This window comes from Schistocerca cancellata, chromosome 8 (genome assembly GCF_023864275.1).
Source record: "Schistocerca cancellata isolate TAMUIC-IGC-003103 chromosome 8, iqSchCanc2.1, whole genome shotgun sequence".
Taxonomy (NCBI): domain Eukaryota; kingdom Metazoa; phylum Arthropoda; class Insecta; order Orthoptera; family Acrididae; genus Schistocerca; species Schistocerca cancellata.
Genome location: NC_064633.1, coordinates 340,280,832 through 340,352,920, shown reverse-complemented (window position 1 = coordinate 340,352,920; position 72,089 = coordinate 340,280,832).

Below are 72,089 nucleotides of genomic sequence, written 5' to 3'. Positions count from 1 at the left end.
TAAATTTCGATTACGCGATAAGTCACACAAATGTTAGTGCTGTAAATTCAGCTAAATGCTTAAGTATTACAATTACAAATAACCTAGATTGGAACGATCACATAGATAATGTTGTGGGTAGAGCAAACCAAAGGCTGTGATTCATTGGCAGAACACTTAGAAGGTGCAACACGTCTACTAAAGAGACTGCTCACACCACGCTTGTCTGCGCTATTCTAGAATGTTGCTGTGGCGTGTGGGATCCACATCAGGTGGGTCTGACGGATGACATCGAAAAAGTTCAAAGAAGGGCAGCTTGTTTAGTATTATCGCGAAATAGGGGAGATAGTGCCACAGACATGATACGTGAATTGTAGTGACAATCATTGAAACAAGGAGTTTTTCGTTGCGACGGGATCTTCTCATGAAATTTCAAATTGGAAATTTGTGGTAAGGTCTTATGGGACTAAAATGCTGAGGTCATCGGACCCTAAGCTTACGCACTACTTAATCTAACTTACAGTAAGGACAACACACACACCCTTGCCCGAGGGACGACTCGAACCTCCGACAGTGGGAGCTGCCCGGACCGTGACAACACGCCTAGACCGCGCGGCTACCCCACGCGGCATGATTGCGAAAATATTCTGCTGGAAACCACCTACATATTGAGAAATTTTTATCGCGATAAAATAAGAGAAATCAGGGCTCGCACAGAAAAATTTAAGTGCTCGTTTTTCCCGCGCGCCTTTCGAGAGTGGAACGGTAGAGGGACAGCTTCAAGGTGGTCTATTGAACCGTCTATCAGGCACTTTATTGTGAATATCAGAGTAATCACGTAGATGTACATGTAGACGTATCGCAGTTGTGGAACAAATATTGTAACTTCGGATGGACCTCATCAACCAAAACGGTCATAATACAGTAATGCGACCTTGCAGAGTACCCATGGGGCCCATGGAATACCACAGTATGACTGCCCAAATCTTAATCGAACCCGCGCTATGTTTCACTCTTGACAGCAAGCATTCTGCACCGTAGGCTTGGGACGGCATATGCAGAGGTAATTCGGCTAGAAGTTTGAAACTATGTGAAGCAAGACTAATCCGAACAAATGATTTTCTTTCATTGCTCCATGTTTCAGGTTTTATGGCCGGTGCCTGCGGTCATTTACATCACTGTGTGGTTTCGGAATCATAGCTCTCCCTGCAGTTCCCAGCGTAAGTAACTCCCTTCGTGTTGTTTTGGTGTTCGCGAGTGCGACATTCACTTTTGCAGTGGATTATGCAGCTGTCAATGCCTTATTTTTCGTCACAATTCTCCTTGCTGACCGTTTGTCTCGATCACAGTACACATTTTCGTCCGCGTTGTGACTCAGCGGATCACGTTTTTCCGCTTTCCCTGTATGCGGTATAAATCTTCTACACAGTGCCTCTTGAAACATCAAAAACTTTGGCTACCTTCGTTACGGAAACACCCTACATACGAGCACCATCAGTTTGCACTTGTTACAGTTCAGTAAGCTCCGACTTAATGCACACAAACCAAACAGGACGCTGGTATGACCACCATTGGCTCATGAAATGCTGAGGGCACTGCACAGGAGCCGTTCATGGCTTGGCTAGTATCTGCATTTATGTTCAAGCCTTGAAAGTTAGGAGACAAGGGAACCGCAATAATGTTCCGGTGGTGCCTGGTAAGTCCAGAAAAGCATACACATAGCAGCGTCAATATGTAGTACAGCTTTTCTTCCAGCAACTGGCGAACACACGACCAGTGTCAGAGGTGCCCAAGGCTTATGAGGAGCCGATATGCGGCAGAGTACGTTGAAGGTTAATAGATAACGAGTAGGCTGTGTTCGCAAGACTTTTTATCCAGGCTGTGACAGTAACTGTGACGTTGTGCACGTATTTCCTGCTTATAACTTAACTTTAAGTACGGTACGTCATACAAACGCCGCTGCTTTAAAAATCACTCGGCAACAGCGTCGACTTGTTTGTCTCTAGTCACATTTCCAAAATATGCTGTTGTAATTGACTCTGAGCACTATGGTACTAAACATCTGAGGTCATCAGTCCCCTAGACTTAGAACTACTTAAACCTAACTAACCTAAGGACGTCACAAACATCCATGCCCGAGGCAGGATTCGAACCTGCGACCGTAGCAGTCGCGCGGTTCCGGACTGAGCGCCTAGAACCGCTAGACCACCGCGGCCGGCGGGAGCGTAGTTACTATGAAGTGATCAGAGTGAGTTAATGGCTCTATCCTGGAGCGATTTGTAAGATTTATCAGTCAACACAAGAGCGAGTTTTCAAAATGCTTGACATCCAGCCCATTGTGAAGAACGGTTCTTGTAAAAGAGATTTCCGCGAATACTGATTTTGGGGCAGAGTTGCAGTTGTTCATAGAAATTATCCTCGATGAGGGTGGTCGCGGTAATGGGAACTCTTAACGGTTTTTGTGACATTAGCAACTACGAGATCTTTATGCTAACAATACGACGCTCGAGCACTACTTTCCAATGACGTCCGAGGTAGGGGATGAAACGAAATTCTGTCGAAAAGACAGTGCCCTGCAGAACCTCGGTGTAATCGAATACCCGCTGGAGAGAGAGATTTGCAGTGTGAGCTGGAGTCTAGACTTAACAAAGTAAGATGAGAGAATGTTTGAAGAAGGAGCTCCACGAGTCACGAATTACTTTCGGCGCTAACACCCACTCTGCTTCGCACCTACTCTCTATCTCTTTGTGCTCGCGTGCGCCCACGCACACACACTCACACATCCGTACTCTTCCCCCCCCCCCCCCTTTACAAAAATACACACACACACACACCTTATCACTCTTTGCAAACACGTAACATCATTAAACATTAAATTTTTCAGCTCTCTCTCTTTTTATTTTATTTATTTATTTTTGCAACCTGTATAGCACGTCGGCGTTGTTGCCTGTGGCAAAGTTTGTGTAGTCCTGCAGATTCAACGTAACTGGAAAACATAAATTATGTCTTTCAGAGTGATGGGTGTTCTAGGATTTAAAAATGTGTATCGTCTGCAGAAGAATCGCTAGGAGACTCTAAATCGATCATGGAACATTAAAAATTGGACTATCAGAACAGACTGCTGGTGGCAGTTATTTCTGAAAACAATTATGAGTAGTTAAAACGAACAATGCACCAGGCCCTGAATGAATTTCAGTTATAGTTTGCACCGAAAACGGTGCGAATTAGCTCTTTTGCTAGTTCATATTTATCAGGAATCTCCTGCACAGAGAATAGTCGCGTGTCACTCAAAAACAGCGCAGAACACTTTTTTACACAAAATAGGTAAAAGATTGGTCGCACAGAATTACAGATTAGTATTGCTGACGTACGTCTTCCACAGGATCCTAGAGCAAATTCTGTCTCAAGCAAAACAACGATCTTAGAGGAAAAATAGCAGCTCTCGAACAGTCCGTGTGAAACACGGCTTGTTTCGTTCGTACCCGACATCTTGCAAACAGATGTAGGTCAGCAGATAGGTACCGTCTTTCTATATGTCCGATAGGCGTTCGACTCTGTACAGTATCGGCGATAATTAATCAAGTATCGATCAACGGAGTATCTTCGGAAATACACTGATAAAAAAAATCGCGGCGACAAGAAACAAAAAATTTAGAGTAATGAAATTTTGTGAATACATTTGTCTAGGTAACATATTAAGTGATTAACATTGCAAGATGGAAGGTTAATGTAAGTGCAAGATACGCCAATGCAAATGTGACATGTTGGTACATTAATAACCTCTGTAACCTCCAGAATGTGTTGAATGCAAGCATGCAAACGTGCATGAATTGTGTTGTACGGGTGCCGGATGTCAGATTATGGGATGGAGTTCCGTGCCTGTTGCACTTGCTCAGTCAATACAGGGACGGCTAATATTGGTTGTGGATAATGGTGCAGTTGTTGTCCGATGACGTCCCATTTGTGCTCAGCTGGAGAAGATTTGACTATCGAGCAGGCCAAGGCAACATGTCGATACTCTGTAAAGCATGTTAGGTTACAACAGTGGAATGTGGGTGAGCGTTATCCTGTTGGAAAACACCCCCTAGAGTGCTGATCATAAATGGCAGCACAACAGGTGGAATCATCAGACTGACATACGACTTTTCAATCAGGATGCCTGATATAACCATCAGAGTACTCTTGCTGTCATACAAAATCGCACCCCAGACCATAACTCCAGGGGCGGATCCACCGTGTCTAGCACGCAGACAGGTTGGTTGCAGCCCCTCAGCCACACACGGCCATCACTGGCACCGAGACAGTACTAGCTTGACACCACTGACATCGCACATAGCTGTTGTTTGGGGTCACGCTACATGGCGTCTGGCTGGGAGCTATCCTTGAAATTACCGATTTGTAGCAGTTCGTTATGACTGTGGTGCCAAATGCTGCTCAAATTGCTGCTGCAGATGCAATAGGATGTGAAAGCAATACGCCGAACACGATGGTCTTACCTTGTAGTAGTGCCGCGTCTCCTTGCGATCGTACATTTTCGTGACTACCGCTGCCAGCAAAAATGAACAATGATTATATTCCTGCCAAGTCTTTCTGCAACATCATAGAAGGAACAACCAACTTCTCGTAGCCCTAATACAAGGCCTCTTTCAAACCCAGTGAGATTTTGATAATGGTGTATTTGTCGCCTTAAACGCCTTCTTGACTAACAGCGAGTTGCCACTGCAAATCTCAAATTAACTGACGCTCACGACGTTATACTAAACATTTAATACTAGTGATAATTATGTTATGTTTAAATAATGAAATTTTAATTTTTACTGGTATAGAAAAGAGAGGACCGATAGCAATTAACAGAGGAGTGCGACAAGGGTCCACTCCCAACTCCTTTATTTAATATATATATACGACAACATTGTTAGACAATGGAAACAAAAAGTTAACCCAGTAATAAAATTAGTTCCTAGAAACACAAATTTAAATATTACACTCTTTTCTGATGACCAAATAAATTTACCAACGACGGAGGATGAATTACAATTTTATCTACATCGCTTGGCCAACTCTGTAACTTGAGAATATCTGAAAATAAAACCAAAATTATGACTTTTAAAAGGAAACTAGTCAGTACGTTCTAAAGTAATGCTAAATGTGAAATCAGTTGAACAGGTATCTCACTTTCAATTATTAGGTTGTTATGTAAGTTACGCATATGATATTGACACCTTCAATAAGTTAAACAAGTTTCAAATGATATGTGGCAGTCACTACACATAGAGCATTAGTCAATATGACCAGGAAAGCACGAAGTTCTACAAAGGAGTGGCAACACCTATGCTCACATACAGAAGTCAGACTTGGACAGTAAAGAAATTTTTTAAGGAAATTAAAAGGATGTAATTGAGAGATCAAATGAACAGTCCTGAAATAAGTAAAGAATTAAAACTTATTTTGCATAAATGAAAACCGAAGAAGCTTATCGAAAGAACGGGGCCAGAAAGATTAGTCAACATGTATCAGGCTATGGATGTAAAGGATAGAGACTATGCCGGCCGGGGTGGCCGACAGGTTCTAGGCGCTGCAGTCTGGAACCCCGCGACCGCTACGGTCGCAGGTTCGATTCCTGCCTCGGGCATGGATGTGTCTGATGCCCTTAGGTTAGTTAGGTTTAAGTAGTTGTAAGTTCTAGGGGACTGATGACCTTAGAAGTTAAGTCCCATAGTGCTCAGAGCCATTTGAACCACTTTGATAGAGACCAAGGAAAAGGTGGCTTTAGTTAAGAAATTCCATGAAATAAAGAAGAAGAAGAAGAAGAAGAAAAATGAGCAGCCAATAAGAATGTTCGCTGACTATGTAGTTGGGTACAGGAAGTATCGTCGTCTTGTGATAGTGCGATCGTAAAGAAATACAGAAAGACGTGGACAAACTTTTTCACTTGTTGTGATGACTGACAGCGCTCTTTAAATGTGGATAAATGTAATGTAATGCAGACAACAAAGAGAAAGAAACCAATGATATCCAATTTCAAAATCAGGGGTGAACATCTTGAGCACGTCACACCGTGTAATTGTTTTGGAGCTAATACTAAGCTCATCGGACCAAAACTTAGTCAGCCCTAGAGAAATTATTATAAGTATCATTTAATGCCATCTACTTCAGTTCCTCTGCTTGATAACCGCCTGGATTCTATTAGGAAGTGAGTCCACAAGATTGCGCAGGTACGTTGCATCCAGGTTTAGCCACTCGCTCAGGATTTAACAGCGTTAATTCGCCAAAGTAAGGGGATGCTGGCGTCGGCGTCTTTCCCGCTGTTGCTGTATGTTCCACAGATTTTGTATGAGATTCAAGTCTGGTGATTTTGCAGGCCAATCGCGATGTGACAGGCTGTGGCAATGGGGGATTCTTCAGGAAACTAGTCATTATTCAGTGAACCTTGCTGTTGTCGTCTTTATGTGTCTGTGTGAGCAATGGCCTCTTCGAGGTGACCGACTCCATATGTTCACTGCATGCAGTTCCCGTCACAATGTTCGTTCGCTACCAGGCTGGGATGCAACTTCATTCACCGCCTGCAGGAATTACTCTCTGGTCTGGATTCGATTTTGATTCATACGCATCTCCAGACACTCTAAGTCAAGATCTCTTTCCGACCACAGTTCTGACGCCGTGTTTCGTGGCTACGTGTTACACATCTGCTTGTGGACACGTTTGCCGCTAAACACCAACAAATACGTCAACTTCACACACCGTATGGCCACGGACATTGACAAACACGATGGCCACTTTTTGCCACCCTACCGCATCCTTACACAAACCCGTGTTTACTTACAATGTCCACTTGAAACATAAATTTCTAACTGATTGATACTGTCTTATGCTCATGTAGAGGTAGTGCGACGCTGTAGAGCTCATGATTCAAACAATGCGCTACCTGTAAAGGCTTAACGATTCGTCTGTGCGTGCGCAATGGAGTGACTAACCTTTTGTCCTGCGGCGTTAAGAAGTGATACGGAATGGGACGATCACGCAATATCAGTACTGGTAAAGGTCAATAGGAGACTTAGGTTTGTGGGAAGGGTTCTGGGAAAATGCAATGCATATGCAAAGTAAATCATACTCAGGACACGTGTGTGACCAATTGTAGGACATTGTTAAAGTGTTTTGTGTCGTTACAAAGTGTAGATGACAGTATACTTCGAAGGAATGCAGGGATCGTTACAGTTCAGTATATGTTGTTGTTGTGGTCTTCAGTCCTGAGACTGGTTTGATGCAGCTCTCCATGCTGCTCTATCCTGTGCAAGCTTCTTCATCTCCCAGTATCTACTGCAACCTACATCCTTCTGAATCTGCTTAGTGTAGTCATCTCTCGGTCTCCCTCTACGATTTTTACCCTCCACACTGCCCTCCAATGCTAAATTTGTGATCCCTTGATGCCTCAAAACATGTCCTACCAACCGATCCCTTCTTCTAGTCAAGTTGTGCCACAAACTTCTCTTCTCCCCAGTCCTATTCAATACCTCCTCATTAGTTACGTGATCTACCCACCTTATCTTCAGCATTCTTCTGTAGCACCACATTTCGAAAGCTTCTATTCTCTTCTTGTCCAAACTAGTTATCGTCCATGTTTCACTTCCATACATGGCTACACTCCATACATATACTTTCAGAAACGACTTGCTGACACTTAAATCTATACTCGATGTTAACAAATTCCTCTTCTTGAGAAACGCTTTCCTTGCCATTGCCAGTCTACATTTTATATCCTCTCTACTTCGACCATCATCGGTTATTTTACTCCCTAAATAGCAAAACTCCTTTACTACTTTAAGTGTCTCATTTCCTAATCTAATTCCCTCAGCATCACCCGACTTAATTTGACTACATTCCATTATCCTCGTTTTGCTTTTGTTGATGTTCATCTTATATCCTCCTTTCAAGACACTGTCCATTCCGTTCAACTGCTCTTCCAAGTCCTTTGCTGTCTCTGACAGAATTACAATGTCATCGGCGAACCTCAAAGTTTTTACTTCTTCTCCATGAATTTTAATACCTACTCCGAATTTTTCTTTTGTTTCCTTTACTGCTTGCTCAATATACAGATTGAATAACATCGGGGAGAGGCTACAACCCTGTCTTACTCCTTTCCCAACCACTGCTTCCCTTTCATGCCCCTCGACTCTTATAACTGCCATCTGGTTTCTGTACAAACTGTAAATAGCCTTTCGCTCCCTGTATTTTACCCCTGCCACCTTCAGAATTTGAAAGAGAGTATTCCAGTTAACATTGTCAAAAGCTTTCTCTAAGTCTACAAATGCTAGAAACGTAGGTTTGCCTTTTCTTAATCTTTCTTCTAAGATAAGTCGTAAGGTCAGTATTGCCTCACGTGTTCCAACATTTCTACGGAATCCAAACTGATCTTCCCCGAGGTCGGCTTCTACCAGTTTTTCCATTCGTCTGTAAAGAATTCGCGTTAGTATTTTGCAGCTGTGACTTATTAAACTGATAGTTCGGTAATTTTCACATCTGTCAACACCTGCTTTCTTTGGGATTGGAATTATTATATTCTTCTTGAAGTCTGAGTGTATTTCGCCTGTCTCATACATCGTGCTCACCAGATGGTAGAGTTTTGTCATGACTGGCTCTCCCGAGGCCATCAGTAGTTGAAATGGAATGTTGTCTACTCCCGGGGCCTTGTTTCGACTCAGGTCTTTCAGTGCTCTGTCAAACTCTTCACGCAGTATCTTATCTCCCATTTCGTCTTCATATACATCCTCTTCCATTTCCATGATATTGTCCTCAAGTACATCGCCCTTGTATAAACCCTCTATATACTCCTTCCACCTTTCTGCTTTCCCTTCTTTGCTTAGAACTGGGTTTCCATCTGAGCTCTTGATATTCATACAAGTGGTTCTCTTCTCTCCAAAGGTCTCTTTAATTTTCCTGTAGGCAGTATCTATCTTACCCCTAGTGAGACAAGCCTCTACATCCTTACATTTGTCCTCTAGCTATCCCTGCTTAGCCATTTTGCACTTCCTGTCGATATCATTTTTGAGACGTTTGTATTCCTTTTTGCCTGCTTCATTTACAGCAGTTTTATATTTTCTCCTTTCATCAATTAAATTCAATATTTCTTCTGTTACCCAAGGATTTCTATTAGCCCTCGTCTTTTTACCTACTTGATCCTCTGCTGCCTTCACTACTTCATCCCTCAGAGCTACCCATTCTTCTTCTACTGTATTTCTTTCCCCCATTCCTGTCAATTGTTCCCTTATGCTCTCCCTGAAACTCTCTACAACCTCTGGTTCTTTCAGTTTATCCAGGTCCCATCTCCTTAAATTCCCACCTTTTTGCAGTTTCTTCAGTTTCAATCTGCAGTTCATAACCAATAGATTGTGGTCAGAATCCACATCTGCCCCAGGAAATGTCTTACAATTTAAAACCTGGTTCCTAAATCTCTGTCTTACCATTATATAATCTATCTGATACCTACTAGTATCTCCAGGATTCTTCCAGGTATACAACCTTCTTTTATGATTCTTGAACCAAGTGTTGGCTATGATTAAGTTATGCTCTGTGCAAAATTCTACAAGGCGGCTTCCTCTTTCATTCCTTCCCCCCAATCCATATTCACCTACTATGTTTCCTTCTCTCCCTTTTCCTACTGACGAATTCCAGTCACCCATGACTATTAAATTTTCGTCTCCCTTCACTACCTGAATAATTTCTTTTATCTCGTCATACATTTCATCTATTTCTTCATCATCTGCAGAGGTAGTTGGCATATAAACTTGTACTACTGTAGTAGGCATGGGCTTTGTGTCTGTCTTGGCCACAATAATGCGTTCACTATGCTGTTTGTAGTAGCTAACCCGCACTCCTATTTTTTTATTCATTATTAAACCTACTCCTGCATTACCCCTATTTGATTTTGTATTTATAACCCTGTAATCACCTGACCAAAAGTCTTGTTCCTCCTGCCACCGAACTTCACTAATTCCCACTATATCTAACTTTAACCTACCATTTCCCTTTTTAAATTTTCTAACCTACCTGCCCGATTAAGGGATCTGACATTCCACGCTCCGATCTGTAGAACGCCAGTTTCCTTTCTCCTGATAATGACGTCCTCCTGAGTAGTCCCCGCCCGGAGATCCGAATGGGGGACTATTTTACCTCCGGAATATTTTACCCAAGAGGACGCCATCATCATTTAATCATACAGTAGAGCTGCATGTCCTCGGGAAAAATTACGGCTGTAGTTTCCCCTTGCTTTCAGCCGTTCGCAGTACCAGCACAGCAAGGCCGTTTTGGTTAATGTTACAAGGCCAGATCAGTCAATCATCCAGACTGTTGCCCCTGCAACTACTGAAAAGGCTGCTGCCCCTCTTCAGGAACCACATGTTTGTCTGGCCTCTCAACAGATACCCCTCCGTTGTGGTTGCACCTACGGTACGGCCTACTGTATCGCTGAGGCACGCAAGCCTCCCCACCAACGGCAAGGTCCATGGTTCATGGGGGGAGTTCAGTATAGACCATACGAAAGTGTAACAGGAACCTTGTTGGAACCGAAATGGGAATCCTGGGAACCAAGGCTACGTATTTCTCACTAAACGCTGTTGAAAAAATTTATCCGAACGGGATTGTGCTGCCATATTGCTGCCACCATTACATTCCTCGGTGGGATTCGTGAGAATAAAGAAGGAGGAGGAGGAGATTAGTGTTTAACGTCCCGTCGACAACTAGGTCATTAGAGACGGAGCACAAGCTTGGATTAGGGAAGGATGGGAAAGAAAATCGGCCGTGTTCTTTCAAAAGAACCCTACGTGTTCCCATGTTGACACGACGACACCGTCAGTTACGAATGTAGTGGGCATACGATCACCGAGACTAGACAGTGAATCAATGGAGACGTTTCGTCCGGTCGGATGAATCAAACCATTATCAATCATGTCGACGATCGTGTACAACTACGCAGTCATCAATAGTGGCACAGACCACATGGGGCAGTATTATACTATAGGGGACATTCGACTGGGCTTCCACGGGTCTGCCGGTAGTAATCGAAGGCACCACAACAGCAATGGACTATGTGAATGTTATTGAGGACCACTTGCAGCCCTTCATGCTTGATGTCTTACCTGAACTCTATCGCATTTTCCAGCAGGATGACTGTCTGTGTCACAAGGTCAGAATTAAGATACAAAGGTTTGAGGAGAATGATAGTGAACTCATGCTGACGTCTTGGACAGAAAATTTACCTGTTGTGGACCCAACAGGCACACCGAGGATGCTATTGGACATCAGTTCCACGTCTAAAAACAAATGCCTCATAATTTAAGGGCATTCCATGACCTGTGCATAAGTATCTGGTACACATACCTCTTAAAACCCACAATGGATTTATCTGTTCCGTGTCACGTAGAATCGTTGCTGTTTTCTGTTGCAGAGTGAACGAAGACGATATAAAACAAGTGGGCCTAATTTTTTGGCTCGTCAGAGCGTGGAAGTCTGAGGTGGGAGGGTGTGCGTTCCTCATTAAATCAACAAACCCAACATGACTTAAAAAATGGTTCAAATGGCTTTAAGCACTATGGGGCTTAACATCTGAGGTCATCAGTCCCCTAGACTTAGAACTACTTAGACCTAACTAACCTAAGGACATCACACACATCCACGCCTGAGGCAGGATTCGAACCTGAGACCGTAGCAGCAGCGCGGACTGAAGCACCTAGAACCGCTCGACCACAGCGGCCGGCTCCCAAAATATCTCTGTTGACATTACAAATGAGCTACGAACTGTGTACCATCTTCTTCAATGCAGATCCTACATTGGCGGTGCGAGCCTGATGCACATGACCCAAAACGTGCAGCTGTTTTCAAGTATTTCAATCGCTCCTTGTACTCGAGCAATATGGTCCTCCACTGACGTTATAGGTGTACCATACACCATACGCCACAGAGAGGTGTCAGATCTGGCGACTGTGCTGGTCATGGAACTGGCTCACCTCTACCAGTTCATCGATTGCAATATGCGACGTTGAGGTGATTCTGCACACTGACATCAAAGTGTACTGGAGCTCCTTTATGTTGCAGCCACATGTGTATTCAAACATTTAGTGCCATTACATTCAACAGGATAGGCAAAACATATCTAATAAATGTGAGGTAAGTCGGACTCGTTACTCTATTTGGCAGTACATATGGCACAATGACATGGTCATACCTCAGCGTAGAAGTTAGCGCCGACACTGCATGTCATGCTTGTTTAACATACCGTCTCTAGTAGACGTGGTTTCATCTGTGAATAGCACCAAGCTCGGGAATTGCAGCTGCAGTAGGCATTGTTGTAAATACCACTGCGCGAACGGTACCCGTCGCGGCTGGTCCTTCTTCTGTAATGCCTGGACTTTCAGCAGATGGCATGCATGGAGACAGTGTTCATAGACAACACACCAAAAAATTGTTCAAATGGCTCTGAGCACTATGGGACTTAACATCTGTGGTCATCAGTCCCCTAGAACTTAGAGCTACTTAAACCTAACTAAGCTGAGGACATCACAAACATCCATGCCTGAGGCAAGATTCGAACCTGCGACCGTAGCGGTCACGCGGTTTCAGACTGAAGCGCCTAGAACCGCATGGCCACACCGGCCGGCGACAACACACCACACAGCACTTTTACCTCTGTGCAGTACCTGTGCCACCTGCTGAGTGCTGGTGGCTGGGTCCTCTTCGGACATTGTCAGCACGTCCCAAGTCCAACTGTAGAGTTCAGGCCGAGCGTGGACGATCCGCATCACATTTTGCCACTTACCAGAGGACAAACAGTAGACTGGGGATAGCATTCGTAAGTACCAACATGAAGTGCTGCTCCTTTACTTTGCAATGGACATACCCCAGGCAGGAAATACCTAAGTGCAACTTTCCGGATTCTCTGAGGTGTCTCTCGATAGCCGTGAAGTGGAATGATGAGGGGCACGTCTGTTTGGAAAATCTTGCAGCCGCTCTCCCATTGCTTTGTCACACACAAGCATCATTTCGGTTATTTCTTCAGCTGTCTACTGATACATGTCACACTAATGTCAAGAACGTTATTGTACTGGCAGACCGCATAAGGTCCGCAGTAGGATGCGCACAACGGAAGTGTGTAAGAAAACAGCGCATGCGCAGGAATGTTATTTCGTCCAGGACGTCCTTCCGCAGTACACAGATGACTAAAGGGTTCCATACCAAAACGTGTGGGAACGATGACTGTTGATATTTAAAAAGTATCATTATCGGATCTCGATATACAGAAAAGAATTATCGATATGTGGACGGAATAAATGCCGAAGTACCGGCCTAGAAAAATATCGGCTGCATGTTGTAAATATTCTGCCGGTTTTAGAGCTGTATATTTAAATATATGTTATTTAAATATATATTATTTAAATATATATTATTAGATATCCTGTACAACAACAAGCTAGCAGCCTGCCTATCCCCCTTAGAGGAAGAAGTGAAAGGAAAAAGATGTACGTTCACCCTTGTCGATAACCACTTTGCTTACATTAGTGACTGCATGTACGTGGCGCTATAAAAAGTGTGCCGGCCGAGGTGGCCGAGCGGCTCTAGGCGCTACAGTCTGGAACCGCGCGACCGCTACGGTCGCAGGTTCGAATCTTGCCTCGGGCATGGATGTGTGTGATGTTCTTGGGTTAGTTAGGTTTAAGTAGTTCTAAGTTCTAGGGGACTGATGACCTCAGAAGTTAAGTCCCATAGTGCTCAGAATCATCTGAGCCATTTATAAAAAGTGTCCGATGGATCCCTCGTTCGGTTTCGTCACATGTCGGATTTGTCTAGAACACTTGATGTTGATTTCCCCGTTTTCTTTTCATTTTTGCGAAGGCCAGCGACCTAGTAGTTGTAGTGTCAAAACTGCGTGATGAAACTACAGGTTGCAGTTTCTGTTGGTAGCGCCGAGCGTCGATTACGCCAGCATTTCCCCTCACAAGTGTCTGACTAACATTGTCATTTACATTTTTGTTCATTATTTTCAGCAGCTGCTTTTGGAGGATGCCAATTTGAAGATATAGCACACTAGTCTAGTTAAAAATTGGTTTTTAACATAACTGGTGTGCTACTTCTTCAAATTCAAATGGTTCAAATGACTCTGAGCACTATGGGACTTAACATCTGAGGTCATCAGTCCCCTAGAACGTAGAACTACTTAAACATAACGATCCTAAGGACATCACACACATCCATGCCCGAGGCAGGATTCGAACCCACGACCGTAGCAGCAGCGCGGTTCCGGACTGAAGCGCCTAGAACTGCTCGGCCACAGCGACCCACAAATTGTGAAAAAAAATATCGGCACTCGACAGTGCTTTTTTGATATCGATATATCGGGGAGAGAATCGCCTTATTTGGAGGAAACCATCATTACAGTTCGTTCTCGGATCTTGACGCTCTCCAGCGCCCAAGTCGTGTGTTACCGGTATGGGTTCCTTCTTGAAAACCGATCCGTTTGTCTTGCTGCACAACATACTAAATGTTGTCGGTGTTCTTTTGCCCCGCCCTTTATGAAGGCGGACGTGAGTGGGTTTCAGTAGCGCCAGGCTGGGCTGCGAACTGCGTGGACAGTGCGGGATCTCCTTCCAGAGAGTAGAGTCGCCGCTGTGGGTGCCGGAGGACCGGTGTGGGTTTGGTCGGCCACTGTGCTGGTGGAGCGGGCTGCGGGATCAAGGCCGCGCGATATGGGCCGCGAGCGATGACGGGACGGAACGAGCCGAACGCCGGCTGCGGGCCGACCTTTCCGGCGTCTCGGCGCTCGCAGGCTGACCCCACTTTCTCTCAACAGCCTCTTGTCCTCTGCTTCTGAGAGATGCGTTTCACCTGTGCGCAAACTTACGCAATTCTAGGATCGGCTGCCGCCGCTTCTGGAGCTCCGAGTAGGATACACACACGTGGGACGACAAGTAGCTGCGCTCGGTAGTCGGCTTTCCTTTTCATTCAGCGACCCCTCTGCATCGCCACGTCTAACAGAGAAATGCACGATTACTAACGGGAGTAGGACGTCTTAATGTCAAAATCTATATTTAATCTGTACTTCGAGAGCCACCGTAAGCTATGTAGTTCACGGTACACTAAGTAAATTTCTCTTCCGTATTACATTCGCGGTTGTTGCACTTAAAGGACAATAGCTGGAACGACATTTTCTTTATGTTTCATTGCACTGAGAAATACTGCCGTCCTGTTTGTCTAAAGATGGTCACATAATACACACATAGCATCGAAAATTCTATGCATATCAGGTCAGTATTACTTAACAGTAAGCTGAGATCGTAGAGGGAGACCAAGAGATGAGTATACTAAGCAGATTCAGAAGTATGTAGGCTGCAGTAGGTACTGGGAGATGATGAAGCTTGCACAGGATAGAGTAGCATGAAGAGCTGCATCAAACCAGTCTCAGGACTGAAGACCACAACAACAACAACATGTGAAATCATAATGAATTATAAAGAATATGAAATTGCCGTTTAATGAAAAAAATACGAGCTTATGGAGACCTGGGATTGGATTCAACACTATCTTGCGGATAGAACTCAACTTCGCTGATCGCAGCTCGTGGTCTCGCGGTCGCGTTCTCGCTTCCCGAGCATGGCGTCCCGGGTTCGATTCCCGGCGGGGTGAGGGATTTTCACCTGCCTCGAGATGACTGTGTGTTTGTGTTGTCCTCATCATTTCATCATCATCATGAAAGTGGCGAGAATGGGCTGAGAAAAGGTTCGGACTTTGTACGGGCGCTGATAACTGCGCAGTTGAGCGTCCCACAAACCAAACATCATCGTCATCAACGTCGCTCTTAACGGATCTAAATCGACAGATGTAAAGGTAATATCCGGAGTACCACAGGAAAGTGTGATAAGCTTTTTACAATATATATAAATGATCTAGTAGAAAGCGTCGGATGCTCCTTAAGGCAATTCGGTGATGATGCAGTTGTCTATACCAAAGTAGCAACACCAGAAGATACTAATAATTTGCAGAACGACCTACAGAGAATTGATAAATGATACAGACTCTGGCAGTTGACCCTGAACGTAAATAATTGTAACATACTGAGCATACATATGAAAAGAAATCCACTACTGTATAGCTACGCTATTGATGAAAAACAGCTGGAGGCAGCGTCTGCCGTAAAATATCTAGGTGTAACTATCCAGAGCGAGCTTAAGTGGAATGACATATGAAACAGATAGTGGAAAAAGCAGACACCAGACTCAGATTCATCGGAAGAATCTTAAGGATACGTAACCCATCCACGAAAGAAGTGTCATGTAAGGCGCTTGTTCGCCCGATTGTTGAGTATTGTTCATCTGTCTGGGATCCCTATCAGGCAGGACTAATAGAGGAGATAGAGAAGATCCAACTAAGAGTGGCGTGCTTCGTCACGGGATCGTTTAGCTGGCGAGAGTGTGTTACGGTGATGGAAAACAAACTCCACTGCCAGACGTCACAAGAGAGGCGTTGTGCATCACGGAGATATTTACTACTGAAATTTCTGGACAGCACTTTTCAGGAGGAGTCAGACCACATGTTACTTCCCTCCACATACATCTCGCGTATTGACCACGCGCAGAAAATTCGAGAAATTAGAGCCAATACAGAGGCTTACCGCCAATCACTCTTCCCACGCACTATTCGCAAGTGGAACAGGGTTGGAGGGATCATATAGTGGTGCCGAATGTACCCTCCCCCACACACCGTTGGGTGGCTTGCGGAATATGATGTAGATGTAGATGTAATGAAACAAAAATCAAAATTAATGTATTTTGTTGCTTTTAAGGTGTATTTCTCTCGCTGAAATTCGGTTTGCAACTATCTTGGTATGTTTTCGAGTTTTGCCTGTACTGAGTGGCAAAGTTACCTACAAATTCTAATCGATCTGTGATGGGGCTGGATTCCTGTTTTTCGAGGTGACTTTGTACCTCCCTGCGGATTAATTAAAGCACAGAACATCCGGACGAGCTTTGCTCTCCGATGGTGGTAATACTAAATACAGGTTGCTGATTTATACTGCTCGTTATAAATGATAAAAGCTTTAGATGCATCAGCTGTTTTATTAAGAGTTTGTTCTCAGCACAGCCTGTGCACAATGGCAAAAAACAGCAAAGCCCGAGAACAGCTAATTACGTCTGACCTCGACCGAAACAAGGGTGTAACAAAATAAAATAAAATAAAATAAAATAAAAAAATAAAAAAATACAGTAGTCCAAGTCTCTTCATTTGTTCCTAAACAAAGTGAGATTTTTGCAAATGCCTCTGAACGAATTTTGCTATAGCACCTGAAGCTCGCATCACTTCTGTCTTTGACCAATATACGCTACATGAAAGTTAATATATAAGGCGAGCTAAACGGCTGCCTGTGGACTTTACAATGAATGTTACAACTTACAGCGACCTGCGTTTCTTGCAAATATTATCCCTATGCAGACTATTTGTATTCCATAGTTCGAGGAGCCCTCCGGTTACAATGTTGCTCGGTAAGTCCCGAGTCGGCATAACTTCGTATGGGTTTCACACATAATGTGTTTGTTTCTACTTACCTGAAGTAAATATTTAATACTGTGTTTCCATTTCATTGTTTTGTTGCTGAGCGACTCGGCAAAATATCGTGACATCACAAATCTCTGCACATGGACATACTGTCTTATTACAAACTCGTGGTGGATTTATGCTTAACTAAATATGTTTCCGTCCCAAAAACACTTCACGTCTCTGATCATATAGTGCGTATTTAAATTCATGCATTTTCTTGTTGATACGCTTCTAAGTTCTCTAATCTACCGTCATACTCATTAAATGAGAAAATACGCAGTCATTGGCATTTGAAATTGTTATTGCAGCTGAAGGCTACTCCACTTAAACCTTCGATTAATACACACTAAATGAAAGTTGCTGATGATAACAAATTTCCGCCTGGGGACACTGCAACATACAGCGACCTGAGCATTTCCTGCATGTGTTATCCCGCATGTGTTATCCCATGACTGACTGTTAGCATTCTATAGCAATGCTGTCAGATTGTAACTGAATGGTTCTCGCTGTACTTACTTAACATTAAACATTTAATACTGTAATTTTAATTATTCGTCCGGTTACTGGGCGGCTCGGCAAAATATGGAGTCATCACAGTTCTTAGGCGATGAACATACTGTAACGTTACAATCAGTTGACTAATTTATATTACACTAAATTACAATTAAATATGCTACAATGCAAAAATACAAAAATTGGCAAATAATGTTTTTACGCTTCTTGAGAGTTTATATGCATGCATTTATCCATTGGTACGCCTCTGTCTAAATTCTCTAATCTTCTGTCATACTAATTAAATGGGAAGATACATCATTATCATGATCGTCATTATCATCTAGCATCACCAGTCATTTGTATCCGCTGCCAGATTGAAGCGGCAACAAATATCATCTATAACAAGACAGCATAGGGGAAAAGAAATATGTAAACCCGTCCGTTCACAATTCCTGGGTGTGCGAACTGATCAAAACTGAGTTGGAAATCTCATTCTATGGATTTTCTCAAACGCTTGAGTTCAGCAGCATTTGCTATACGCATCGATGATTTTGGCCATGAAAGCATAAAAAATTTGTTTCTATTGCGTACATCCATTCCTTTATGTCATATAAAGTAATATTTTGGAGCAATTCAATACAAATGCAATACGTTCATTTCAGAGACACGTGTTCTACATCTACATCTACATCCATACTCCGCAAGCCACCTGACGGTGTGTGGCGGAGGGTACCTTGAGTACCTCTATCGGTTCTCCCTTCTATTTCAGTCTCGTATTGTTCGTGGAAAGAAGGATTGTCGGTATGCCTCTGTGTGGGCTCTAATCTCTCTGATTTTATCCTCATGGTCATTTCGCGAGATATACGTAGGAGGGAGCAATATACTGCTTGACTCCTCGGTGAAGGTATGTTCTCGAAACTTCAACGAAAGCCCGTACCGAGCTACTGAGCGTCTCTCCTGCAGAGTCTTCCACTGGAGTTTATCTATCATCTCCGTAACGCTTTCGCGATTACTAAATGATCCTGTAACGAAGCGCGCTGCTCTCCGTTGGATCTTCTCTATCTTTTCTATCAACCCTATCTGGTACGGATCCCACACTGCTGAGCAGTATTCAAGTAGTGGACGAACAAGCGTACTATAACCTACTTCCTTTGTTTTCGGATTGCATTTCCTTAGTATTCTTCGTATGAATCTCAGTCTGGCATCTGCTTTACCGACGATCAACTATATATGATCATTCCATTTTAAATCACTCCTAATGCCTACTTCCAGGTAAGTTATGGAATTAACTGCTTCCAATTGCTGACCTGCTACATTGTAGCTAAATGATAAGGGATCTTTCTTTCTATGTATTCGCAGCACATTACACTTGTCTACATTGAGATTCAATTGCCATTCCCTGCACCATGCGTCAAATCGCTGCAGATCCTCCTGCATTTCAGTACAATTTTCCATTGTTACAACCTCTCGATTTACTACAGTATCATCCGCAAATAGCCTCAGTGAACTTCCGATGACATCCACAAGGTCATTTATGTATATTGTGAATAGCAACGGTCCTACGACACTCCCCTGCGGCACACCTGAAATCACTCTTACTTCGGAAGACTTCTTTCGATTGACAATGACATGCTGCGTTCCGTTATCTAGGAGCTCTTCAATCCAATCACACAAGTGGTCTGATAGTCCATATGCTCTTACTTTGTTCATTAAACGACTGTGGGGAACTGTGTCGAACGCCTTGCAGAAGTCAAAAAACACGGCATCTACCTGGGAACCCGTGTCTATGGCCCTCTGAGTCTCGTGGACGAATAGCGCGAGCTGGGTTTCACACGATCGTCTTTTTCGAAACCCTGCTGATTCCTACACAGTAGATTTCTAGTCTCCAGAAAAGTCATTATACTCGAACATAACACATGTTCCAAACTTCTACAACTGATAGACGTTAGAGGTATAGGTCTATAGTTCTGCACATCTGTTCGACGTCCCTTCTTGAAAACGGGGATGTCCTGTGCCCTTTTCCAATCCTTTGGAACGCTACGCACTTCTAGAGATCTACGGTACACCGCTGCAAGAAGGGGAGCAAGTTCCTTTGCGTACTCTATGTAAAATCGAACTGGTATCCCATCAGGTCCAGCGGTCTTTCCTCTTTTGTGCGATTTTAATTGTTTCTCTATCCCTCTGTCGTCTATTTCGATATCTACCATTTTGTCGTCTGTGCAACAGTCTAGAGAAGGAATTACAGTGTAATCTTCCTCTGTGAAACAGCTTTGGAAAAAGACATTTAGTATTTCGGCCTTTGGTCTGTCATCCTCTGTTTCAGTACCATTTTGGTCACAGAGTGTCTGGACATTTTGTTTTGATCCACCTACCGCTTCGACATAAGACCAAAATTTCTTAGGATTTTCTGCGAAGTCGGCACATAGAACTTCACTTTCGAATTCATTGAACGCCTCTCGCATAGCCCTCCTCACACTACATTTCGCTTCGCGTAATTTTTGTTTGTCTGCAAGGCTTTGGCTATTTTTATGTTTACTGTGAAGTTCCCTTTGCTTCCGCAGCAGTTTTCTAACTCGGTTGTTGTACCACATTGGCTCTTTTGCATCTCGTGCGATCTTTCTTGGCACATACTCATCTAACGCATATTGTACGATGGTTTTGAACTCTGTCCACTGATCCTCAACTCTATCTGTACTTGAGACAAAACTTTTGTGTTGAGCCATCAGGTACTCTGAAATCTGCTTTTTGTCACTTTTGTAAACAGAAAAATCTTCCTACCTTTTTTAATATTTCTATTTACGGCTGAAATCATCGATGCAGTAACCGCTTTATGATCGCTGATTCCCTGTTCTGCGTTCACTGTTTCAAATAGTGTGGGTCTGTTTGTCACCAGAAGGTCTAATATGTTATCGCCACGTGTCGGTTCTCTGTTTAACTGCTCAAGGTAGTTTTCAGATAAAGCACTTAAAAAAATTTCACTGGATTATTTGTCCCTGCCACCCGTTATGAACGTTTGAGCCTCCCAGTCTATATCCGGCAAATTAAAATCTCCACCCAAAACTATAACATGGTGGGGAAATCAACTCGAAATATTTTCCAAATTATACCTCAGGTGCTCAGCCACAACAGCTGCTGAGCCAGGGGGCCTACAGAGACATCCAATTACCAAGTCTGAGCCTGCTTTAACCGTGACCTTCACCCAAATTATTTCACATTTCGGATCTCCGTCAATTTCCTTCGATACTATTGCACTTCTTATCGCTATAAACACGCCTCCCCCTTCACTGTCCAGCCTGTCTCTGCGGTATACATTCCAATCTGAGTTTAGGATTTCATTACTGTTTACGTCTGGTTTCAGCCAACTTTCTGTCCCTAGTACTATATGGGCGTTGTGACCGTTTATTAATGAGAGCAGTCCTGGGACCTTTCTATAGACGCTCCTGCAGCACATTAATATTGTTATTCCCTGTTGCATTTTGCCTACTCCTACCTTGCCGCGTCTCAGGAGGCATCTTTTCGGGCCTTGGGAGGGAATTCTCTAACCTAAAAACCCCCATGTGCACTCCACACGTACTCCGCTACCCTTGTAGCCGCTTCCTGCGTGTAGTGCACGCCTGACCTATTCAGGGGGACCCTACATTTCTCCAACCGATAGCGGTGGTCGAGAAATGTGCACCCCAGATCTCTGCAGAATCGTCTGAGCCTCTGGTTCAAGCCTTCCACTCGGCTCCAAACCAGAGGACCGCGATCGGTTCTGGGAACGATACTACAAATAGTTAGCTCAGATTCCACCCCGCGAGCGAGGCTTTCCGCCTTCACCAACTCCGCCAACCTCCTGTATGAACTGAGGATGACCTCTGAACCCAGACGGCAGGAGTCATTGGTGCCGACATGAGCAACAATTTGCAGTCGGGTGCACCCAGTGCTCTCTATCGTCGCCGGCAGGGCCTCCTCCACATCTTGGATGAGACCCCCCTGCAAGCAGACAGAGTGAACACTGGCCTTCTTCCCCGACCTTTCCGCTATTTCCCTAAGGGGCTCCATCACCCGCCTAACGTTGGAGCTCCCAATCACTAATAAACCCCTCCCCCCGCGTGCCTGCTCGGACCTTGCTGAAGGAGCGGCCACATGTCCACTCACAGGCAGACAGGGCGATGCCACACGGCCAGCCTCCACATTGACCCTTCGCCTCGTGCGCTGCGAACGCCGCTGAACCCGCCATTCCCCTTGGGGAGAGGGTGGTCCAGCCGCGCACGGTACCCGCGAAGATGTCTCGACAGCAGGGACAGTGAGTGAAGCATGTAACACCTGGGGTGTACCGTGCGACGCACCAGACTCCCCACTGCCGCTACACTCCGAGGCAGCACCCTGAAGACGGCTGACCGCGGCCATCAAACACGTTCAGCTGGTCGCGAACAGTGGCCAGCTCCTCCTGCGTCCGTACACAGCAGTCACACATCCTATCCATCCTAAGAAATCAATTTACTGTAGGGAGTTAATCAACTTTTAACTAGACTGCTAATTCACTAAAGGCGGCTGATAGTTTACTAAACTGTGGTTACTAGACACTTCTTGTAGAAAACAATGAAAACAGCGCTACCTGTCTCTAGACTGTATTCAAAACAAACACTAGCACTACTGGCACTGTGGCTGACTAAAGGGACTCTCTCTGAATGTATTCAAAACAAACACGAAATCTATGGAACACTATTACTAGCACTCGACAATTAAAGCTTCCTGAAAGCAAAAACACACGGCAGAACAAGTGACAAGTAAGTAAAATACAGTTAATACTTAAATTAACGTAGCTCCCTGCACAGCAGACGTGACGCAGACGGCAGTTACGACGAGGATGATGATGATGTTTGGTTTGTGGGGCGCTCAACTGCGTGGTTATCAGCGCCCGTACAATTACCCAATCTTTGCTCAGTCCAATTTCGCCACTTTCCTGGATGATGATGAAATAATGAGGACAACATAAACACCCAGTCATCTCGAGGCAGGTGAAAATCCCTGACCCCGCCGGGAATCGAACCCGGGACCCCGTGCTCGGGAAGCGAGAACGCTACCGCGAGACCACGAGCGGCGGACAGTTACGACGAGGATAGCACCTGGTGCTCATAGGGAACTTCATAAAGGCATCTAGTATTTTAAAAAATAAGACATGCTAACAACAGCCTCACAATAGATTTACTCTCTTGTGGAGTTTGTTGTAAACGATAGGGCACAGTTGGGAAACAATGTGTATTCTTCTGCAGTTCTTCTACGTGAATGCTGGAAGTGCATATGTCGTCCAAAATGATTACATTCCTGCCATATTCTTTCTTTTGACTGACATTTCGTTAAGTTTCACCAACAGGCAGTATTTTTGTGGCGTTTATGTGGTTTCTGAGCCATTAAGAATAACGTTACTCTTTGGGTTCAAGCGTACACGTGTTTTGAGTAGAGTTAATACGTTGCTTCTCGAGTTCCCCTTCACGGGAATAATAACAATGTCGTTAAGTGTCCTGAGAGACATGAATCAAACTTTTAACCCCAGAAGGTAACACTAGTGCATGTTTGTGAGTACTACTTAAAAATATGACCGAAGAAACTATTTAAGGGACAGGACTGCGAGTGCATGTCTCTTACTTGCACTGCTACATGCCTTGTAGAACCAAGTCATAATGGACGAAGTCATACAACCCAAGAAAACTAATAAAAGGAATTAAGTTTTATTTTTGTATAAATTTACGCACTGTTTTAATTTTTTTTATCTCTCGGTTGTTGAGTTTGTAGTTCAATCTTTGGTCAGCCCTAGATTTATACTGCCACATTGGCAACAACTTGCGTATGTGAAAAATATCAAGTGACACCCTGGTTCAAAGTCCACGTTTAACCACAGATCTCTTATAAGTGATCGGGGAATTCGATTCAAAGGTCATGGGAAGGCTACGTCATTTCACTTGCAATAGCGCAGTAGTCAGTAAAGCATTGTCATGTTCAAATTGACGTCCGAGTCGAGGGTTTTATTATTTGTGCTATGTGTATTTCATTACACAGTCTTCAAAGATCAGGTATTAATAATCTTAAAACAATATTTGATGAAATTTAATTGGAAGAATGGCTGATTACGTCCCTAGCTGAGCTTCGATTAGAATAATATTGCAGTCTCACACGGAAATTTGAACATATGAGGGGTGTAAGAAAAACAATGAGACTGATTGTTTCATCCACGAATATTTTTATTTTTCCCAAACGACAATATCGTTTCATTCAAAGTAGTTCGCTTCGGTAGCTATTCATCGGCGAAATAGTTGTTCCTAGTCCTGATAGCAGCGCTGAAAGGTTTGAACTGATAAGGCATCTAACATCTCAGGGACATTCTTTTGAATGTTGTCCAGAGTCTAAAAATGACGTCCTTTTAAGACCATTTTTGAATTTCTGGGAGAGAAAAAAGTCACAAGGACTCAGGTTAGATGAATGTGGAGGTTATGGAACAACAGAAATGACTTTTGAGGTCAAAAAGTCCGTGATGGAAGTGGCCGTGTGACGTGGGGCATTGTCACGATGCAGCATCTACGTGTCTGCTATGTCTCACTCGATTCACCTTTTTTCTGAGCCTTCCAAGGACATCTTTATAAAACACTTGGTTGACGTTTTGTCCTGGATGCATGATACCCAACTATGACAAAAGCAAATCAACGTTGTTTTGATCTTTGATTTGCTCATTCGAGATATTTTCGGTCGAGAAGATGACTCATTGTGCCATTCCTCGCTTTGCCCCTTTGACTCAGGATTACTCTCAAAAATCCAGGATTCGTCACCTGTGATCACACGACTGAACCATTCCTGATCATTCGCAATCCTTTCAAGAGATCAACGCACACGTTTCTTAGATTGCCCTTCTGCTCAGTTGTGAGGTTTTTCCGTATAATTTCTACACAAATATTTCGCATGTGCAAAACATCTGTCAAAATTTGATGTACACTGAAAACATTTGAGTTTAGCAGGTCACCCATCATCCTTATTGTCAAACGTCCATTTGATCTCGCAAGAGCACCCACACGTTCGATGGTCTGGTCAGTTTTTGAAGCTGAAGGTCTCGCTGAGCGAGATTCACCTTCAACGTGTTCTTCGCCTTTCAAAAATGATTTCTTGATAAGAAATTTTACCCATAAGCCTGTTTCAACTATTCAGAGGTCACACTCGCGTATTCCCCACGTTTAACAAAAAACTTGATGGGATAACTTTGCACTAAATTCCACTGTTCCGTTTTTGTGACAACAAAAACACAGCTTTGCTCTTGGCGCTCTCAAAAATTACGTGATGGCTGTATGGAGCTGAAACTCGGACTGAGCTTCTGAAACGGATGAACATATCGGCCTACACAAGTAGAACAACACAGCATTGCCAATCGCTCGCACTATTGTCAATCTTTTACTTTTCTTACACACCTTGCATGCGTCTCCATGTGGAAAATTCGATTGAAGTGGTATGGATTTCTGAGGAATCAACTCATTAGGGTTACTGTGTACTTCAATCCAAAGTCTGGTTTGATACAGCTTCTCCACGTTAGTATATCCTATGGAGATATCTTGTTCTTTGTCTAACTTCTGCAACCTACATCCACCCTGTAGTCAATCCTTGGAATCCTTCTATAACTATCACCCTCCATACTTCCATCCATCAACATATGCCCCGGGATGTGTCTCATCAAGAGATGCGGCTCGTTCCCGAATTTCGGAAGACTGCGAATCTGTTGCCAATGTGGTTACATTCTCGTGTGTCGTAGAGTCCTACCGATTTATCCTCTCCTTTAATTACGTCTCAAAACACGTGTTTTATTACTTCTGTCGAATGCGCACGTATCAAAAATCATCAAATGCTCATCAAATAATGGCAGTAAAAATTGTCTTAAATAATACATTTTATGAAGCAAGCAAAAAACGTCTTATCATTAGCAAGTAACGACTCAGGTTTCGCGCCATTATTTCGCTAGGTGGTGACACTCGTGTTATCAAATTCTAGCGCAGTCTTGCGAGACGTTACAAATTTAACATTTCTTTACCTCAGTGGACGAATGTACTAATGCCAGAAAAATGTAAGTATCTTCAACACTATCAAAACATTAAATATTAACTTCTAATTAAATGATAAATCAACACAAGGGAGAGAAAGACAGAGATTCGAATGTGCAAGTTCAGATACTCTATTGATTCCTCTTTACTGTAAACATTGGAACGGGAAAAACACACATTGGTGAGTCTTTCTGTGCGTGGAGAGCAATATCCAGTATATCAGACATTCTGAATTTGCGTTTAAACATATATCAGTAAGGGGGAAGAACGCACCTACGTCACATGGCGCTATCTCCCTTCAGCACATGTCTGGGGACGCCGTATTGCCTCTTAGTTGAAGCTCATACGTACTTATATTATATATGCAGTTTCGAAGCACCACCAAATTGAGGTTTTCTCGAAAACCCGTCGTTAATTGTACAATTTGTTGTAATAAAACTACGGGAAATGTCTTGTTGATGATTAAAGAATTATTGTAACTTGACTATTATGAAAGTTTTCAGGAGATGGTAAGATGCCAAGTACAGTCGCACTTTATTTATTGTTAGTATAGCGCAAGTAGTAGGAACGTGGGATTGTTAAGTGATGCAAACTATGTGTTGGTGGTTCGCGTCCCACTGCACCCAAATTTTTTTTTCTTTTTACGAAACTTCGCGTTCTCTGGTAGGTTCTGGTACTTTCGTATTAGGCAAATATAAGTACATGCTACATAGTTGATGTTTTGTAAATATAAGAGCACCCTTTCTGACGAGTGAGTTTGTTCGACTGGATTCATCTATAAAACAGCTTGCGCTACTTGCAGTAAGATAATTTGTACTATCTTCTTTCAAGTTTTGTGCGCAGTGGTTAGCACACTGGACTCGCATTCGGGAGGACGACGGTGCAATCCCGTTTCCGGCCATCCTGATTTAGGTTTTCCGTGATTTCCCTAAATCGCTTCAGGCAAATGCCGGGATGGTTCCTTTGAAAGGGCACGGCCGATTTCCTTCCCCATCCTTCCCTCTCCCGAGCTTAGGCTCCGTCTCTAATGACCTCGTTGTCGACGGGACGTTAAACACTAATCTCCTCCTCCTCCTTTCAAGTTTTGTATTTAACAAGGGGACCCTCCATACTGCAAATCACGGATTTTGCCGCGCTTCAAACATGTTGTAGAGGCGCCTACCCTGAGTACCTGGCTATCCGGTTTTTTAGCGACAGGCCTTGGTTTTTGAGAAAATCGATTTTGAAGTTCATTGCGTGATTTGTATACCTGTAACATTACATATACTTCCGAGCAAGTCAGAGTGGCGCAGCGGTAAAGGTCACGGCTACCGCGCTGGAGGTACCGTGTTCGAAACCTGCTCGCATATGTTTTTTTATGTGTGCAAGAACCGTCCGGAAAATTTGGTTCCTACGCTCAAAAACGAGTAGACGAATTAACTGCGAGATAGAGAAATGTAGTCGTGTCCTGCACGAAATCCAGGAAGTTAACGAAACTGGTGTACGAAGAATTTTTTCGTTCTGTAATTCTTCCGTACGTGGGACAGAAAATTTTTTTGTACATGTAATAGAATACTTGTTATAAAGTTTAGTGCATAATAGTTACTTTTGTTCTTTATTTATTTATCAGAAAGCAAGGCTACTGGCCGTGGCATTCAAAGTTAAGAAGGAAATTGTATTGGTTTTATGTAAAAGAATTTAACAATGGATACATACGCAGTGCTGCACGTGGTCATCACACATTCTGACACATCCTTCAGCCCTTCTTCTCTGTGAATCACGCATTGGTTCTCCAACTACTTACATACTCCGCAAGCCACCGTACGTGCGTGGCGGTAGGTACTCTATACAACCACTAGTCATTACCTGTCTTGCCCCAATCGCAAATACTATATATATGTCTCCGTACGAGACGTAATTTCAGTTATCTTAGCTTTGTGGTCCATATGCGAAATGTACGTTTCTGTAGAAAGCTTCAAATGCCGGTTCTCTAAATTTTCTCAATAGCGGTCCTCGAAAAGAAGGTCGCCTTCCTTCCAGGGATTCCCGTTTGAGTTTACGAAGCATCTCCGTAATATATACTTGCAGGCTGTTGGAATCTCGCAGCCTGCGTCAAAATTGCTTCGAAGTCCTCCTTTAATGCGACCTGGTGCATATCCCAAACACTCAAGCAGTACTCAAGAATGGGTCCCCTTTACAGATGAACCACACTGAACCAATTCTCCCAATAAACCGAAGTCGATCATTCGCCATCCATAGAACAATCCTTACATCCTCGTTCCATTGCAGCGTTGTGCCTAGGTATTTAACCGACGTGACTGCATCAAACAGCGCACTACTAAAGCTATATTTGAACATTACGAGCTTGTTTCTTCTACTTATCTACATTAACTTACATTTTTCTATATTTAGAGTAGGCTCTGGCTCTGTTCGGATGCATCACAAGCATTCGTAACACACTGATGTAACGCCTGCACATTGTCAATGGGTTGGGCAGACACCGATGTCTTTTAATGTCCCTATAAACAGAAATCGAACGGATTCAGTTTCGGTGAATGGTAAGGTCGTGCTAACGGACTCCTGGACCATTCCTTCGTCCATGAAACTTTGCGGTGAATTACTGTTGTACGATCCGTGGAAAAGGGGGTGTCGTCCCGACTTGCGTAAACCACAATCGTTGTCTTTCGGGGAGGGTAACGTTCTCCAATAGCACTAGTAATTCATCATGGAGAAATCTGTGATACAGAGCACCTGTTAACCTGTTAGGTAAAGTTTACTGCCCTGTGAGTCTGTCACTGACAATTCCTACCGATACACTGATACTGAAGCAATACTGATTCCTCACCTCCATGACTTTTCGAGGGTTTGCATCTGCTGATACGTGCGTATTGTGGTAATTTATTCTACCATCTCTTGTAAATCCGGCCTCATCTGAGAATAAAATAGGGTCAGGAACTGCGGATCTTTAGCAGTCTATTGTAAAAGCCCAACAAATATCGGTTTCTATACCTATAATTATAGAAACTTTTCTTCTACCTTTTACCAATTCTACTTCCTGAAGGAATACGTAACAGTTTTTTAAACGTAATTTGGGGAGGATCTGCTTCAGAGGCTTTAACTAAGATCTGCTTCTGCCCATCAATGTATTCCTTCTTTAACTCAAGTTGTATCATAGAACAGTACGCTCCCCATTTCGATGCAGTACTTGTTGATTAGTTATTCGATCTACCATCTAATGACCCGTGGCGCATATTCGTTGCACAGGATACTTTCTTTAGGTGCAAAAAATTGCAGTTGCCCAATGCTTAATAGCCGACGCGCTCCCATTGTTTCAACAGAAGCACCCACTATAAGTGTGGGAAAGCCGAGTTGCATATTATTTACGAAACACCGGCGAGCCGAGCCGGCGCTGACGGGTGACGCAGCACGCTGCTTCAGTGGGCGCCTAGTGTGCTCAACGCACCCGACTGATGGGAGGCTTTCCCTCCGAAACTGCGCGCTGTTTATTGCGGAAGTCCGCGCAAGTGGCGGTCATATCGGCGGTCGCGCTCACTCGTTAACAGCTGCTGTTCCCTCGGTGATTTCTCCAGCGAGGCGTATTTGGCAGCTCACTGGCAGGCGTTACGCACAATCGCTGTCTTTTCTTCCTCAGGGCGTAATGCAGTACTTCCTGCCAGATTTTAAATATGACTTCTTCGCTACGCCTAATACTTCGTATCGCATTCTCGTCTTTCCACATACGTGTGAGTAAAATATTATAAAATGTTATAAAACCATATAGCTCCGGATGTGTAACAGTTACTGGTGGTGTAGCACACGATTTGGTTCGTCAGATAGATCCGTTTTAGTACATACTACGGGTTAGCAATGAGAAGGCCAGAAATCGGTTCCTTAACATACATATCTCTGGTTTGCTTTTCAAGTATTTCGACATTGTATACTCAAATCGTTCAGGTTCTCACTTCCTACAGCCGTATAATTTCATTATCTTTAAGAAAAACTGCGGAATTTCGAAAGGGTCTGATACAAATTTTTTCTTAAGGATGCACATACCAACAACTTTACTGTATCCGCTGTTTGACTGGTGATTCGGTGACTCCTTTTCCAAGCACTTCACCGAGCGAGGTGGCGCAGTGGTTAGCACACTGGACTCGCATTCGGGAGGACGACGGTTCAATCCCACGTCCGGCCATCCTGATTTAGGTTTTCCGTGATTTCCCTAAATCGCTCCAGGCAAATGCCGGGATGGTTCCTTTGAAAGGGCACGGCCGATTTCCTTCCCCGTCCTTCCCCCAATCCGATGAGACCGATGACCTCGCTGTCTACTCTCCTCCCCCCAAACAACCCAACCCAACCAACCCAGGCACCGCACTGCGAACTGCAGAGAAAGCGTGTGGATGTAGATGCAGACGACCTACTTTTCGAATTTCAGTTGAATGAAGACGATGGTAATATAAATCTCTAATTTATTTCTTTGGTGCAGGCTATCGTGTATAGTACTTGTACGCAAACTTCTTATTCAGCATGTGTCTTCTTGTGCTTTTCAATCTGAAGATTGGATTGATGTAACTCTGTAGGGTAGTCTATCTTGTACAAGTCTCTACATCTCAGTATGGCTACTGTAACCTTCTTCTACGTGAACATATTTATTGTATTCAGCTAAGCCTTGGTCTCATATTACAGTTTCATAATCGTTGCGTTCCGGCTAGTATCAACTGACTGATCTGTATAATTTTGACCATATACACTAACATAAGGAAATCACAACACGAAGAATGAGCTGTAAGACATAAATGAAAATTCGTAGAGGTGCTTCTATGAATGACTGAGGATATCTATTCAAATTTCGCACCAGCCATGTAAGAGGGGCTCTAGTAGCGCCACTATGAGGATGAAAAACAGATTTGATTGAAATGGACTTTATAATTGTTGCCTTAGAGGTTAGAAATGGAGAGTTGGTGTTAGTCAAGAATGCCTTTAAGCCGGCCGGTGTGGCTGAGCGGTTCTAGGCACATCACTCTGGAACCGCGCGACCGCTACGGTCGCAGGTTCGAATCCTGCCTCGGGCTTGGATGTGTGTAATGTCCTTAGGTTAGTTAGGTTTAAGTGCTTCTACGTTCTAGGGGACTGAGTCACATAGTGCTCAGAGCCATTTGAGCCAATGCCTTTAAGGCGACAAAGATGCCGTTATGAGCACCTCACTGAGTATGAACCGGGTCGTGTAACAGGACTACGAGAAGCTGGATGTTCGTTCTGCGATATCTCAGAATGATTTGGCAGGAATCTAGCCACTGTACATGATTACTGGCAGCGGTTGTCACGAAAATGTACTGTCGCACGAAGATCGGGCTCCGGACGGCCACGTGTTCAGCGTATCGCTCTGGCACACTGCACTGCATCTGCAGCAGCAATATGAGCAACAGCTGGCACCACAGCGACAGAAAGAACTGTTACATCGGTTACTACAAGGACACCTCCGAGCCAGACGTGGCGTGCGTTCCATTGATCCCAAACCATCGCTATGTGTGACTTCAGTGGTGTCAACCGAGAGCTCATTGGAGGGCAGGGTGGAGGTCTGCTGTGTTTTCTGATGAAGCTGGGTCTGCCTCGGTGCCAGTGATGGCCGTTTATTGGTTAGAAGGAGGCCGGTTGAGGGTCTGCAAGCAACCTGTCTGAGTGATCGACACATTGGACCTACGTCTGGGGTATGTCAGCAGGAGCACTCTCGTGGTTATCCCACGTGCACTGACTGCATAGGTGTACGTCAGTCTGGTGGTTCGACCGGTTGTGCTGTCATTCATCAACAGTATTCAAAAATGGTTCAAATGGATCTGAGCACTATGTGAGTTAATGTCTGAGGTCACCAGTCCCCTAGCACTTAGAACTACTTAAACCTAACTAACCTAAGGACGTAACACACATCCATGCCCGAGACAGGATTCGAACCTGCGACCGTAGCAATCACACGGTTCTAGACTGTAGCGCCTAGAACCGCTCGGCCACTCCGGCCGGCCAACAGTATTCCAGGGGGTGTTTTCCAACAGGATAACGCTAGTCCACATAACACGGTTGTAACCCAACATGTTCTACAGTGTGTGGACATGTTGGCTTGAGCTTCTCGATCACCAGACCTGTCTCCAGTCGAGCACATATGGGACGCCATCGGACGACAGCTTCAGCGTCTCTCACAACGAGCATTAACTGGCCCTGTATTGACCGACCAAGCGCAACAGGCGTGGGACTCCACCCCACAAACTGTCATACGGCACTTGTGCAACACAATGCAAACACGTTTTCATGCTTGCATTCTACATCCTGCCGGTTACAACGGTTATTCATGTACCAGACAACAGAAAAACAATTAAAATCGCTCAAAAGAGGAAAGGCCGCTGGACCTGATGGGACACCAGTTCGATTTTACACAGAGTACGAGAAGGAACTTACCTCCTTCTTGCAGCGGTGTACCATAGGTCTCAAGAAGAGCGTAGCGTCCCAAAGGATTGTAAAAGGACATAGGTCATCCCCGTTTCCAAGAAGGGACGTCGAACAGATGTGCAGAACTATAGACCTATATCTCAAACGTCGATCAGTTGTAGAATTTTGGAACATGTATGAGTATAATGACTTTTATGGAGACTAGAAATCTACTGTGTAGGAATCAGCATGTGTTTCGAAAAAGACGATCGTGTGAAACCCAGCTCGCGCTATTCGTCCACGAGACTCAGAGGGCCATAGACACGGGTTCCCAGGTAGATGCAGTGTTTCTTGACTTCCGCAAAGCGTTCGATACAGTTCCCCACAGTCGTTCAATGAACAAAGTAAGACCTTATGGACTATCAGACCAATTGTAAGATTGGATTGAAGAGTTCCTAGATAAAAGAACGCAGCATGTCATTCTCAATGGAGGGAAGTCTTCTGAAGTAAGAGTGATTCAGGTGTGCCGCAGGGGAGTGTAGTAGGACCGTTGCTATTCACAATATACATAAATGACCTTGTGGATAACGTCGGACATTCACTGAGGCTTTTTGCGGGTGGTGCTGTAGTATATCGAGAAGTTGTAACAATGGAAAATTGTTCTGGAATGCATGAGGATCTCCAACGAATTTACGCATGGTGCAGGGAATGGCAAAATCTCAATGTAGACAAGTGTAATGTGCTGCGAATACATAGAAAGAAAGATCCTTTATCATTTAGCTACAATATAGAAGGTCAGCAACTGGAAGCGGTTAATTCCATAAATTATCTGGGTGTAGGCATTAGGAGTGATTTAAAATGGAATGATCATATAAAGTTGATCGTCGGTAAAGCAGATGCCAGACAGATTCATTGCAAGAATCCTAAGGAAATGCAATCCGAAAACAAAGGAAGTAGGTTACAGTACACTTGTTCGCCCACTGCTTTAATATTGCTCACCAGTGTGGGATCCGTACCAGATAGGTTTGACAGAAGAGACAGAGAAGATCCAACGGAGAGCAGCGCGCTTTGTTACAGGATCATTTAGTAATCGCGAAAGCGTTACGGAGATGATAGATAAACTCCAGTGGAAGACTCTGCAGGAGAGACGCTCAGTAGCTCGAGAAGGGCTTTTATTGAAGTTACGAGAACCTACCTTCACCGAGGAGTCAAGCAGTATATTGCTCCCTCCTATGTATATCTCGCGAAGAGACCAGAGAGATTAGAGCCCACACAGAGGCATACCGACAATCTTTTTTCCACGAACAATACGAGACTGGAATAGAAGGGAGAACCGATAGAGGTACTCAAAGTACCCTGCGCAACACACCGTCAGGTGGCTTGCGGAGTATGGATGTAGATGTAGACCAGCATTTCACATTTGCAGTGGCTTATTTCACGCTTAACCACCTAAATATGTTACCTATAAAAGTGTGTTCCCTATGTTCATTACTCTACATTACTTAGTTTCTGGTGTTCCAATTTTTTTCCTGTCAGCGTATATAACTAATGTTCATCCGCCTCTCGCCTAGAGGGCGCGCTGCACATTTCTGAGTTTTGCTGCAGACCATCGGTGCAAGAGGAGGACATTCTGTGCTTCGGCAGTGAACCGCAGCTACTCACAGACCGACCGCAGGCATCGCAGGCCAGTCTGGGCGACAGAAGCCACACGAGCAACACCCGATTCAACCGCAGTCCGCCGGCGGAAGAGTTGGGAGCCACTTCCTGTCCGGAGGTGCTGGTTTTTGGTCGTGGACATGAGCAGCGCCACCCTGCAGCATTCTCTGGAGCTGTTGCAGTGGAACTGAACTTGGTGAGCGACTTTGGAACGTTTGCGTTGTTGTGTAAGTGCGCCACGGGCATCTTTTGCTAGAAAAGATTTGCCCTGGTTGTTGACAAATGGAAGTGACTGGTGGTTCAAATGGTTCAAATGGCTCTGAGCACTATGGGACTCAACTGCTGAGTTCATTAGTCCCCTAGAACTTAGAACTAGTTAAACCTAACTAACCTAAGGACATCACAAACATCCATGCCCGAGGCAGGATTCGAACCTGCGACCGTAGCGGTCTTGCGGTTCCAGACTGCAGCGCCTTTAACCGCACGGCCACTTCGGCCGGCGTGACTGGTGGGATTTTGTACTTAAACTCAGGTGTGTTATGGGGAGCCATAACTGGTTAGGGGTGTTAAATGAGTTTTCGCCCCCACAGCCTGTGTTCAAGATTTCCTTAATTGGCGGGACTGCGAAACACTAAATCGAACTACAGTCACGGTCAGCTAGACTTACGAAGCTCCATGTTGTGTGTTTTGGTTACTGATTGAAATACACGTTTTTATGTTCTGGTTGGTCTTGTTTACGAAAAAGTTTCGAGGTCGGTAACTGTTTTTTATCGTGTAGTTATAAGTTTGTTTGCTCGCACTGTTGTCTGAACCGCTTTCGTGCACCAGCATTAGCCAGTCTGTGTTTGTAGTACCACATCTTTGAGTAAGCTGTTTTCTTTTGGTATACACCCTGATTTTCATACATTTGTAGTCTTCTGGTTGCATAAGCAGGCATTGTTGTTTTGTAATGGCTCTAGAAATGTTTGCATATGTATGTATCTTAGTTTAGACATTACTATCAAGTGCTTATAAGATTTAATTGCTACAAGTGAACGCATTCAGAAACTTATTAATCAGAGTTTTATTTTTTAAAAGATTAATTTTACCCATGGTGGTCTGATTCATTTTGTGTATATTTAAATTAATGTAAGATAAAAGTGCGCGCCTTCCTGTCTATGGAGGTCATTGTTATGTGTTTACAGAGTCTTGTGGTTCCATAAATTTTTCTTAACTACTCACGTCTGTTAAGATCGTAAAAAGGTTTATCTGTGTTTTACAGAAGTCTTGTCTCTTGCATTATACTGGGCTGCTTCCCGTTACATGGCGCCCAGTTCGTGGAGTTACTGGCCGGGTTTAAGTCTTGTCCCACATGGCATTCACACGAAAACTAACCGGACCGTTATTGTTTGAAATACTGTGACCAAAGCAATGTTCAAGGGCGTTTCTATATTTTATTGTAATATTTGTGTAACGAAATTGTTTTAAATCAGTGAGGTTTACACTGAGGTGACAAAAGTCATGGGACAGCGACGTCCACGTTTACAGATGGCGGTACGCATACACACGGTATAAAAGAGCAGTGCCTTGGCGATGCTGTCATTTGTACTCAAGTGATTCATGCGAAAAGGTTTCTGAGGTGATTATGGCAGCACGACGGGAATTAACAGACTTTGAACTCGGAACGGTAGTGGGGGGAAAACACAACGGACATTCCATTTCAGAAATCGTTACAGAATTCAATACTCCGAGATCCATAGTGCCAAGAATGTCTCGAGAGTACCGAATTTCAGCCATTAACTCTCACCACAGACAACGCAGTGACCGACGGTCTTCAATTAACGACCAAGAGAAGCGGCATTTGCAAGTTGTCAATGCTAACAGAAAAGCAACACTGCGTGAAATATCCGCAGAAATCACGATAGGACGTACGACGAACACTTCCATTACGGCAGTGCGGCGAAATTTGGCGTTAATGGGCTATGACTGCATACGACCGTCGCTAGTGCCTTTGCTAACAGCAAGACATCGCCTGCAGCGACTCTCCTGGGCTCGAGACCACATCTGTTGGACCCCTGGAAAACCGCGGGCTGGTCAGATGAGTCCCGATTTCAGTTGGTAAGAGGTGATGGTAGGGTTCGAGTGTGGCGCAGATCTCACGAAGCCATAGACCCAAGTTTCGAACAAGAGAGTGTGCAAGCTGGTGGTGGCTCCATAAAGGTAAGAACTGTGTTCGCATGGAATCGACTGGATCCTCCGATCCAACTGAACCGATCATTGACTGGAAATGGTTATGTCGGCTATGTGGAGACAATGTGCAGTTCAAGGACTTCATATTCTCAAACAATGATGTCATATCACGTGGCCACAACTGTCACGTTTGTGGTTCGCGATCTTCTTGCACGTCATGCCACACATTCCTGGTCAGTACCTGCAGAAAAAACTTATTTCGTTATGATCACCTGCTAAATAGCGTCATGGTCAACCTTCGAAATGCAGTACAATAGCGATTCTGCATGGTACGGATTCGAAAAAGTAGTTGGTAGATACTGGACCAGACGTCTCCGCACAGACTACGTAATGCCCGTTAATTACAATTGGTAGTCTATGGGCAGCATTACTGGTTTACTGGCAAGGAGACACGGCAAATGCCGTCACCCAGTTATCTAGAAACTTCGGTCAGTGGAAGAGGGTTCAAAATTAGTGAATACGTGTCTCGATTTCTGGGAAAACAACGGTCAAGGTTTTCAATGCAATTTAGATATCTTCCAGCGGACGATAAGTTCAACGGAAGCGTTGGCGCAGTTGGTAGCGGCAGGGCTTCACACTTTAGCGCCCCATGTTTGAAACCCGATTGTTGTTTTCATTTAATTTTTTCTTTCTCATTTATCTGTCCGTGTTTGTAGAATATTTCCTATCAAGTTGGGGCTTACAGGGGCGTTATAGTTAAGTTACAAATGGGTTTCACAATAAGTGTCATTCATTGACTATAAATGTGTGTCTGGTCCATTGGTGACTGTTCATTCTGAGAACTAATTCGGGAATTATGTGTTTCTCTCACTGATTCCCTCAAGAGGACACAACCAACGGGACAGATCAGAATCGATTGAATACGAGGCACTCCTTGCAGCCGGCAGGAATAAACGGGTGTACTTTCTGGCTGACTGAAACCCACTTCTCGGGAACAAGTATGCAACACCACCAATATTATAAACAAGCAACACCACAGAGATTTAACCGAAAACAATTTCAAATTTTTCTCATTCATTTATTGTTTTACACATTCGTGTAGTAACCTTCTATGGACATTGGTAGATAGACGAAAAAAAAAAAAGAAACAATAACTGGGTTTTTAACACTGGGAGGAAAAGCATGAAGTCGCTACGCTACCCTCTGCGCCAAAGCTTCAGCTGAAGTGGTTATGTCCTGAAAGGCACACAAAGTACCTCAAAAAGTTTGAGTGTCGTTTTATCAGAAACAGTCCAATGAGTTAAGTTACTGGGAAATCGGGTTATGACACCTGTTGTGTTCTCCTCGTGAGCGGGCAAGCCTCCGCCCCCCACTTTATGAGATTTGGCGTGGACGTCCAACACCTTGTCGCTCAGTCGTGGTCCACCTACCTTCAGTCACTTTCCATAGATGCCCACGAACAGCCGACCAGCTTCACTGTTTCCGAAATGCTGACACCCAGGTGTTGGTCCACACCATGTGCCCTTTATCAAAATCGCTTACGTCAATGAATTTATCCAGTTGCGGTCCTTATCGTCACTAGATTGATTTCCCACTCGCCTCCGTTCCTGTGATATACTTTCTTACAGCCAGCCGGAGTGGCCGTGCGGTTCTAGGCGCTACAGTCTGGAACCGCGAGACCACTACGGTCGCAGGCTCGAATCCTGCCTCGGGCATGGATGTGTGTGATGTCCTTAGGTTAGTTAGGTTTAAGTAGTTCTAAGTTCTAGAGGACTGATGACCTCAGAAGTTGAGTCCCATAGTGCTCAGAGCCATTTGAACCATTTTGAACTTTCTTACTGTGCTCGCAACGCCACAAGGCAGTATTCAGTCTGATGGTGGGCAGTGGTCTGTTTGAGATAATTCACATAGGACGTTCAGCAGGCATGTTTCGGCACAAAAAAGAAACAACTACTCACTAAGTTAAAATTTACTGATAGCTCTGTTGGTGTAAGAAACTGGCCATAGAAGAGCTTACACTGGCGCACAACATTACCAGTCACAGGGACGAGCACTCCATCATTGAACACGGCCCATCATACAAGGGACCACATAAAACGCTATACAATCCGTCACTCAGGCGACCACACAGAACACAACATTTATGCAGCACAAGCAAGCATTATTTCACAACACAATCCGTACTCGGCTGTTCTTACGGTTGCCATTCTGCTGTTTGTATCCTGTTTACTTATTTCCTCCTCAATTATTTTGCTGACGAAATAGCGACACCTACATAATAATTTTATCATTTCATTTTCTGATCTAATTTCTCCCTCCCTCCCAACCTCAATTACTTTGTTAGAATACATGCGGTTACTTTGTTTTACTTTTTTATGTTCTCTTATTATTTCTTCTCTAAATAACTGATCTTCAACTTTCATTTGTCGACGGCGAAAGAGTTATAGTGTCATCGACAAATCATGAAGCTTTTAATCCTCTTTACATTTCTCCTAGATTTTCTGTACTACTTTCGCAATGGACAGTTTTAATAGGGAATAAGCTACAGCTGTTTTTCACCTCCATATCAAGTGTGGTGTCACCGCCAGACACCACACTTGCTAGGTGGTAGCCTTTAAATCGGCCGCGGTCCGTTAGTATACGTCGGACCCGCGTGTCGCCACTATCAGTGATTGCAGACCGAGCGCCGCCACACGGCAGGTCTAGAGAGACTTCCTAGCACTCGCCCCAGTTGTACAGCCGACTTTGCTAGCGATGGTTCACTGACAAATTACGCTCTCATTTGCCGAGACGATAGTTAGCATAGCCTTTAGCTACGTTATTTGCTACGACCTAGCAAGGCGCCATTACCAGTTACTATTGATGCTGTAAAACATGTACCGTCAAGAGCGATGTTCACCAATTATGGATTAAAGTTAAGTATTCCAAGAGATACGTACTATTTTTGCTAGTCTCAATTCCTTGTCCTGTTCCAGACCTCACGCCAGCCTTTCGGCTTCCTCCTAGTGGATTGACTGTCTTGCCAGTCCACAACATCAAGTACTACTCGTACCGCGTTTTAAGTGTCCGTCGACTTTTAAATATGCAGTGTGTTTTCTGTACAAGCCGTATATACCTTTCGCATCGTATATTTTAACTCCAGAATTGCAAAATATATTCCGAGAGACATGTCTACCCCTTCTGTGTTCTGTAACTAGCGCTGACAAAAATCATGTTACTAATCAGTGTGAGAAGATTCAGGTTATCTAGAGATAGAAATTCTTACAGCGATCATTTATCCACTGTCACCATCTCAACATACGCCGCACGTGAATTATATAGATTTTTTTTCGTAGTTCAAATGTCGGTTCAGCTGAATTTATTGCCATAAATTATACATCAGTTTTTGCTAGTTTTTACAATTTTGATACAGCTGAATATAGGCTCCATTATTAGGTATGTGAATGCTAGTGATAGTACTTACTCGATCATACTTTACACATACTAGCGAATAGAATGTTTTCCTATGACGTATTACAATATCTAATGACATATCCTGAGAATCAGCAAAAAGTCATCGGATAACGCAGGCCGCAAAGCGTCGGCCGCACACCATTGTCCTGTACTGCTTCAGTAGTAATGAATTTCGGTTTTCTTCATTTTCAGTTAATAAAATGTTCCTGGCTATTAGGCCGGGGTTGAATCGATTTCATCTTAAAACCCAACGTTTCGTCCCGATCTGCTGAGGACTTTTTCAAGGGAGAGCTAGCTTCTTGGAATGTCAGATTCAAACCATGGCTCGCTACTGTCACAGCAAAAATCCGCTTCCGCGTGCTTCCGCTCAGTGGTGTGGCGTCACAGGTCTTGAATGCGCGAGCGCAATTGGCCGTTGTCGACTGCCGTCGCCCGTTTTGCTATCGCCCCATGATGGAAGACTGGTTCACATCTTGAATTAAATTTTCACTCTGCAGCGGAGCGTGTGCCGTTCCTGAGTTTGAGTCCCGGTCCTGCATACAGTTTTAATCTGCTTGGTACACATCTTCTACAGCACCAGAATTCAGATGTTATTCAATTTCACGCCATCCTCCTTCCTATTGAAATTCCTGAGTGTTTTACAGTCTCTATGGCCTCTCTGCACTACCTTTCATGGTATCCGCTTGTGGCTGCCAGTACCTTAGTCCTATAAGACTGAAGTATTGTGGTCTCCTGATTGCAAATCATGTTCCGCAAGTGCTCGTCTGTCAATCTCCTCACTTCTACAATTGCCCTTTTGCTCTTCTAGTCTCTTTTGGCCGTTATTTTTGTAGTATCCACGTACACTTTTCCACAACTACACGGAATCCTATAAATTTATGCTTTTCCAGCAGCTGGAGAGCATCCTTGGACGATTTTAGGTGATCTTGTGTCTTACGTATGTGTTTGTATGTTACCGAAATGTTCCGCTTTTCCAAGATTTTTCCTATGTCGCCAATAGCATCCTTAATGAGAGGCAGAAAAACTTCAGATTTAAGCTGCTTTTGAGCATCGCTATGATTTCTAGCACTCCGTCTTCAGGCCACGAGTGGCCTACCGGGACCATCCGACCGCCGTGTCATTCTCAGCGGAGGATGCTGATAGGAGGGGAGTGGGGTCAGCACACCACTCTCCCGGTCGTTATGGTGGTATTCTTGACCGAAGCCGCTACTATTCGGTCGAGTAGCTCCTCAATTGGCATCACGAGGCTGAGTGCACCCCGAAAAACGGCAACAGCGCATGGCGGCTGGATAATCACCCATCCAAGTGCCGGCCACGCCCAACAGCGCTTAACTTCGGTGATCTCACGGGAACCGGTGTATCCACTGCGGCAAGGCCGTTGCTCTATGATTTCTAGGCGGTGGTCTTAACGCTTTTTTCACCTCAGCGAACGAATAACCATTCTAGAGATGTTTTAATTCTGCTTCAAGCAGATACGTTTCGTAGATTTTCCTTGCTCTAGCCGCCAACGTGTTTATGATACCTCGTTTTGTTGTGAGTCGTGGCTCGGATCCCGGTGTAGGTAACGGCCTGTGTGCGTGGGTTTTCGCTAAACCGTGTGGCTCAAGCTACCGTCTCCTTTCTTGAAAACTACCACATCAAGTAAACTCAATCTTCCGCCTGTCTCTTCCTCCTTGGTAAACTGAATCTTCGTATTGATCTCATTGAGATGTCTGTGAAAACGATCCAGTTCCTCCCTGCCACAAAGCGACCATACCATCCACGTACCGGAATCAAATATTCGGTTTCTTTTTAGCAATTTCCAATGACTACTCCTCCAATTTTTCTACAAAAGAAGTTCGCTATAACTGGGCTTAAGGGATTCCCCATAGCTACATCATCCGTCTGTTAAAAGAACTCATTGTTTCATTTGAAATACGTGGTTATGAGGCTATGAAAATTTCTATTTGCATATGTATAGTTTTGTATTTGTTGATTTGTATGTTATTGTCCGTGTATTTCATATTTCTGCACCATATGATATTTTTTTTCGGTACTTAATTTGCATTTGTATATTTTAGTTATTGTTTTCACATGTAGTTATTTAGTGTATGCTCGGCAAATGCTGGTGACCAATAGTGTCTTCGTATCCCAAATCCCAAAAATAAAATTGCTCTTTACTACTGGCTCTAAGTATCGTGGACGACGAACAGTATAAAGAAGAAAAATAAAACAAGTAACAGAATGTGTCCAGTTCTTGACATTCTCTTTCTGTAACAAGTAACCTCACCAGACAAAAAATTAGTCACCTCAGCGCGTGCGCACAGATGAATCGCTAGGCCCAGATGGTCTACATCTACATCTACATTTATACTCCGCAAGCCACCCAACGGTGTGTGGCGGAGGGCACTTTACGTGCCACTGTCATTACCTCTCTTTCCTGTTCCAGTCACGTATGGTTCGCGGGAAGAACGACTGCCGGAAAGCCTCCGTGCGCGCTCGAATCTCTCTAATTTTACATTCGTGATCTCCTCGGGAGGTATAAGTAGGGGGAAGCAATATATTCGATACCTCATCCAGAAACGCACTCTCTCGAAACCTGGCGAGCAAGCTACACCGCGATGCAGAGCGCCTCTCTTGCAGAGTCTGCCACTTGAGTTTGTTAAACATCTCCGTAACGCTATCACGGTTACCAAATAACCATGTGACGAAACGCGACGCTCTTCTTTGGATCTTCTCTATCTCCTCCGTCAACCCGATCTGGTACGGATCCCACACTGATGCGCAATACTCAAGTATAGGTCGAACGAGTGTTTTGTAAGCCACCTCCTTTGTTGATGGACTACATTTTCTAAGGACTCTCCCAATGAATCTCAACCTGGTACCCGCCTTACCAACAATTAATTTTATATGATCATTCCACTTCAAATCGTTCCGCACGCATACTCCCAGATATTTTACAGAAGTAACTGCTACCAGTGTTTGTTCTGCTATCATATAATCATACAATAAAGGATTCTTCTTTCTATGTATTCGCAATACATTACATTTGTCTTTGTTAAGGGTCAGTTGCCACTCCCTGCACCAAGTGCCTATCCGCTGCAGATCTTCCTGCATTTCGCTGCAATTTTCTAATGCTGCAACTTCTCTGTATACTACAGCATCATCCGCGAAAAGCCGCATGGAACTTCCGACACTTTATACTAGGTCATTTATATATATTGTGAAAAGCAATGGTCCCATAACACTCCCCTGTGGCACGCCAGAGGTTACTTTAACGTCTGTAGACGTCTCTCCATTGATAACAACATGCTGTGTTCTGTTTGCTAAAAACTCTTCAATCCAGCCACACAGCTGGTCTGATATACCGTACGCTCTTACTTTCTTTATCAGGCGACAGTGCGGAGCTGTATCGAACGCCTTCCGGAAGTCAAGGAAAATAGCATCTACCTGGGAGCCTGTATCTAATATTTTCTGGGTCTCATGAACAAATAAAGCGAGTTGGGTCTCACACGATCGCTGTTTCCGGAATCCATGTTGATTCCTACATAGTAGATTCTGGGTTTCCAAAAACGACATGATACTCGAGCAAAAAACATGTTCTAAAATTCTACAACAGATCGACGTCAGAGATATAGGTCTATAGTTTTGCGCATCTGCTCGACCACCCTTCTTGAAGACTGGGACTACCTGTGCTCTTTTCCAATCATTTGGAACCTTCCGTTCCTCTAGAGACTTGCGGTACACGGCTGTTAGAAGGGGGGCAAGTTCTTTCGCGTACTCTGTGTAGAATCGAATTGGTATCCCGTCAGGTCCAGTGGACTTTCCTCTGTTGAGTGATTCCAGTTGCTTTTCTATTCCTTGGACACTTATTTTGATGTCAGCCATTTCTTTGTTTGTGCGAGGATTTAGAGAAGGAACTGCAGTGCGGTCTTCCTCTGTGAAACAGCTTTGGAAAAAGGTGTTTAGTATTTCAGCTTTACGTGTGTCATCCTCTGTTTCAATGCCATCATCATCCCGGAGTGTCTGGATATGCTGTTTCGAGCCACTTACTGATTTAACGTAAGACCAGAACTTCCTACGATTTTCTGTCAAGTCGGTACATAGAATTTTACTTTCGAATTCACTGAACGCTTCACGCATAGCCCTCCTTACGCTAACTTTGACATCGTTTAGCTTCTGTTTGTCTGAGAGGTTTTGGCTGCGTTTAAACTTTAAGTGAAGCTCTCTTTGCTTTCGCAGTAGTTTCCTAACTTTGTTGTCGTACCACGGTGGGTTTTTCCCGTCCCTCACAGTTTTACTCGGCACGTACCTGTCTAAAACGCATTTTACGATTTCCTTGAACTTTTTCCATAAACACTCAACATTGTCAGTGTCGGAACAGAAATTTTCGTTTTGATCTGTTACGTAGTCTGAAATCTGCCTTCTATTGCTCTTGCTAAACAGATAAACCTTCCTCCCTTTTTTATATTTCTATTTACTTCCTTATTCAGGGATGCTGCAACGGCCTTATGCTCACTGATTCCCTGTTCTGCACATACAGCGTCGAAAAGTTCGGGTCTGTTTGTTATCAGTAGGTCCAAGATGTTATCTCCACGAGTCGGTTCTCTGTTTAATTGCTCGAGGTAATTTTCGGATAGTGCACTCAGTATAATGTCACTCGATGCTCTGTCCCTACCACCCGTCCTAAACATCTGAGTGTCCCAGTCTATATCTGGTAAATTGAAATCTCCACCTAAGACTATAACATGCTGAGAAAATTTATGTGAAATGTATTCCAAATTTTCTCTCAGTTGTTCTGCCACTAATGCTGCTGAGTCGGGAGGTCGGTAAAAGGAGCCAATTATTAACCTAGCTCGGTTGTTGAGTGTAACCTCCACCCATAATAATTCACAGGAACCTTCCACTTCTACTTCACTACAGGATAAACTACTACTACAGCGACGAACACTCCACCACCGGTTGCATGCAATCTATCCTTTCTAAACACCGTCTGCACCTTTGTAAAAATTTCGGCAGAATTTATCTCTGGCTACAGCCAGCTTTCTGTACCTATAACGATTTCAGCTTCGGTGCTTTCTATCAGCGCTTGAAGTTCCGGTACTTTACCAACGCAGCTTCGACAGTTTACAATTACAATACCGATTGCTGCTTGGTCCCCGCATGTCCTGACTTTGCCCCGCACCCGTTGAGGCTGTTGCCCTTTCATGCCCAAGGCCATCTAACCTAAAAAACCGCCCAGCTCACGCCACACAACCCCTGCTACCCGTGTAGCCGCTTGTTGCGTGTAGTGGACTCCTGACCTATCCAGCGGAACCCGAAACCCCACCACCCTATGGCGCAAGTCGAGGAATCTGCAGCCCACACGGTCGCAGAACCGTCTCAGCCTCTGATTCAGACCCTCCACTCGGCTCTGTACCAAAGGTCCGCAGTCAGTCCTGTCGACGATGCTGCAGATGGTGAGCTCTGCTTTCATCCCGCTAGCGAGACTGGCAGTCTTCACCAAATCAGATAGCCGCCGGAAGCCAGAGAGGATTTCCTCCGATCCATAGCGACACACATCATTGGTGCCGACATGAGCGACCACCTGCAGATGGGTGCACCCTGTACCCTTCATGGCATCCGGAAGGACCCTTTCCACATCTGGAATGACTCCCCCCGGTATGCACACGGAGTGCACATTGGTTTTCTTCCCCTCTCTTGCTGCCATATCCCTAAGGGGCCCCATTACGCGCCTGACGTTGGAGCTCCCAACTACCAGTAAGCCCACCCTCTGCGACCGCCCGGATCTTGCAGACTGAGGGGCAACCTCTGGCACAGGACAAGCAGCCATGTCAGGCCGAAGATCAGTATCAGCCTGAGACAGAGCCTGAAACTGGTTCGTCAGACAAACTGGTGCAGCGGTCGGGTCACGTGCTCAGCCGTGCGCACTGCCTACATGTGAGCAGAAGGCAGTAAGTGTCAGTTAAATATTTACGTTTCAATTGGACATTATAAGCAATTACCGATAAGTGTGCACTTTTCAGCCAGAACCAAATATCGATATAAACCCGTGCAGGCGACAGCAGCTAAACCTGGCGAGGAATGACTGCTAGTCAGACACACTTATAGTGCGTGTATCATCAGTGAGCGCATTGTTCATGTGGAAAACGGGAAGGCGCGCGCTCTATCTGAGTTTGACCGAGGGCAGCTTGTGATGGCCCGGAGTCTGGGCACGAGCCTTTCGGATGTTGGACGACTTGTCGGGTGTTCGAGGCACGAGCCTTTCGGATGTTGGACGACTTGTCGGGTGTTCGAGGAGTGCTGTGGTGAATTTCTTCAGCACGTGGCCAAACTAAGGTGAAACCACATCCAAACGTCGTGGGGTTGGGCGGTCACCCCTCATTACAGATGTCGGACGTCGTAGGATGGGCAGACTGATAAAACAGGATACACGGCGAACTGTGGCTAACTAACGTCAGACTTTAATGCTAGACAGAGTACAAGTGTGTCTGAACACAAACCGCACCGAACATTCCTAACGATGGGCCTTCACAGCCGACGACCTACGTATGTACCCCACACCATCGGCAACTACGAGCGAATTGGGCATGTGAGCATCGGCACTGGACGTTGGCGCAGTGGCAGAGCGTTGCGTGGTCTGATGAACCCCGATATCTTCATCATGCCATGGAGGGCGCGAATGCGACGTCTTCGAGGAGAACAGCTCTATGACACCTATACTGCGGGACGGAGACCAGCTGGCGGCGGCTTGATTGTGTGTATTATTACTGAATGGGAAAATACTGAATAATAACAGTTCAGGGCAGGGTTAACGAAATAAATGCAATTTTTTTCAGATATCAGTCTATGTGATGCACACTGTTTACATTGTAAATCTACATTAATACATACTTATAATAATGACTTCAACAATGGTCGTACTGGTTAGGAAGCACAGACGCCATTCTTAAAAACAACTAACACGATCAACAGATGTGAGCTCTACTACTAATTAAATAGTCCGACTGTCAAAAATTAATTTAGTTGTGATAATTTGTGGTAGGGAGCTTATAAGATGTTTCAGGGTAAACATTTTCCCAGATCACGCTGTCCTCATAATGACTGGATTGCTCGCTTCCCAGAAACATCGCAGTATTTTACTCTCATCACCTCTATCTGTGATCGCGCCATAGGTCTTTGAATTATGGTCCTAATATTCCAGCATTTTCAGTTTTTGGTGGCGGCCCATTACCACTCTCAGTAGTGTCCGAATGCGAGACTTCTCTGGACGGCCCACCATCTTCACGAGACCCACGTTCTTGGAAATACATCACCCATCGAATGTGGGAGATGTCTCTCGTATTTCGTTATACTAAGAAAGGACTAGAGAACTTCTCACGGTTCCCACACAGCAGAGTAATGTCGGAAGCATCTTTTCAGGAGGTTCTTACACATCAACAGTTTCTCTGAGTTAAACATCTAAGTACGGGCTCCAACCAACTTAGTGGTCAAACCGTTAGAGGCTTATTTAAAGAAAACCTCGAGAATGGCTGCTAGTCATTAAAGGTGCTTGGTCACGAGTTAATGTGCGCGACAGAGTTCTGTTGTAAGAGAGAGCGCAAATCGTTAGTCATACACTGCAGCACTGACAATATACCATAGGCAAACTGCTTAACGAACATAAAGTGCTTATGTAAGCTCGGAATTTTAAAGTTCAGTGCAAGATATGTGAAATTAAGACATGGATTAGAGACAGAAGTAATTCCAATAACACTCGTACCTCAAATAGCAGCTGCACAAGCGTAATTCGCCTACTGCTAGTAGCAAAATTAGCTTCAAACAAAACAAAAAAAACATATGTGCACTGTCACATAAATCGATAATATGATGTAATAGATGTTTAGAAACCAATAGCAGAAGCACGCTCCACACATTTACGTAATGACTGCGATACGGAATTACTCAGCTGCAGCGTTAATAAACAAATCTCAAATGAGGAGTCACATCAGAATTTATTAATCTCCTTAGGTATTACATATTCAATAGAGGATAAATAGGAAACATTATAACGTAGTTTTATCGTCGATTGTAGCCGAAGCCCTTGGGTATGCATATGGAAGGTGGCCAACTTCTGTTACTCAGAAAGTATGGAACATATTTACTTTGTTATTGAAGTACTACCACTGGTAATCCCTGAATGAATGAGGAAGATTAGGAGTCCACAACGATGTGATTAATTATCCCCGACACATGCTGAAACTTTGAACAGAAAATCCTTAAAGGGGAGACCTGGGGCAAAAAATAGAAAACAATTGATTTTTATTTTTTATTTCATTAAAATCTACGGAATCTCCTGAACATTCTGATATATTATTTATTTGGTGGAACTATTATCTTGTTGATGTTATCGTCATTTACTGTATATCTGCATTGTCAGTTTTCCTCCTCACGACTTACATTGACTCATTTGAACGGTAATGTTTCCGAAACTATTCACTATAGAAGGCTGTGGTTTTGTTGTTTTGTAGTTGACAGTCTGCTTTACACAGTGTATTGTTTCCTTAGCTCTTGGTTTGAATGGAGCGAAGTGTTTCGTGAATAACTTTCTGTTTCGTGGATTTTAGTTCGCTCAGCAAGCAGACACTGACAGCATTTTGCAGAAGAAAAATGACAAAACCACGCGGAATATTCAAGAAGCGAAGAAACGAAGGTAACAGGTTTTACCGAAAATGTGTAGCTGATGAAGCTTGTTTGAGTATATCACAAGGAACTACAAGCGACAGCAGTGACAAGAGAAGTGCAGTGCCTACACCCTCTCCCCCCAGTGCTTCAAAAAGGAATTTAGAGTTTATGAAGAGCTCAGTGAAGAAAAAGTCATGGATACGAATATAATTGTGGAGTTCGGTATCTTGGCTCGTGTTCTAAGTGAAGCACTGAGTTGTTCTCTTTGTAGTGGTGCAGTAACACTCTCTGAAGATGAATCACATAGGAAAGGAATTGTTTGTCATTTACCTATTTCTTGTCAGAACTGCGAATTCTCTAAATCGTTTTGCACATCAAGCAAGTGCAAAAACAACTTGTATACTAATAACGTAAGGTTAGTATATGGACTGAGGTGCATTGGGAAGGGTCAGGCAGCTGGGAAAATGTGCAGCATCATGAATTTGCCATGTCCTCCTACAAAGTATGAACACTACACAAATGTCATTGATGATTGTGTAAAGGAAGTGGCTACAGATTCCATGATATCTGCAACAAAAGAATCAGTGGAAGGAAATGATGGTTGCACTGATATCAGTATCGCCTTTGATGGTTCCTGGCAGAGACGAGGACACAAATCTAAGAATGCAGTTGCAATGGCAACAAGTGTTGACACAGAAAAAGTCCTGGATCTTGAGATTTTGATAAAATATTGTCAAGGATGCACATGTCCTGGCGTGGATAGAGAGAGAGTAGACGTCTATAAGCCAAACTGTTGAAAAAATTATGAGGGAACAAGTGGAGGGAAGGAAGTGACTGATGCAGTAAATATTTTTCAGCGATCTGAGGAAGAAAGGGGAGTTAGGTACATTCAGTTCTTGGGAGATGGAGACAGCAAGTCTTTCAAAGCAGTAGTGGACACCAAACCTTACAGTGCGCCCATAACTAAACTAGAGTGTGTACATCACGTGAAAAAGAGAATGGGTGCACGTCTCAGACAGTTGAAAATAAAACTTGGCAACGCAAAGCTATCAGATGGTAAAACAATAAAAGGTCCGGGCAGACTGACTGACAAGGTGATAGGTCAGTTTCAAGATTATTATGGCAAAGCTGTCAGGGACAACACCAATGATTTGCACAAGATGGTGAGAGCTGTGTGGGATATCTACTATCATAAAATTTCAACTAATAACAACACCAAACATTGTTTGTGTCCTCCTCCTCCTGAGACATAGTGCAAATACAGAAAATCTGAAGCTGAAGGATCTTTGGCAGATTTTAAGCATAAAAACAGTGTTCCTCAAGCAGTAATGGAGGCTCCGAAGCCTAAATGCAGAGATCTGGAGCATCCAGATCTGTTGAAAAGGCGTTTGCATGGGAAAACACAAAACGTCAACGAATCTTTCAATAATCTTCTCTGGACTCGCATACCAAAAAGTATATTTGTTGGGATGAAGGCCCTACAGTTAGGAACGTATGACACTGTAATCACATTTAATCATGGATGTAGTGGCAGACTGAGAGTACTTGATAAGCTGAGAGTGATTTTAGGGAAGCATACAGTGCAAGGTCTTCACAAAGTGGACATCAGAAGAGTGAAAAAAGCTGAGGTTTCAGCAAAACATGTGACCAAAGAGGCAAGGAAAAGGAGAAGGCAGCTGTTACTTGATAGAACTGGTGGTGAAGATGACCTAGAATATAGAGCAGGGTGTTTTTAATAACATCATGTAACAATAAAGGTAAGAAATTTCATATGAAAACTTGAAACGTCCTTTTCTCAGTTTATACATTTTTCACTACAAATGCCCCGTTTTCTCAGAAACTATTCATCCTATTGCACTGAAACCTTTACAGGGTCTTGCACAACTATCCAGTAAGCCATGGATCTACAACCAACAATATGCGTTCAGCTCAGCTATTTTTATGTACATTTATGTTAACAAAATTTTTGCAGAAATACAGGCATTAAGTAAAAAATTTGTAAAACCTTTTGTTTTGATACAAAACCTTCCATCGTGGATCAGTAGAATAAAGAGACAGTACTTAATATAATGCAGAAATTTCAAATCTGTATCTACAACAGTCTCTGAGATAATGGGTCATTAACATTGGTAAATTAACATGGGCGAGATACGGGCCCAGGTCTCTCTTTAGTGTTTTGCTCGTTACCTGTTAACTTCATCTACACCATGTAGTCGTCATGACCCACGACTAATTTCGTTGAGCTTTAGCCCGCCTCGGGAGTAAAATCTTCGAAAGTTAAAATCATTTTGCTGCTTTCTGATGTATAAAATTTTTAAAGTTAATATATTTTTTTTCATTATAGATATTGTGGCTATTCTTGGCAAACTGAGACAGCGAAACAAATGAAAATTTCGTAATAAATTCTGTCTAGTGTTCATATAGTATTTTTACTAGGTCATTGTACGTATCTAAGACACAGTTTCATCGTCAGGGTTTTCCATCATAATGTAAGGATTTTCATGTATCTATGGGAATTATAGCGCATTCTTAATCGCAGTTTGCGAGATTGCGGTGTATGTATACAAAGATTCAAAGGAATATTCGTAGCTTTTCTTAAAATATACAGAATTCCTGCGAATGTAGTTGATTTATTTTGCATATTACATCCCAGGAAAACCATTCCAACAGTTTTCAAAGATGACATTCCAAGTTTCAACTAACATGAAAAATTGCGTGGATATTGCAGCACTTCAGAGATAATTAATAATTCACATGTTAAACAACACAACTTAATATTGATGCGTTTTTTACACACATATTTGTCAGAAAAAATAATAATATTGTCTATTTTTGTCAACAGTTGAAATTAAACAGGAACATTGGTATCACAATTTAAAAATATATAAATGAATTTATTAACAAACATGTGATCAATCATGTCATCATACGGTTTTCATATGGAAAGAGCAAAGGTTTAACAAAGAGAAGGCATTGTTGATGAAGCAATATCTTCAAAATGCACATTATCTTAGTAAAAATACTATAAAGACGAGGGACAGAAGTTCTTATAGAGTTTTGCATTTATTTCACTTTCTCAGTTTGACAAAAATGGATGCAATGAAGAAAGAAATATTCAATTTCTGAAAAATTATTTGTTTATTCAACTATCCACTTGTGTACTACTGTCAGCTGATTTTGAGGTGTGGCGATTATTAAGAGTTTCTAAAATCAAATGTCCATCTACAGTTCTCAGACTTTGGAGTTATAGGAGGATGTCAAAAAAACGTTGGTCTTCATCAAGCTCGTCATTGTCGAAATAGTTTCATGTTGGATTGCCATAATCTGTTACGCATTGTCTGATAGCTCTATTGAATTGTGAATGAAGTTGTCCTTAAATGCTGCATAGGGGCATCTCATGATGTCAGCCGGGGTTTTTAATACTGTTGACCATGTGGTTCTATTAAATAAGCTAGAGGCATTAGGAATAAGAGGTCAGTAATAGAATGTATGTAGCCAGTATGAGATATTCTTATGGACTAAGCTGTATAGGGATTGGAAGAGATGGTGGAAACCTTTTCTGAAGTATTATGAATTTAACTGGTCCTCCCCTAAAATTTACTGCAATGAACACTACTCTCCTCAATGCAGTTGCAGAAGTAAGTGAAGAGAGCATGAAAATGGCAGTCCAGGAGGCAGTTCAAGAAAATTGTGATGCAGCTATTATCAAAGATATTGCAGTTTCTGTGACAGTTCCTGGATTAAGAGGGGCATACTTCACTGCATGGAGTTTCAACAGTCATTAGCGTCCACAATCTAAAAGTAATAGATTTACAGGTGTGGCCCTTGCACAAGAAATATAATCATGCAAGCAAAGAAACCGAATGGTGAGAATCTCACAAAGCTGTTTATAGCAGTAATTATGTAGGCTCAAGTGGCGGGACCGAAGCTGCTGGAATGAAACCCATTTTCCATAGGTTTTTGCAAAAGTATAGAGTACGTTACGCACAGTACTTAGAAGCCAGAGAGTTTAGTGCTTTCAAGAATGTAGCTGAAAGTCAGAGGCATAGCTCATTACAGTCGACTATACCTAGCAGAAAGGACACACAGAGCAGAGTTAATGTGAACATGAAATAAGGCTAATCGACTGGAGACAGAACCAAAACATGTAAAAGAAGGAATTGCTCAGAGTAGCAAATTAGGACAAATACTGTTGCTGATCAAGGGGTGACAGTGGCAGTCTTGAATTCATATTTTTGTAAATTCATATCTCTGTAATTTTTGTTAAATCTGACTCAAATTGCACGCTAATGTATAGGGATCTAATATGCTTTAAATAATTTTTAGAGAATTTTAACAAAATTTTAATGCTGGGAGAGAGCTTTTTGTTACTTTATGGTTTGAAGGTACAATTTTTCATTATTTCCAGGCAAATCTGGTAAATTTTTTCTGTGGCAATGTAATCTACACTAATAAATGTACACTTAAGTGCAGTAACTTCTTGGTACATTGTTTCTATTATTTTCTGTGACATCTTGGTTTTGAACATTTTTTATGGACAAATTTTTCCATATATTTCAACTGTAAGACTGTTTATAACATCTAGGTTAAAATTTTGTTCCATTTAAATATTGCTTCCATGAAAAAGAATAGGTGTGTCAAATTTCATTGAAATCTTTCCTATAGCCTCTGATATATGTTTTCCTGAAATGAGAAACCTTAAGCTGTAGAAAAATCATTTTAAAGTTTGGATGAATTTTTTAAAATTTTTTTAAAATTATACTACCTTAGCTAAAACTGCCCATTTCTATATTCCAGTTCTTCCTCATCATGCACTGTAGCTCTTTTAATTCCTCTGCTCCTTTGCCTATCAATTTTTGCTGTATTCTGTACTGAAGTCCTCGCCTTCATGATTCGTTGCTTATCGATGGTCCGCGGTATCTGCCAAGTAAAGAGTCCAGGTGTAAAGCCCAACTTGTTGAGGATGTGAAGTCTTGCCACATTCCCATCATTAAACACTGTTGCAGCTTCCAAAGCAGAAATCTTCACCACCAAATTGGAAACAAACACAGTCTTTGGACATCTCTTCAAAATAAGAGCATTGAAACTTTCATTTAGATTCTTGGTTTTGCATACTGACATTTTTCCAGCAGTGTGGTGAAGCCAGTGGTCGAAAATTTAATCTATTGACCATTACAGCTTCATAAGGAGGCTATTTTTATGACTGTAAGCTTTACCACTTTCCTTGCTTTTCAGAAATTTGCATCATTCAATAGAACATAGCCATATTGGGGTGTAGTGTCTGTCGACAAGTAATGAAACCAAATGGTCCATACCACCTTCCTCATATTAGCCAAATCTGTGTGGTTATTTCTCATTGCAGCAACAAAATAGACTTGCAGACTGTCACTTCTCTTCTTTGTTAGTAGTTTTTACCTCCCAGTGTCTTCCCATCCTCTAGTAGCTGCCTTTATTGTCTGCAACAAATCTCCTGAGTCGTCCTCCCATCCTCTTCTTAATATGGTCTAAGCATCCCAGTTTTTCAATAGTGTAGTCTCTTCCATAGGTCTGACTTTCAACTACATTCTTGAAAGTATTAGAGTTTCCATCTCTTAAATACTGTGAGTATCTTACTTGATACTTTCTCAAACACCCATGGAAAATGAGTTTCATACTAGCAGCTTCCATCCCACCACTGGAGCCTACACAATTCCTGCTATAAACAGCTTTGTGAGCTTCTTACCATTCTGTTTTTTTATCTACATCATATTTCTTGTGCAAGGAACATGCAGAACAATATTTAGACATCACCTGTAAATTTACTACTTTTGCAATGTCGTCACTAAAGACTGTTGAAATTCCTTACAGTGGAGTTCTCGTCATTCAGCAACTGTCACAGAAAACTACTATATTTCTGGTATTAGTTACATTACAATTTTCTTGAATTGCCCCCCCCCCCCCCAGACTGCCATTTTCATGCTCCCTTCACTTACTTCTGCAACTGCATTGAGGACAGTAGTGTTCCTTGCAGTAAATTTTAGGGCAGGACCAAACATGTTCATAATACCATATAACAGCTTTCTACCATCTCTTCCAATCCCTATACATTTTAGCCCATAAGAATATCTCATATTGGCTTCATAATTCTATTAATGGTCTTAGATGTCTTGCATAGTGTGTCAGCATCATTGTTTTGACATAAAATGAGCAATGTGCAAACCAAACCTTCTCTCTTTCCATCATCCATCAAATTCACTTTTTCTCCACAAAAGGAGCAATTGCATGTTTTCTAAGTGCCTCTCCCACTAACTCCAGACCCACAATTCTGAAATCTGTATTTCTGTCATGATTTGTTTCTTCTGATGCAATACCTTTCCCAAGTTTTAGTTTAGATGCACTTGGATAAAGCTAATGTTTGCATCTGCAGGCCCTACCATAACCTCAACATAAATTTTTCGTTTTATATTGGAAATATGGGACTTAAAGAGTGACACAATAAATCCAACATCATTCAAATTCCACTAAACAGCACAAAACTTGTTTGCAAAGCTCCACAGCCTTGTATACCACACCGCTTGGGCCACAAAATGGCTCCACAGCTTTCTATATACCACTGCTGTTGTATACAAAAAATCACAGCCTTCTAAAGCTATATTTTCCAGGTTCACAGCCAATTTTTAGCAAGGAAATTTTCCTTCTCTAGGTGCTTTACACTGATTATGGTTTTAATTTTTTTATACCATTTGCAGTTCGAATTCGAAAGAAACAATTTGGGTTTATAATCTCAATTATATTTACTTTCAAATAAGCAAATAAAAAAGTTTGTGATTTTTCCCATGATTTCTGTCACGGTCTCCTCTTAAATCGATAGATGTTGCAGGCAAAGAAATTCCCAGTTTCTAAAAAAAAAAAAAAAAAAAAAAAATCTTGTAGTGAAAGCAAATAAAACTCTCAAGGACGTTGATGTCTGGTTAATATACAATGAAGTTACACTGCTCATTATTGGACAGAGTGTAACCAAGTTAAAACTGTTTATGAAGTTACACTGTTTAACATTTTAATGTTCAGATAATAAGTTGGCGTTTCTTTAATCTAAGAATAGATGATCAATGCAGCTAGCCGCTATCTCTGTGTAATGTCTTGTCTGTATAGCCGTGTATCTGTTGTCTTTAAGATCCCTTCACCTTCACACATAAGTCTATACAGTAAAGTAAGGCCCTCCCAGTTCTTGGCTAATCTGTGATAAGAAAGGCGAAAAATTAGACTAATGGAGGATTATTAGTATTATCTCTATTTTCATTCGCTCTCTCTCTCTCTCTCTCTCTCTCTCTCTCTCTCTCTCTCTCTCTCTCTCTCTCTTTCTCTCCTTTATCTATGTATAGTTTTTAATATAAGATTTCATTACGTGATATGGTGATCAAAAGAATCAGCCAAATAGAATCTTTGGTGGAGTCCTTCGTCTTGGTAATCAGCGGCTGGCTTGCTGTAAGAGATCTTTACATTTATTATTACTGTTAAACACTGCAGTCAGTCAGGAGAATCAATCGTTTGGACAATTTGTTCCTTTTACGAAATATTGCAAATTCCAGATGTGTACTAAGCCTTTTTCGACGATTTAACACAGACTCAGTGATTGCAGGCTCTCTTCGACACAGCTGAAACTTCCCAACTAATTACAGGGCCAACGGGATCAACAAATGATTCAGAAAAAACTCATTCGTTCATTCACTCCAGAACAAAAAAGTCACAAACCTTATTTATAGAGGAAATCGTGTATTAAATCCATCTCCATTACATGTCCAGATCTTTGGTGATTCCACGCCTTAATTATTTTTCTTTTATAATCTCTTTCTCTTCAAAACAAACCTCTAGCGGCACAAATGCTAATTGGCTTGCTTTAGCGAGAAGAAAAGCAGAATATGTATCTCTAAGAAACACGTCAATCCCTCAAAAGATACTCCAGAAGCTGTCCCAGTTACCACTCTCACAATCATGGAGAATGCATATATGCATCTCTGTTATTTCAAAGAATAAATGCACTAGAAAATACTTGGCGTCGACGAGCTGTCGCCGCATATATTACGAGAAAATCAGATCAGATAAATTTTCCAAAGTGAATGAATGTGGATGGTTTGATTGAAAATGATTAATTGGTGCGTGGTACAGGGTATTTGCTGTGGGGACATTACAAGTTGTGGGTTTTAAACCACTTGGCCTGGGTGGAAGCTCTAGAGAATTTTGTCAATTATGAACTTTGTCTATTTTTTGGCCCTTTTGTAATGTTCATTGTTTTTCAATAATTGTAACGCACTTTGGTTGTCCACAGCTACACCATGCTGATACCAAGCTACTGTGAGGATGCATGAAGCCATGTGATTAACAGACTGTGTAACCAAGTTAAAACTGTTTATGAAGAAAAAGTTCTATTTCTTGAATAAAAAGAAGGCATTTGAGACACAAGACACAGAACACTTGTCATTAACATTGGTAGCAAGAAAAAGTACACTTTAGAATGAAAAACCGTGTATCAGTCAGAAACCCCAAAGACACATCAGATGCGCTGAAAAAGTATATCCAGCTGTACACGACGATTGAACATAATTACCGCAACTAGCTATACTACCCAACACCGCCATCCTTGTTTTCTGATCATAAAGACACAACTGATAATGACTGACAAGTTGTTCGAAACTGGTGACAATGGCCTAGGAGTACTTGGCCGAAGTTGTGGGTTTTAAACCACTTGGCCTGGGTGGAAGCTCGAGAGAATTTAGTCAATTATGAACTTTGTCTATTTTTTGGCCCTTTTGTAATGTTCATTGTTTTTCAATAATTGTAACGCACTTTTGTTGTCCACAACTACACCATGCTGATACCAAGCTACTGTGAAGATGCATGAAGCCATGTGATTAACAGACTGTGTAACCAAGTTAAACTGTTTATGAAGAAAAAGTTCTATTTCTTGAATAAAAAGAAGGCATTTGAGACACAAGACACAGAACACTTGTCATTAACATTGTTAACAAGAAAAAGTACACTTTGGAATGAAAAACCGTGTATCAGTCAGAAACCCCAAAGACACATCAGATGCGCTGAAAAAGTATATCCAGCTGTACACGACGATTAAACATAATTACCGCAACTAGCTATACTACCCAACACCGCCATCCTTGTTTTCTGATCATAAAGACACAACTGATAATCATTGACAAGTTGTTCGAAACTGGTGACAATGGCCTAGGAGTACTTGGCCGAAGTTGTGGGTTTTAAACCACTTGGCCTGGGTGGAAGCTCGAGAGAATTTTGTCAATTATGAACTTTGTCTAATTTTTGGCCCTTTTGTAATGTTCATTGTTTTTCAATAATTGTAACGCACTTTGGTTGTCCACAACTACACCATGTTGATACCAAGCTACTGTGAGGATGCATGAAGCCATGTGATTAACAGCTGTATTGGATGCAACAACATACACTGCTTTGGTTGTGGCTCTGACAATACATTTTTTCCTGTGAAATGTATAGGTAACAAGTTCAGTGCTGAATACACTGATGTACCCCATTGTCGAATCAATAGCCCCAGCAAAATCATTTTCTCAGTACTCATGGAGCTTAAGATTACTACCACTGAATTAAATACCTTTGTCTCTTGAACTTCGAAGATATTTTAGGAAAGTGGTTCCCAACAAGGGGAATAATTACTCCATAAGGGGTGAAATGAAATTTGCTGTGGGGTAAAAACAAAAGGGTTCGACTCTGTTTCGAGTACTAAACTAAATTATTAACATCGTTACTGTTATCACTACTTCATAATGCTGTAATACTTAATAAATAAGTTATCAATGATTATCTTTTATCCAGATACCAGAATTAATTCTGACGATTTGGTGGAGGTTACACCTTGTGAAACGAATGTATGAGCAACATCTTGTGTGTGTGTGTGTGTGTGTGTGTGTGTGTGTGTGTGTGTGTGAATTCCTAAGAGACTAAACTGCTGAGGTCATCGGTTCATCGGTCCCTAGACTTACACACTACTTAAACTAAGTTATGCTAAGAACAACACGCACACTCATGCCGAGGGAGGACTCGAACCTCCAGCGGCAGGGGCCGCGCAATCCATGACATGGCGCCCTAAATCGCGCGGCCACTCCGCGCGGCAACAACATCTTGCTCAAATCGTCTTCCCACTACACACATACGTTGTATTTTGTACCATGTGTCTATGGCAGTAAAACTGAGATGTGCACATTATATACATTTATATATCTCTAGAAAATGCCTTCTCTGAGTTTAGGTAGTTCTCACACTGGACCAGAAACTGCTTTATTATTCACTTCACAACAAAATATCTGACACCAAAACACAACAGTAACTACACTGCTGTAGGCTTTACATAGTATTTTATTAGTTTTATTGGCAGTGGTTATACCCAAAGCATTGGCAGCCTGAAGTCTTCCAACTCCTTACAGTTCAGAAGTAAATAGTCCAGCATTCAAGTGATTTAGAAAAAAAATCACTATATAGTGCACACATTAAAACTTGGTTGATTTTAAATGGGTCTGCAGGGTGTGGGTGGAGCAAGCGTTGCTAAGGAGAGGACTAGTGCAGAGAAAGCATGTTTTGTAACAAGTGGATAGTTACGTTTCGTTTCTGAGAAGGACTTGTAGTTAGTGCTCGTGATTCATTGAGAATCACTTCATCATTCCATAAAGAAAAATCGAAATATTTGTCCCATTGACTCATTAGTTCATGGGTTAATAAAACCCCCACAAAACTAAATATCACTCATCTTTCATCATTTTAAAAATAAAAATAAAACACTTTTACATTCTAAAGTTTAGTCAGACCCTATTGTTGATGATGTTGGGGGTGGTGGTTTACTATCTAACTTTCGATTGCACATAGTGGTTATTGGTCTCAGAAAGGTTGGGAAGCACTGTTTTAAACAGCAGTCCAATGCTCAAATACATGGTTGATGAGAAACCGACCTACTTGATTGACATGAAATATTTTATCAGGTCTTGTGAATCATCGCACGTAAAGTCTCGCAAAAAAAAAAAAAAAAACAATTTTCTATGTATTTCTTGTTTTTATTAGCTGGGAACTATCTCAAATACAACTGTAATCAGTAGGTGTTGCACAGGGCTTGCAGTTGTTCATGTTGAGTGTTACTAAGAGACACCTAATATAGCGCTCTTGGCAGACGACCAGGTATTTAAGTTCGGTCTCGCCTGATTTCCAATCCTACAAAGTAACTGGGATCATCAATCTCAGTCTGTGAATGAATCCTGAATTAAGAACCGGTACTTTATCTATAGCTGCACTTGGTTTACTAGTAATTAGTTCATCATCAACAAAAATGCTATAAACTCTTCTTTGCCATAATCTTGAGCATGAAACAGACAGCTGTCCGAATAAAGCTGTTTGAAGTTTAAAAAAAGTATTAATTAAACAAGTATTTGAGTACAACCGAGCAGACTTCTTCAGTTCATAGACTTTTCTTTAATTGATAGACTAAGAGTGCATTATTATTCAGACTATTACATGAAAACATCTTCCTGCAGATCCCCATCGAAAAACGGAGTTTTCACATAACATTGTTTCTTATCCATATCATACACTCCAACCAAAGCCAAAAGAATGCACATTGATTCATACCTACCGACAGATAAAAAAGGTCTTCATAATCAGGTACCAGTTTGTGGAAATATCCTTTTGCACATAACCTTGCTTTATACCTATTACACTACCATCTGATTTTAATTTAAGTTTGTACATTTAAGTTTTACAACCTATAGTTTGTCGATCTGAAGGTAGATCCAGGCATTACGTACTACCAGTGAGAATATTTGGTCATTCATTGCTTCATCGACTTCTCAGAGCCTTTGAATGTCATCAACCACAAGAAAATTTATCATCATCATCAACTGCTATGCAAGTCACATAATTCTGGAAACCAAGTTGAGGACGAATTTGATAACGATTTTTAATATTCATCCATAGCTGGAAAGCCTTCTCAGCAGAACAGGGCCCTTGATATTGCACAACTACTTCTCTATTTTCCATAGTTCGTTAAATTTCATTTCCTTCTGCATCTATTAGGAACATGCATTCGTATGTAACCTAGTTTGTCGTGAATTCTGTCAGGTACTCTGTGGTATTTTCAGTGAAGTTCAATTCTCATGAAACAGTTATTTTATTTGTTACAGGTTCATACAGTCTATAAACTGTTAGTATAATCACTATAACCAACCATTACCACCTTCTTTGATTTAATTTGGTTTGATAATTTGAATTGAAACTGTTTGGGAATATGTCTCAAGTATTCGGCTCCAAACCTCCTCTTACGCTTTGATGATGATTCCTTCCCAAACCGTTTCTGATAACGTATCTGTCAGGAGTAGGCTTAGACAGATAGAGATTTAATGTGTAGACTGCCATGGTGACAGCTTCTACACAAAGTGTCTCCAGAAGGCCAGAGTCGAGAAGCATTGTACGAGCACTTCCGACTACAGGGTTGATACAACATTCAGCTTTACCATTCTGCTCTGAGGTATGTGATGCACTAGTTTCGTGGATGACAACAGTATTCTCGTAATGATTATGAAATTGGTCATCAACAGGCTCTGTTCTGCTGTCGTTTGTGATAACATTTAGCCTATTTCATATCTGCATTTCCACAAAGTATTGAAACTCTAAGGATATAGAAGCAACATAACTTTCGCTCTTAACAGAAGATACAAATCCGTAAATACAAAATACTTTTCTCTGCCTAATGATGTGTGTGGTTTCTTCCGGTTACATCAGCATGAACAAATTCTCCTGGAACCAGCAAATTTTGTGTAAATTATGTCCAGTGCAGTTTACTATGCTGATATGGTTCACAAAAGAATTTGCTTAAGGCTTTTGATCGTGAATTTAGTTTTATACCAGTCAGCCATTTTCTTCAAATCCTCGATGTCCCAACCTCTTGTGCCATAACAAAGGTAAGTCAGATAATGCACAGTTTCCTTGTTCAGTACCTCCAATACAAAACAACATTCTCCAACACTGTTTCTCAATTTATATACCCATTACCACTGGCTCCCACTAACAAAGACATCATCCCAAGGTGTCAACAAGTGATCTTGATGTAACAAGGAGGGTCTGTAGCGGGAGAAAAATAATGCTATACATATTTTTGTACCAAATTGAACTTTTAAGGGTAAAATACATTCCAAAAGATAATTTGGCGTTATAGGTTTGGAGAAATATCTTCGAAACAATGATATATAAAAATGTATCTCAGATAAAAGTTGAAATATAATTAACATTCTTAAAAACTCAGTATCCCAAAAGTAAGGTCTCCTATCTTTTTATAAGTACATAGACCAGTTTATTTCTACAATGGTTTACATCAGTTTACAGGTTGAATATTTAGCTATTTTTCGACATAATCACAATTTCTGTCGATGCATTTTTGTAGACACAGTGGCAGTTTTTGTATGCCCATGTCATATGAGCCCGCTGCCATGCTGTTCAGAAAGGTATGAACCTCCTCTTTCATCTCGTCGTCAGAGGTGAATCGCTGGGACCACAATTAACGCTGACAGGTACTGAGAGACTCTGAAAAAGTCAAATGGGCAGTTCAGAATGGGAGAAGAGAAATGTTGAGCAAGGGCGTACACATTCTCCATGACAATGGTCGCCCACACATCGCTTGGCAAACCGTTGCTCTCCTGCAACAGTCTCAGTGGAACATAATCATCCACCCAACCCTGTAGTCCTGACTTGGCGCCAGTGACTACCACCTGTTACCTAGGTATAAAGAACATTTAGCTGGAAAGCGATGTAGCTCCGACGACGAGGTGAAAAAAGAAGTTCATAACTTTGTGAAGAGCATGTCGTCGAGCTGGTGTGACATGGGCACACAAAAACTGCAATAGCGTCTACAAAAATGCATCGACAGAAATGGTGATTATGTCGAAAAATAGCTAAATGTTCAAGCTGTAAACTGAAGTAAACCATTGTAGAAATAAACAGGTATATGTACTTATAAAAAATAGGAGACCTTACTTTTAGAATTATCCTCATAATTTAAAGTTTTGGAAAATATCCCACCATCACTAATTAACCTGGAAAAAGACAAGTTTTCTTTCAACGTAAGTTAAAGGAATTTCCAACCTACATAGATCCATATCTACTAAAGCTGGTTTCTGAAGTACGATTTTTGGTATATAAGCTGTATACAATGTGCTGTCACAGTATTTTCTACAAACCTAATTAAAATCTCCAAACATTCATTAGTAGCCTAGTTGTTTATTTTACTTATATTTGTTTTATGTTTTAAATTGTTATTTTATGTTTTACATTCTCTTTTGTTTTAGTTTAGCTTTCGTGGATGTGTATTTTGTTAATTGAAAATAATAGGTATCTCATTATGACAAAAAACCGTTACAGTAACGATAAAATGTTTATACATACTTAAAACATAACGTTTTCTTACACCATGCACATGAAGTGAAAGAAATTTCTTCACATAATATACATGACAGGGAACATAGCATTGAACAAAACACAGCAGTATTTGAAATTGTCAATGGTTTCACTCTAAATATCCTGATCTGTATCAACATGTTTCAGTAAACTTGGTAAGCCATGACAAAGAGAATGGATTATGTACAAGTGACTGCAGCTTGATTATACTGTTTCTCAAGTGGAGACTGGTATCATAATCCTTCAATGGAAATAGACATGAAAATCTTCTCACAAAATCCTTCCAGCATCGACTGCACCAGTGCTGCCAAGCCCTTTGGGATCACCAGATGACCAAGCTCCTAGTCCTCAGTTATGATGCTCTATACAGTTCTTTCACATTGACAGCCCCAGGAAGCTGCCAATAATACAGATTTTTCTCCATCACTGGGAAATATAAAGCTTTCAGATATCTTTTGACCTGGTCACGCATTTGTTTACCAAATTTCAATGCTGTCAAAAGGACATCTGGGTCTTCTAAAAGAGGTTCTCGAACTGTCAGTCAGAACTCCCTGTTAGTGTCTTTCAAAACTGTGGAAAGCAAGTGGTCACTGTGAAGAAACTGTTTTCACCATCGTACCTGCAGACAAGGAACTTGTTCATCCAGTTATCCCACAAGGACTCGGTGGTACAGGTACAACCATGAGGTGTATATGGCTTTTGATGTTGGAACAAATTTGTGAAAAGAGTTTCAGATTTATTTCTGTTGAATGATTGTGATGTCAATCTCCACTTGAGAAACAATATATTGAAGCTGCAGTCACAAGTACATACCAGCTCTCCTTGCTAATGCTTACCAATGTACTGAAATCTATCTGACACAAATCAGGATACTTAGAAGGTCACCACTGAAAATTTGAAATCCAGCTGAAATTTGTTTTATATGTTAATTACTGTTGTCTGTGTTACACGAAGAAGTTTCGTTCATTTTATGTGTGTGGTGTAAGAAGGCATTACGTTTAGAGTATTAATTTTTGGATTATCAGTATGGTAATGATTTTGTATCATAATAATGAGGTTCTCATTATTTTCAATTAACAAAATACATGTATGCAAAATGGTAAGTTAAAAAATGAATGTAAAATCTGAAATAACAATTCAAAACATAAAACAAATATAAGTAAACCAAATAACTAGACTAATAAAGAAGATAATAACTTTTCATCTTTGTGGAAATATTTTGCAGCTGCTGAACTACTGCTGTTAACGAAATTATAAACTAATAATGAATTTTTAGATATTTTAATTAGGTTTGTTGAAAATACTGTGATAGCACATTTTGGACAGCTTATTTTCCAAAAATTGTACTTCAGAAACCAGCTTTATTACACATGGATATATGCAGGTTAGAAGCATATTCAATTTATGTTGTAAAAAGGTTGTCATTTTTCAAAATTAATTAATGGTGATGGGGTATTTTTGAAGATTTAAAATTATCACAAAATTTTGACGACTGTTAATTACATTTTAACTTTTATGTGAGAAATATTTTAACAACCATTGTTCTGAGGATATTCTCTCCAAACCTAAAACATAAAATTAGCTTTCAGGGTGTATTTTTCCCCTTAAGAGTTCAGTAAGGTTCATAGAAAAAATATGGATTGCATCATTTTGCTCCTCTACACACTATTCATGTTTCAGGATGATTATTTATTGACACTTGGGAATGTTCCCTTGTAAGTACCTCAATCTTATAGTTGATAAATGTTGTTTATATACGTTTACTAGCTGCTGCTACCACTGAAAAAATATTTTTTCCCAAACCATATTCATACAATGTATCCTTCAGTTTACAGGGTTCCTGTGCGCCATTTATTAGTGTCTTAACATGACTGATCCAATACCTTTAGCACAGAAAACTGGATTATCTCTTATCTAGATAGGAACTTTGAACTTCGCTAGTGGTTTAAGTATTGAAGAACATCCTTTGTTTGAAGGTATGAGTTTTGATGCAGCTCTATCAGTAAGCCAACCATTATCATAATTGGTAGCCAAAATAATTGTAAGTACTGCTCTCAGAACTTGCTGTTAGGTTACTGAACTTCTCTTGGCATTTTAAAAAGTCTTTTGTTTTACTCAGACTTAGAATGATATTATTTATGACAATAACAGCACTCAACATTCTTCTTGTTCACAGAATCTTTTTTTAAGTTTCTTTGCCAACACTGAATGATTAACTTTAACAGAAATGAATGCAGTTGCTGTCTCTTCAGCTTGTGAGAAACATTGATTTTTCTTTCAGTAACCTTGCTATTAAAATATCACAAGTCTTGCTGCCAAGAGTCCCAAGCTGTAATGACAAAACTTTATTTTGCCAGAACTTCACATAAAACTTCGGCAGTCTTGTCTCTCTCTCTCTCCCAGTGGTTTATAAACATCTGGAATACACTGCAGTAATGCTTCAGTTTCATTAATATGTCATGTAGTAGTATTATAGTGCGACATTTTATAATTAAGGAAACTGTTGTTTCAATGTTGCTTCATTTACTGCAGCTCAGTATTCATGAATTATCTTAAACTGATTCCACATACCACTTACTGTAGCACATGACATAGAAATTTGAAGCTGGTCAAATTCCGTACAAGACAAAGTAAGAGGACTTTTTTGTATTGATCTCATCTCACAAGTTATGTCCATCTTTGCTTTCAAATGGCCTTACTTTACTCCTACCAACAAAATTCCATAACTGCAAATTAAGTCCGTCAAATTTGTGAATGCTGAAGAAATTCGTTTGCTCTCTCTTTTACCTTTTCAGTTTCCAAGTGAAAACCTTCGATGGAATTGAACTCACTTCAAAGACCCGAATGAAGTGAAGAAAAATAAGATGTGTAACTAGTAAATAAACATCTTTCCTGCAACAGTAACCGCTGGACAGACTAATCAGGTTAGGATGAACAAGTTCTATTTTTTAATGAAAAGAAGGAACTTGAAAGACACAGTACCTTTGCAATTAACAATGGTAATAGAAAAGTATTCAATGGAATAAAATGCTGAGAGTTAGTCAGAAGTGACAAAGTTGCAAATACATCAGACACACTAAAAAGTGTCTACTTGTACACAGACATTCAAAGATAATTAGCACGAGATAATATATTGCACAATAAATAAAAAGAATATGTATATCAGTTTGAAGACGAAAAATGAGATAAATGTGAATGCATAATAAACAACAATGAATACTGATTCCTTTTTGATTTGGTGTGAATGCACAGTAATACAAACAGAATGTTATCAGCATGCTATGCCCTTGGAGTCCTGTTATCAATGCATAGCCATCAGGACCCTTTAGTTACATACTGTTCATAAATACACTCACCTCTTATCTATGGAATTACTCTCTGGGAAACAAACGCACAAACAATGAATATAGTTTCTGGACTACAGCACAGGGTCAAGTAAATAATAATTAAAAACCTTATTAGACTCACTGTAAAGATCTGAACGATATATCAGGTACTTCATGAATAACATGCAAGTAGATTTACCAGTGAGCTATGTGCATAAAAACCATGATTATTATTACACAAACAGATGTAGACTGAACTTGCATTTACCAAGAAACAATAAATGTTGGAATATGATTTGAATTTGCTATGAAGGAATTAATCATACAACCAATCGTCTAAAAATGTTAAAGAGATTCCTAAAATGGACTTACCTAAAATGATTGTTAAAACTACTGAGAGCAATAAATTCTGTACAGTGAAGTATTACTTAGATAATCCAGGTAGGGGTTTGGTAAAAAAATGACAAGTAATTATGAAGCACCTGTCATTTCACAACACACTTTCGCATTATTTTTCTGTCTTTCCTTTAAAACCTTACACTAAAGCAAAGCTGTACAAAGGATAAGTCTAACACGTTTCTGACCTCAATATCTCGCTCATTAATGAATGATGCTGACTCAGTTTTTCAGGGAAGCAAATGGGAAGTTATGGTACAAGAAACGTTCTGTGAAAAATAATTGCAGTTTTAATATGGACCCCCATGAGATAAATTTAAAAGAATTAGGCAATAAATTACAAGAGCAGCATTTTTATTAAATCAGGAATAAGATTAAAGAATGTAGAAGTCTTATTGACTGTTGTCCCCATATTTTGCTACCTCTTTAGGCCCATTCTTTACTCGATAGTGCTCTTATCATGTCTTGTTTATCACAAATCTTTCTTATTTGTTTTCTTCTGAGTTAATTGTTTACAAGCCTTCTGTAGAACAAAAGTGAGCAGAATTTCAGTAATGCTTATAATTTGTTCCCTTTTATGTTGGGGTCTATAGTCCCAGCATCAAAGGGATCATTATGCCAACACTATCTTTGTGAACAAAAATTCATCATCGTCTAACGTTTAGTATAAAGCACGGTATTAATACTGGAACATAAACCTTGATGGGCATGTAATACAAGAAACTATAATAATGAGTATTTGCATAGGCATAGGTGTAGTGATATTGACAGAAATGGTTGTCTCCAAAAGTTTTTGTAGGCAATGAAAAAAAATAGCCTCATTGCTCACAGGTAACACTGGCTACTGCAGGAGGGCGCTCTACAGGCATAACTACGAACTGGTACTTGTAATTGATACATTCACCACTAGGATGCGCATCTTTGTTAGTAGATATTAAGAGGCCCCAAATCACTAGCTGGTGCCCATGATACCACCTTTACCTCTACTACAATTATGGTAATGTACTTCATTTAAACTCTGTATTAATCTCATATAAATATTTAGTCGTAACTTTAACTCCATTTCCTCAGTTTTTTTTTATATTTTTGAATAAAAAACTCGAATCTGGAGCTCTCCTGCGTACTTTGCTGGACTATCACTCCTGGAAGAAAGGTTATTATGGAAAAGTGACTAAACCACAGCTTATGAAGTTGGTTGCAGAACGAATTTTTCGTACTACGTCTGAATGTGCGCTGTTCTGAAACTTCCTCAGACATTTTGATGTCTGTGGATGAGCCATTTGTTCGCAATATCCTTTCTTCCAGAAGTGCTAATACAGCAAGAGAGCTTTTGCGAAGTTTGGAATGTCGGAGAAGAGGTACTGGCGGAAATAAAGCTATGAGTATGGGCCGTGAATCATGCTTGGATAGCTCAACGAGAAAATGATTTCCTAGGAAGGGCAAGCTTCCGGATTCGAGCACCGGTCAGACACACTGTTTTAATTTGCCAGGAAGTTTCGAAATAGCGCTTTTGAGTGGAAGAACCATTCTGGAACATGTGATGTGATACACAGTGCAAATGGAATGAAAAACCTCTTATAATGCCATGTAGAGTTAGTACAACTCGTACTTCAAGAATAAATAAAAGTATCTTACCAGTACACGAAAAAACAACCCTCATTTCTCGCCATAATATTCTCGCAGCAACATTACTAGCTCAGGATTTGTCTTGTGCAGTAGGGGTTTATGTCACAAGATCCCTACATGATTAACGGTCGAATGTATCACGCCATGCATAGCATACTCACTTACTCTCATGTGCTTGCAGTAGGCATAGACGAGACAGCTACTGAGATTCCCAGTCCTTGTTAGCAACAGCAAATTTATCTGACTCGTATATTAATTACTATGATTAGAAAAGTTTCGATCCTTTGTCATGTGTGCTTGTCCCTCACACAATAAGAAGAATGATGTTAATAACATTTTATCGCTGGGATATGTTATATTAAGAAGAAAAGATTCTCACCATGAATGAAATTTTGTTTCTGTTATGAAGCATTGCTAGGCCACTTGATGGATTACAACATAGTTTTGGTTTCTCTCCTAATCAAAATAAGCTTTCTGTCATTGTTTAGCCTAAAGAAATATGTAAAGACAAGAGAATGTAGCTTCATGGATACGCAATCCACGGCACAGGCAGCCATGGGCACTACATGGGAGTCGTTCTTAGGCTAACAGCTAGCAGTAAAAATAAAGTTGGTCACCTCACAATATACCACGTTTATGAAGTAATATTCATAAATTTCTGTTGTTTACATGAAGGATCAACGATTAGTGTGTAACAGAGCACATGGCTGCAAATACTGGCCATAGGCATCTGTCATAGCTGTCAGATGCTCTTGACCATTCCTTATGTGTGCCAAACCTGTGCTAAACTAGAATATTGATTTTTTTAGGTATTTAAAAACCTGTCTTTGCTACTACTACAAATGAGTATTTATTCTGCGATACATATTTCACTGTATTCATTTGAAACCTCAGTAGTGATGTGAAATGAAACATGTTTACAGTTTTTGTGTACCTTCTAGAACTAAAAGCAGTTTGACTTATAAGCTACTGAAGTACGATTTTTACCTGCTGCATTTTCATCTCATTTTTGCTTTCATACAGAAGTGTTGTCTGTACACAAATTTTACAGGTTTTGTAGTGGGTGACATTGGTTTTCGTGGCAGTATCGCATCTCTTGATGAAAAACATGAATGAACCATGAAGGATATGGTTCCAGTACTAATAAGGTACTTTATTTATTATTTTATACATGTCAGCCATTTCACACTCATACCCCACCTCTGAGCATGCTAAAGGTCATTCATATAAAAAAGTGGCTGCATTATGTCTTCCCATCTCTCATCGTAGGAGATATGTCAGTAGTAGGGCAAAGTATGTTGTGCCACATTTTGCTGTTGTGGGTTGCCTACATCAGAGGCAGGTATGCACTCAGAGGAAAACCTACTGTTCTCCTATGATTGACAGGTGCATAACCTATTGTTCACCCACCCCTTCCCACTCCCCTCCCCCCTCAGGAACCCCACCCCCCCCCCCCACCTCACTGCTACAGGCACACTTTCAGGTCTGAATTATTGGAATAGCCCCTTACACTCTTATCAATATGATAGACTACTTAATTAAATTTATCAATTAAGTAGCCTCTCCCCCTCTAGTAAACCCCTCCTCTGCCACTCTTCCTCCCAGAAACTGGCGGAAAAAAATTTAGTTGATCAGTCATTTGGAGGGAATTCGATTATAGTGTATGGAATATTGTTTACACAATTTAGACAGTGTGTGGAATATTGTTTATTTAAACAATTTAGGGGGTTCAAGGCAGTGTATGGAATATAAGGAAATTGGTGAAGAAGAAGGATCTCATAACATGAAATTCAAGGCTATATTGTTTATTTGTAAAAAATTCAGTTTGTGGGATTGGATTTCTCTTGCTCATCGTTCTCTGCTGTTTAGAAACATGTAGGTCTTGTAAGAAGTAATTACATGGAGCAAACATGTTGCATAACGTAATGTTCAGCACTGTACTCTGGGTGTCTTAACCTAATGTTTGGCCCATTGTTGGCGCTTAACCTATTGTTCTGTTAAGTGGTTTTTCCATGTCACCCCCATTTCCTTAAACTATTTTATTGCCTTTGATACCAAATTAAGTAATTAGTTACCTTGTTCCACCATTTTCTGGCACACTTTCCGAATTTTACTTACTTTTCAACGCCATTTCTGGCGCATTCTTCTTTGTCCCCCACCCCCTTAAACTATTGTACTGCGTTTTACAGAAAAATTATGCAAATTAACCAAGTATTCTGCACTTAACCTGCTGTTCTGCCCCATGTCACCCACTCATGCACATCCTCCCCTTAACTATTGTATGGCTAACACCATGCTGATATAAAAAATTTATGCAAATTAATTAATTCGATATTCTTCACATGTATGGGTAGTTGTTTTAATTCGCAGCATCCTATTGGACGGTGAAATTGATGAAATATAGTTTAAACAAAAGATTGCTAATAAAAAACACATTCCGCCACTCGATGCCTGATGCCATTTCCCCCGTCTCCGCACATGCCCACAAGAGTCAGGATACACTGGTGGTCCTCGTGAAGTGATGACGTGGCTGTCAGCTGCCAAACCACATGTAGGTGTCAGTTTGGGTCCCGCAAAGATGAGGGGGTGGCATCTCCTTCATACATGACACCTGAGAAATACTTGTTGGAACATATATTCACCTAGGCACCATTACTGGTGCAATGACACATAGGTGTGGTGCAGGTCCAGTGCCAAGACAGATATTGCAATGCTTCCCAGAATAGCACAGGGTGCATTCTTCCTAGCTATCCTAATCGGATAGCCTGTCCGTCATTGACTTTACCCAACAATCTGCCACTGCTGTCGGTGTGGGAGCACTGTCCGCACTTTTTTTTCTGCAGACGAGACTTTCAGTGGCAATAAAGTATTTCGTACACATCGCCATATCGCAATGGCAGTTAAACCCTGCAAAAGTTGTCTACAGATTATCAAATACATACAAGGCTCACAAGAATATTGGGAACCACGAACATATTAACCAGTGTAACTACAATTAAATATTACGATTGCTGCTGCATTCTGACACTGATCGATGTACAGGTAATGTCTCCTCTTGACGGCTGTGATTCTGGAACGAATCTCAGTATGTGTAGTGCACATAATTTCCCATGTGAAAATTTGTCTCATACCCTCATGGTTATCGATGCACTGAATCTATATGACTCTCACGGTAGGAAATACATTCATTTTCTTTGGTCATGCCACAACATAAGCCACAATAACATTACACTGCAATATATACATGGTATACCTACACTCACACCAGCTGTATGTCTCGATTCTCCTCAGTCCTAGGAAATTATCTGACGAAGTCTTCGAATCAGCGCTTCTGGAAGGTGCTGCATCATGCCAAGATTCTCTCAAACAAGTGTTATGAAGGACAGGCATCTGGCTCTATGTTGTAATGAATACCACACCCACAGAGGTAATGCTTGAAAAGACATCACCAATGCTGGTTGGTGTACTGTACCAGCATCACTATCGATAGAACAACAAGGTAAATGCTAGGATATGTTTAGGGGTGTTGATGAGGGAACGTCCTGCAAAGTGGTCTACAGATCATAAAATACGGAAAGACTCTTACTCAAATACACCGCTCTGCCACTGAGGGTGACAGTTGAATATTAGAGCGTGAAACGATCTCCAACCCGGCAACATACCACTGCATACCGTGTCAATGTACTAAGCATACAATTCGTATCCTGCACCATACAAAAGCGCCCCTTTTACATCATTCGTATAGCTATCGACCACGAGACACTCGTATATACACCGCAAAGACAGACAGCATCAGCACATGCAACATAGGTATACTCCTCGCTGAACTAGATAGTTCCCATAAGGTCATCTACTCCCAATGCAT